Genomic DNA, 66,826 nt, shown 5'->3' on the forward strand with positions numbered 1-66,826 from the left:
GGAACATGTAGAGGCAGAGGAACAAGAAGATGGCTGCAACCAGAAAAACAAAAAAGAGGTCATAGCCCATCAGTATCTTGTAATCTACCTTGACTGCCATCCCTATCTATTCTTCTGCCTCCCTCCAGAGGCAAGGATCAAAAAATAAAATCTTGGGACTTGACCAAGATGAGAGAGAGAAAGGGGCCTCTACTTGGTCATAAGTCAGCTAAGGTGTATTCTATACAATAAGATAGGGCAGTAGCTGGCGACTTCATATGTTATCAGGAGCAAAGGGACAAGAAAATGAGTATTAAAGTCCCACAGAGAAACTTTGTTACCTTGACTATTTTACCATGGCATTACCTGCCAGTCTAGGTCTGTACCTGCGATGAAGCTGAGCATGGATACCTTCAGATCGAAGTTCCTGGTCACGTTTTCTTTTTCAGGAAGGCAAGAGTTGAGAAGTATGGTGAGGGTAACAAGTATGGTGAGAATAGAGATGATGTAGAAGATTCTGGAATACTGGAGATAATCTGCAAGAAGAAAAGGAAAGGAAAGGCTCCCCTAGCCCAGTGAGAGAAAAGCCTTAAGAAAGCCAAATAGAGGGCTGGGGTTGTGGCTCAGTGGTAGGGCACTTGCCTAGCATGTGGTGAGGCACTGGGTACGATTCTCAGCACCGCATATAAGTAAATAAATAAATAAATTAAAGGTCCATCAACAACTAAAAAAAAATTTTTAAAAATAAAGAAGAAGAAAGCCAGGGGCTGGGGCTGTAGCTCAGTGGTAGAGCACTTGCCTTGTATGTGTGAGGCACTGCGTTCAATCCTCAGCACCACAAAAAAATAAATAAAGATATTGTGTCCATGTACAACTAAAAAAATTTTTTTTTTAAAAGAAGAAAACCAGACAGAGTCTGAGAGAAGGGAGTAAAGACAAAGGAGACTGAAGAGGAGCTTGCAATGTATCATCTGGGGCACTAATAAGGATCTTCTTTCATAGTTCTTCATTGTTCCTTGAAATTTCTTTACTGTGAAGGTTAACAAAGCCTTCATTATTAAACTAAGTATAATAAACCAATATTTCTTGGCACATTTACTTAGATGTAAACTAGTTCATATGAAGTGTAACATCACAAAACTAATGAAAACTTCTAATTCTAATTCTAAAAGCAATGCATGTTCATCCAAGCATGGTGGCATATGCCTATAATCCCAGTGACTGAGGCAAGAGGATCCCAAGTTCAAGGCCAGTCTGAATCTCTTGGTGAGATGCTTTCTCAAAATAAAAACTATAAAGGAAGAAATAAATAAATAAAAGCTAAAAAGGGCTAGGGATGTAACTCAGAGGTAGAACATCCCTGAGTTCAATTCCAAGTGCTGCAAAAATAAATCAATAAATAAAATAGAAGTAATATGTGTTCAGTGTGAATATTGGAATGACAATAAAAGTTCAAAGAAGAAGGAAAAAATAAGCCACAATTATATTAATTTAAAGCAGTCCTTGTTAGCATTTTATTTCTTTTTGTTATTTTTCTTGTGCAGTTTTTTTGGGTTTTTCTAATATTTATTTTTTAGTTGTAGTTGGACACAATAACTTTATTTCACTTACTTATTTTTATGTGGTGCTGAGAATCGAACCCAGGGTCTTGCACGTGTGAGGCCAGCGCTCTACCACTAACCCACAACCCCAGCCCCATTGTGTGGGGTTTTTGTGGAAGATTGTAAGATAGGATTCCTTCCAGATACTGGTTGTAGGCATCATTTTGTAATGGCTGCAAAATAGCTTGTCATATTCACTGCAGTGCTTAATTATTTATCCATTGTTGGATTTGGAGTTTGAGTCTATTTGCTTTTTCTTTCCTGATGTATCTGGCATGCACAGGCCTTGTCAGCCTGTGACTACAAAATGAAATCATATTTACTTTAACTCCTATATTGTAATGGTTTTAAGCCCCAAATTATCAGATTGTAGGTCTTAAACACCCCCAAAAAAAGTCTCTTATTTTTTTTTTCTGAGGGTCCCCCCACATTCTTATCTGACATTTGTTCAGGAAGAGGTCTGCTAGAGTTCTTTTGCTCTGATGCCCTTATCCAAGTGTCACAGCATTTCTTTTACCCCCTTTTCTTGGCTCCAGGTCTCTGCACTAGCATTACAGATTAGATGTTGGTAAGTAGGGGGAGGGGATGCTAAACCTTACTTTTTACTACTACATTTCTAACATGGTTCTTTCCCTTTGAATTCCCCATCAATAATTTACTGAAGGGCTGGGGTTGTGGCTCAGTGATAGAACGCTTGCTTCGCACGTGTGAGGCACTGAGTTCAATCCTCAGCACTGCATAAAAATAAATAAACAAAAAACTAAATTTATATATGTATATAAAAATTAGTTTTTCGGAAGATTTAAGAAATAGATAATTTACAACTGTAAGTAGATGTAGCTTTTCTGAGATACCACAGATCCTATAGTATCTTCAATATCCTTTAAAGGGTACCTCCCTATTTAGCTTCCTTTCTTATCTCACTGTAGCTCATCCCCACCACTGAAAGTTCTCTAAGCGCTTTTTTGCCTAAGAATCCAAGTTCAGCTTCCTTGTAACCCAAAAAGAAGAAATTATGTATCAAGTCAATTCCAGTCTAAGATCACTCATAAATTTTCTTTTATTCTCTAGATTATGCTACTTATAACTAATAATAGTTATTTTATTGAGAGAAACCATCTCTATCCACAGAGGCAAGTTGTTCTGAAACCCCCAACAAGTTAACCAAATTAAAATAATTCAAGAGCAGCACATTTTCATTTAGAATCAGCACTATATGTAGCCAGTCGCAAACATCAGCCTAGATTGAGCACATAAAGCTCAGTGCAATAGGCTTCTTTTGTAATATTTAGCCTACAATTCCCCAGGGGTCCCAGCAAGCCTCTTCTATAGCCCTGGACTCTTGCTTATAGCCCCCTGACTGTAGCTAACCTGGACCAAGAAAGGGAACCTGATGCATGTGATTATTATGTATGGAAATTTAGACTTCCTCTTTTTGCTTGCTTTAAGAAAATGTAAAGATAGACTAGGATATCACTTTGGGGGCACTTACTAATAAACAGGAAAAACTGAGCATAAATAAAGATGATGAGTAAAAAAAGTAACTTTAAAGAGACTGAGTAATTGGCTGACTTGATTTTCTTTGAGATCCCAGCCTGGAATCCCTTCAGGCCCAGCAAATTTCCTGCCATTGAGAATCTATGAGATTCTTCTGAATTTTTAAATAAATTCACTCTTTAGCTTATGCTAGTTCAAATGATTCTGATATTTACTTTTTTGGTGTGGTGCTAGGAATCAAACCTGGGGCCTCACACATGCCAATCAAGCACTGTGCCACTGAGCCACATCCCCACTGGATTCTAATATTCAAAACATGAAGGAGCATCGTGTAAGAGTATCTTTTCTCCAACTCTTGCCTAAGATAAAAAGTCCAGTTCCTCTCCCACCATGGAGGAAAGACTATAACTTCATATCTATATTAAAATCTTCTCTGGTTTCACTCCTCACCTCCTAAAAAAGTACATAAACAATATCCTCATGGCTTCACAGGAATGACTACAGACTGACAGCATAGAAGAGTCTAACCTTCTCAAAATAATGAAGTCTACCAGTAACTGTCATATATAACATTACACAACCAATCAAAACATTTAGCTTCCTAGTCTAAAATATCTGCATTTGGTTAATTTATCGTTTTTAAAATTCACATAAAACACACACACACACACACACACACACACACGACACGAAATATCCCAAAGCTGAAGTCAAGTCTCTATCTCCTGTAAGACCTAAACTGATTTCAGCATTTATATAGTAGTTTTTATAGCAACTTATCCATCAAAGTTTCAAAACTCTTAGGACACAAATTACAAAATATCCTGCTCATATGTTTCAATAAAAAGCCTTAGTCCAGAAAGAGGAGAGCCCTAGATTAAAGGAGCACCCACGTGTCACCCATATGGGTCACCAGTATCCAAACATTTCTGAAGTTTACACAGGAACACCTTATAATTGGCTAAAGAGTTCTTTCCAGGGAGTATTAACTCATTATCTGGGACAAGAAATAACCTGGGTTAAGGAGAGCTGGTACGCTGAGGATACCAACAGAAAGCATGACTCTAGTCACAACTTGGCTGAGCTCCATGCTGAACTGGAGAGGTGGAGGCCAAAAGATCTTGGAGGAAGAAAGATGAAAGGCTACAATGTGGCACACAGCTCTGAACTGTGGACACTGTGGCATTTAATTTCATGGCACTCACAGGGTGGCTTGGGTGTGTTGTCCCAGCACAGCTCATGGTTGCATAAGGTCCAGAGTCCTGCGTAGAATTCCATTCCACTCCTGGTCACCAGAAACTGCACCCAGTTCAGTGGGGATGTGGAGATCAGCATCAGGAGGCTAAAGCCACAGAGACTGCCACAGAACATTCGAATGTAGATCCGAGTCTGATTGATATATAGCTGCCGCTTCTGGGAGGAACTCAGTTGTTTGTCTGTTGGGAGGGTGGGCTACAAGGATGAGGGAAATATTGCCTACCTGAAAAGATAACCCCTGGTCCCCAAGATCTCCTTCTCTTTTCTACCTTGAGTATTCCCATGTGGGTTTGATTTGTGGATATTTTCACTACCCTTTCTATAAAAAAACCAGAATTGCTTCTGCCTTGAGAATGCTCTCTCTAGCCCCTGAGTAAGTCTTCTTCCCTCTGATCTGTGATTAGGTGTCTCCTCACCTTTTGGTATTTCCGGTCCCCCTTCACTGTGGGGACATTAGGAATGTAGAAGGTCAAGGTTAACTGTTCCCTCCTGTCCATCTTGGCAGCTAGTTCATTTTCTAACTGCCACGGAATTTGTCTCAACACACCCTCACACGTGCTGGCAGAACTAACAGGGGATGGGACCCATGGTTCATATCCCATTCCTGTTCCATATTTTCCATCTGGTTGGACCAGGAAGAAATCGTAACACTTTATGATGGTCCCCCCCTTCCCTTCTCCAACTCATTTATTAAAGAAATCTGCAAATACATTGTCAGTTGCCATGTATCAGGCTTCATGTTAGGTTCTAGGACACAAAAAATAAAGAAGACACTCCCCTTGGAGCATATAAAGTGTAATTCAAATTTCTCCAGGACTCAGTTTCTTGGTGTTATAATTCAAGACTATAAATATAACAGTAGCCAGTAGCCTGGAGTTCAGGGTCTTGCCCCACCTCTAAGGGGAAGGCCCAGGTATGTGTCAATAGTAACATGAACCAGTCTATCAGTTCATTTTTTATGTGTGTGTGATATTTTTTGGGGGGGTGGGTGCAGGTTGGGTCCTGGAGATTGAACCCAGGGGCACTCTAGTACTAAGCTACATCACTAGCCCTTTTTAATTTTTATTTGGAGACATGGTCTCGCTAAGTTTCTAAGATTGGCCTTGAACTTATGATTCTCCTGCCTCAGCCTCCCGAGTTGCTGGGTTTATAGGCATGTGCCACTGCACCTAGTTTGTCTATCTGTTATGTGACATCTACCCGTTTCTCCCTTTCTTGCTCTGGTTCCCTCTTTTCAATGCCCTCTATTTTCTGTAAGGGTTCTCCACCACCGCCACTACCATTGCTGCCAGGGCCCTCTCTGACAATGCTGGTCTCCATAGCCCTGGATGCTGGCCAATTCGCTAAAAGCTACCACTCCTCAAGCTACTGCAGCTGTGCTGGTTCTACGTGGAAGTGAGGATGGTGGCCTTTCCCAACCACCCTGACCTGTTGAAACCTGTTCTTTATTTCAGCTGGTGGGAAGTACTGGCAGTACTTAGTACATGTTCATGCTTAACTCTCTGTCTCCCAGGATTTAGCTCAATGCCTAGAAGCATAGTATTTAAGGTTGAATGAGTGAGTAAAGAATATGTTTTATTTAGTTATGTATTTAATATTTATTTATTTATTTGATACTGGGGGAACCAGGGATGCTTTACCACTGAGCTACATCCCCAGCCCTTTTCATTTTTCATTTGGAGACAGGTTCTTGATAAGTTGCTTAAGGCCTCACTACATTGTCCAGTCTGGTCTTGAACTTGTGATCCTCTTGCCTCAGCTTTTCCATTTGCCAGGATTACAGGCGTGAGCCACTGTGCCTGGATATTTTTATACAAAGTACAGAGATTGATGCATAAGACAGAATGGTTAACAATATCAGAAGAAAATTAAGGAAGGTTCTCTGTAGAGAGATCTTAGCTGAATTTTAAAGGAATTTATAGGTATCCAGGTGGAGGGCATTTGAGGCAAAGAGAATAGCATGTCCTAATGCAGAAAATTATGAATGACATCAAGACACTAGAAACAGGGTGATTTTTCTAGGTATGGAATAAAAGGTAAGAGTTGAGGGTTGCTGATATAGGCAGGGAATAGTTCACAGGGAGTCTTTTATGCCATGCTATGATGCTATGGTATGGAGTCACAGTGGTTGGAGTACTCTAGCCTACTGGCATGACTACAAGTCTCTTCCATCTGCAGCAAACTGGTTTGGACAGCGTAACTGTTTGATACACATGTATGGTTAGCTAGATACAGGATTTGAACAGGTTTGCATTTCAATCTTGGTTCCTATACCTACTTAGTTCCCATATTTTTTGATTCCTTCAAGAAATTTCCTTACCCTCACTGAACCTCAGTTTACTCATATCTAAAACTGAGGTAACAGTGATTCCTGCCTCAGATAATTATTATTATAAGTATTAGTACTATTTGTGCATGTATTTCTCTGGTGCTGGGGATCAAATCAGGGGCCTTGTGCATGATGGGCAAGGGCTTTACCACTGAGCTAAACGCCAAACCCCATTATTATTATTATCATCATCATCATCATTATTTTTTTTTTGTGTGGTGCTGGGGATTGAACCCAGGGCTTTGTGCATGCAAGGCAAGCACTCTACCAACTGAGCCATACCCCCTCATTATTATTATTATTTTGAAATGAAGTCTTGCTATATAGATCAGGCTAGTCTCCAATTCATGGATTCAAGCAATCCTCCCACCTCATCTTCCCACATAGCTGGAGCCACAGGCAACAGCCACTGCATCAGCTTTTCATAGAATTATTATGAAGATTAAACAAACAAACAAAGCCAAGATGAGACTCCTGAAGGAGCAGGAAGGTAATCCACAGAGCTGGAGAAGATACTTAAATATGTGTATCTAGCAAAGTACTTAAAGCCAAAATATGTAAGGAATTTTTACAAATCTTTAGAACAGACAATCTGATTTAAAAATGAATAAAGCCAAGTGAGGTGGTGCACACCTGTAATCCCAGAGGCTTGGGAAGATAAGGCAGGATATTGTTGAGTTCAAAGCCAGCCTCAGCGATTTAGGCAACTCAGTGAGATCCAGTCTCTAAATAAAATATAAAAAAGTGCTGGGGATGTGGCTGGGGTTGTGCCTCAGTGGTAGATTTTTAGTGCTTGCTTAGGATGTGTGAGACACTGGGTTTGATCCTCAGTAACACATATAAAAAATAAAATAAAGGTCCTTTGACAAGTAAAAAAATATTTTAAAAGGTCTGGGGATGTGGTTCAGTGGTTGAGTGCCCCTGAGTTTAATCCCCGGTAGGAAAGAAAAAAAAAAAAAAAAAGAACAAAGTACTTAATTGACATTTCATTAAAAAAGAGACCAAAATGGCCAACAAATATAATAAAAGGTGTTCAACCTGATTAGGGTAATGGAAATTAAAAGTATAATGAACTGTCACTAAACATCCACCAGAATGGCTCAAAGACGTTGACAAGTATGTGAAACAATTGGAAATCTGATATACTTCTGTTGAACATGTAAATGTTATGCTCAAATTCGGGACCCCCAAAAGACCACCAGAGACCAAGATCGATGTAAACAGCAAAGAGGTGTTTATTGCGAGCTAGCTCGGTCCTCCTCGTGCACACATAGCAACTAGTGTCGCTGAGAAGCCCCGAGCCCAGGGTTTGCAGCAGTTTTATACATTCTTTGGAGAAGGCAGGGACCCCCACATATATCATAGCATCTCTTAGCAAATCATCACACACCGCGGGAAAATCAAATAAGACCTCTAAAACATGATTAGCACATTCACTGGCGGGAACAAGTTGGGTAGGGGTGATTGGTTAGTACAAGAGGGGGATTCATTTGAACTGATTGGTTTAAGCCAAGAGGGGTGTACGTGCTGAACTACATGGTTTCCCAACATGTTATCAACCACATAAACTACTGGGAGGGTCATCTGGCATCCCAGGTATTTCCCTGTCTCATGCTGATTGGTGGCTGCTAGGGGGTTGCTATGGATCCCCACCTAGCCTGACCCAGTCAAGGACACCTGGTGCAGCAGATCTCTCCTGTTATTTGTAGATAAACCACTTAGCAGGGTGGGAATGTGCCTAGGAGTGCTCTGTGGGTCTTTCCAAGGACAAAGGTGATGTCCCTTCCTTGGACAGGCTTTGCTCTGAGGTAGAGGCTGGTTTTTCAGTAAGTTGGTGTAACTAATTTAAAAAATTGCCTGAAAGTATCTACAGAAGCTGAAGAAGCACATTCCCTTTTCACTGTAGATAAATATACAACAGAGAAGCATTCTATATGTCCACCAAAAGACATGTGTTAGTATCTTCATGACAGTACTTTTCCTAGTAGCTCCAAGATGGAAACTACTCAAATACTCATTAATAGAAGAATGGAAAATTGTAGTATATTCATATAATGAAATACTATACAACAGTGTGTAAAATCAATAATCTCATGAGCAAGATGGTGAATATTATAAACCTAATGCTATATAAAAGAAGCCAGATACAAAAGAGTCCATATAAATGATTTTATTCATATGAAGTTCAAAACAAGCAAAACCCATCTGTGTCATTAGAGGGCGGAAATACTGTTGGGAGGAAAGTGCTTAGGGACTAGAAAAGGATGTGTAAGGGCTCCCCCACCCCAGTATGGGGGATTGAACTCAGGGCCTCATGTATATTAGGAAAATTCTTTGCCATTGAGTTACCTCCCCAGCAAGGGGCTCTTGAGGTGTTGGAATTGTTCTCTTTCTCTATTTGGGGACTGATTACTAGCCACACAACACACACACACACACACACACACACACACACACACACAAATATATTATACTTAAGTGAAAAGTTAAAAGAATAATTTGAATATATGAATCAAGAATTTTAGCCAGGTGCAGTAGTACATGGCTAATCCAAGCTACTTGGGAGGCTGAGGCAGGAGAATAGCAAGTCAAAGCCAACCTGGACATCTTAGCAAGACCCCTTCCTATCTCAAAATAAAATAAAAAGGGCTGGGGATGTAGCTCAATGGTACAGTGTCCCTGTTTCAATCCCCAGTACTGGGGAAAAAAAACACTTAAAAATGTTTGTCTTTTGTTTCAGTATTTTCATCCCTAGGAATCTATAAAATCATAACTAGTGATATTACAGATCATTTATATATCCTCCTCTTTACCTATCCTACCTCTCTTGGGTTCTGTCACATGTTAATAATGCCTTCCTTGCTCTCCTTTGTTTGCTCTCCTGTTATATCATCAATCATTCCTTTACTGTCAACATTTTGCTCTCATTTTAAATCTCTCTTGAAAGAACATTTAGACTTTGTTCTTTGCTCAATCCAAAAGTTGTTTTTTAAATGGGGACTTTTAACCTATTAACATATTGTGTGATAGTTTGGATATATTAGTCTTGTTTCTGTCATCTTGTTCTTTGTATTTTCAGTCATTTTCTTTATTTCAAGTCTTTTTCTTTATTTGGTACTTGGGATTGAACCCAGGAATGCTTTACCACTGAGCTGTATCTACAGCTCTTTTTATTTTTTTATCTTGAGACAGGGCCTTGCTAAGTTTCCGAGGCTGGCCTTGAATTTGGCATCTTCTTGCCTCAGCCTCCCGAATCCCTGGAATAACAGATGTGCACCACTGCACTTGGTTGGTCCTTTTCTTTTTTTGTAATGATGTCGAAATCATACATCCTGTCTTGATAGAGTTTATCTAACTTTGTTTTTGGATGCATCTTTTAAAAAATGAATTCTAAGCCTGGTGTGGTGGTACACACCTTTAATGCCAGCGGCTTGGCTCTGGAGACTGAGGCAGGAAGATCAGGAGTTCAAAGCCAGTCTCAGCAAAAGTGAGGTGCTAAGCAAGGTGCTAAACTCAGTGAGACTCTGTCTCTAAATGAAATATAAAAAACAGGGCTGGGGTTATGGCTCAGTGGTCAAGTGTCTCTGAGTTCAATCCCCAGTACCCACCCCCGCAAAAAAATGAATTCTAAGACTTCAACAGTAGCAATGAAAAGATAATATCTAATGTTGAAAGATGGCAACAAATGGGCATTTTTATTCATTATCATTGGGAATGTAAAATTCTACCCCACATTTCCAAGTGTTTATAGCCATGAGGTGGGGAAAGTAGCCCTGATTACAAGGCTTAATTCAGGATATGTCTGTAACTATGGTCAGTTCCATCTAAATCACAAAACTCAAAGAGGAATTTCCAAAAGAAAAGAAAAGTATTAATAGTGAGAAAGGATAAATATAGATTCTGGCAACCAATATCCTCTTTAATGGTCATTTTTGTATTATGTGTAACTGAGAAAACATGGATGCAACCTAAATGTTCATTAATAGGGAATTGGTAAATAAATTATGGAACATCTACATTATTCTCACTTTCTATGTAATTTTTTTTTTGGTATCAGGAATTGAACCTAGGGGAACTTAACCACTGAGTCACATCCCCAGCCCTTTTAATTAATTTATTTATTTTTATGTAGAGACAGAGTCTTGCTAAGTTGCTTATGGTTTCGCCAAGTTGCTGAGGCTGTTTTTGAACTTGTGATCCTCTTGCCTCAGCCTCCCAAGCTGCTGGGATTTCAAGCATGCACGATATGCCTGGCTCTATGTAATCTTGGCCAAGTTGTTTAATCACTTAGTTCTAATTTTCTTGTTTCTAAAATGTGAATGTGAAGAACACCTACAACAATCATAAAGTTGTGAGGCTTAAACAAGTTGATATATAAATTGACCTTAGATAGTGCCTGATAATAAGTACACAATAAATTCTAGCTAACATTTTATTATTCACATTATGAATAATATTCAGCTTTTAAAAACAGATTTTTAGCTCTATAATATTCACATGAAAATGTGCCTATAATATATTGTCAACTAAAAATTTCAAAATAAGGGTTATAGCATGCTCTGATTTTTTATTTTGAAAAATTATGAATGTATGAATATAAAAATGGCAATGGATATAATCACACACAATGTGTCCATATATACATACAAACGTACATAAACATGCAGAAATAGTGCTAAAATGACATTGTTTTCTTTTATTTTCACTTTTATGCGGCCTTTTGACACTGTAAAAAGCTTAGTGGTGTGAAATAAATTTAGGGGAGGGTATGAACATGAGGATGGACTATGGTGATGTTATGGAGCAAGAAGTCAATGCTATGGCACTTGTTTGTGCAAAAAGATAAAGCATTATTGTAAAGCTGACCAACAAGGACCAGGAGCTATAAGGTCAGATCTCTCTCCCTGGTTGGTTGATAGTGGGGGAATTTATAGGAAGGGAGAGGGGAGAAGTTGCTTATTGATTGGATGGCATGCTTCTTCACAGGTTGCATATTTCTTTTTGAGGGGACTTGTCCTCTGTGCAGGGGATTTTGAGTTTGTGACCTCATTGACCAGACATCCTACTGCTTTTGCTTGTGTCCATTCTTGAAACACAGGTTCCAGCCAGGTCCCATGGCACACATCTGTAATCCCAGTGACTTGGGAAGCTGAGGCTGAAGGATTGCAAGTTCAAGTTCAGACTCAGCAACTTAGTGAGTCTTTGTCTCAAAATAAAAATGATGTAGTTCAGTGATAGAAGGCTCCCAGGTTCAATTATCAGTACTCTCCTGCCCCCCCCCCCCAAAAAATTCACCTCTCTTTCTAGTGGGGCCAATCGGGAATCATGTTCTCTGTCTTGGAACATTCTGAACACTGGAACACTGAGGGAATGATTAGGAAGAACAAAAGGGTGAAGTAGATGTGAAGTCAGGGATGAGACAGGATGGGTCCTGAGACACCAAGAAGTAGCCTTGGTTCCCGGTAGACTTTCTGAAATGCTTGACCATGGCTATTGTTAGTTTTTTTAAATCTGTAGATGATTAAGAAGATAATAATTCCCCACTGTTGAGCTAGTTGGGGTTCATTTTCTTGCAACTAAAAGATGTCTGACAAGAATATCAAATATTTAACCTTTAACCGTCTAGAATACAAAAAATCTTTTTCGTTTATGGGACATCCTCATATTACATATCATCACTCATAGTAATGGGAAGACTAAGTTTCTTTGACATTGTTTGCATTTTTAGAGTTATAATTACTTCAACACTGCCTGGATGTTTACTTGTTGGCTAAATAATCCTTTATCATTATTCTGGCCTCCTGCCACTGTATGGCTGATATAGTTTCAAGGAAATTTAATAAAGTAAACTAACTTTCTTTCCCTCTGTCTACTAGTTATTGAACCCAGAGGCCCTATACCACTGAGTTACACCTCCAGCCATCTTTATTTTTTGAGACAGGGTCTTAATACGTTGCGTAGGCTGGCCTTGGCCTTCCTCAGTCTCCCAAGTAGCTGGGATTACAGTGCCCGCCCCTCACATGCCTGGTGGTAAACTTTCTTTAAAAAGATACATCAGCTGCTATGCAAAGGGGAAACAGCACTGACAAAAAAAACACAGTGGTTCCTAGATTATTTGCATCATTGCTTCTTTCTAGTTCTAGGGTTTACTGAAAGTTGGCCATGCATATTCAAATCTAGTTATCATTCCTCTCTAGAATAAGGCAGTGGATTAACAACAGTGGGCTCCACAGTCAAACTGCCCTCAATACCAAGAAGACTAGATGTTTTTTGGCATTTCCAGAGGCATAATTCCAGGGCGGGTAGGAAGAGTTCCTATTAGGGAGGCCACACAGTTATGGATAAATTCCAGCTCTACCACCTTCAGGATATATGTGAGCTTAGTAGAATAATTTCAATTAAAAAATTTATTGGCATGTCTACTGCATGCTAAGCACTGTGCTATGCGCAGCATGGATGAATTTACTAATTTGACAAACATTTATTGAGCACAAATATCTACCTGGAACTATCCTAAGGAATGGAATTATTCCTATGAATAAGATGCTAGTCTTGCTCTTGAGAAATAGCACTTCAACCTCTTCATTTGGCCTCTCTTAAATGAGAGATATAAATTAGATATTTTGAAAGATCACATCTAGCTCTAAACATTTGTGTTTCTCAAAATTATCCCCTATACCTCTGTACTTCTTTTGAAGGGGGAGGAGTTCTTTTATTTAGTACAAGCAGACATACAATCGGGAATTAAATAAATCCTCTATTCTCTTTTCTTACACAATATCTTTATTATTTATTTATTATGTGGTGCTGAGGACCAAACCCAGCACCTTGCACGTTCTAGGTGAGCTATCTACCCCTGAGACACAACCCCAGCCTCAAATCCCCTATTTTCAGCATACATTGTAAACAGTATATACTGAGTTTGGTAGTATAATGCTTTTTCCTAAATCTTTGTTAGGGCTCAATTTGTTCTCTATGGAATTTTATGGAAGCATTGTTGAGAGCCACAGCCAAAGGGGCCCCAGCAAACTTCCAGCTGCCAGCAAACTTCCAGCTGCCGGCTGATGATTGGCTCACAGCGGCCCCAGCAACATCTAGCTGATTGGCTCCTCTGCGGTGATGCTCATTGGACTGTTTCCCTGCCCTTTCAGACCACGGAGCTGCTCATTGGGGGCGGCCTCAAGAGCAGGAGGATTGTGGGAGGTGGAGAGAGGCTTGTGTGGGAGAGAGAGGCTTGTGGAAAGCCGGTGGTGGCAGTTGAGGCTCTGAGGGTTTTTCCTGAGAGGCTGTTTTGTTTGGCGTGTGTGGTTCTAAAAATAAAGTTAGTTTCTTTTGACAAGTGGCTCCTGATTGTGCCCAGCCAGACTGCGGCATTTGGTGGCTCGCACGGGGAGCGACTGAGGGTAAGTGAACTGCTCGCCCCTGAGGGCAGGGCAAGAGGATGGGTAGCCATTTTAAGATTCTTCTTTTGTTATTTTGTTTCACTTTTGTTTTAAGTTGCCTGTCCCTGGAGATGTGTAAGATGGAAGAAAAACCGCTCACATCTGAGGAACAGATAGGGAGAAAGGACGGATGGACATTTCAGGAGGCTATTATAATGATTTTGTGTTGTTCCAATTTTGTTTCACTCTGTTTCAGTTTTGTTAGGCGTTATCTTGTTGGGTTGTATTATAGTAGAAATACGGGATCAGAAATTAGTAAAAAACAAACTGAAAGAGTGTTAAGTAAATTGTTAGAGGAAGGAGGCATCTCAGTAAAATCAAGAACAATCAGGGCATACGTTGATACAATACAAAAATGTAGCCCATGGCTTTTTAAGGAGGAGTTGTTAAATATATCACAATGGAACCATCATGGTGAAGATTTAAAAAGAATAGAAAAGAAAAGCCCAGGGACTCTGCCAGTTGGCACATTGCCATTGTGGACGTTCATATCTTGTTTGCTTAGTCCAAAGCCTTCAGTTCAGACAATGGTAGAGGAAGAAGAAGACATAATGATTCAAGTAAAAGAGAAGGTCTCTCAAGTTAGTCAGACAGAGGAAAAGATTCAAGTAAAAGAGAAGGCCTCTCAAGCTAGTCAGACAGAGAAAGAAAGTGTAAAACAGAAAAAGCCATCAGGGGGAAAGTTACAACAGGAGACTGCTACTAACACCTTTCTATCACCAGAGGGTGTAAGTGTCCAACCAACAGCACCACCTCTACAGGAGACTGCTACTAACACCTTTCTATCACCAGAGGACGTAAGTGTCCAACTAACAAGGCCACCTCCATATGCTGGGAGGTCCCCAACCCCCGCAGTTGATAGTTGGGATCCTGAGACAAGATCTCAAATATTAACATGCCCTGTATTTGAGGCAGGAGGGCAGCGATTTTACCAAGTTTTAAATTTCAAAACAGTGAAGCAGCTAAAAGAGGCTGTAACAACCTATGGTCCTCAAGCACCCTTCACTGTAAGCATGGTCGAATCCATTAACAACTTGAACATGACGCCAGCAGATTGGGCTAATATGTGTAAAGCTGTGCTAAATGGAGGACAATACCTGTTATGGAAGGTTGCCAATGAGGAATTTTGCAAGGAGACGGCTAGGCGAAATGCAGCAGCTGGTTATCCTCAGAGAAATCTAGATATGTTGTTAGGAAAGGGACCTTATGAGGATCAGCAGCAACAAATTGCATATGATCCTGGTGTATATGCACAAATTGCTGTAGATGCAATTAAGGCATGGAAGACTTTACAAGGACATGGAGGTTTACAAGGTCAATTATCTAAGGTAATACAAGGAGCTAATGAACCTTATGCTGAATTTGTAGATAGGCTTATTCAAACAGCTACCAGAGTTTTTGGGAATACAGAACAAGCAATGCCATTACTAAAACACCTGGCTTATGAGCAAGCGAATCGTTGGTGCAGAGATATCATTAGACCATGGAAACATGAAGATTTAAACACATATATTAAATTATGTAGAGACATTAATGAACAAGAGCAAGTCGTGGCAGCTGCAGTAAAACAGGCTTTAGATGCCAGAGACATTAATGAACAAGGGCAAATTGTGGCAGCTGCAGTAAAACAGGCTTTAGATGCCAGGCCAAGAACATGCTACAATTGTGAACAAACAGGACATTTTAAAAGGAATTGCCCCATTGGAGGAGGGTTTAACAAAACTAGGTATCAAAGGAGTAGAATACCAGGTATTTGCCCACGATGCCGTAGAGGGAGACATTGGGCTAATGAATGCCGTTCTCAAACCACCATAGAGGGTACTCCATTATCAAAAAACGAACAAGGACCAGGTGTTTATCCACGATATCGTGGAGAAAGGCATCGGGCTCCATTGCCAAAAAATGGACAGGGGGGCCCAATGCTCCGGGGCCCAAAACCACAAATATACGGAGCACTGGAGGAACCCAGCAACCCCATCAGGGTAGTGCCCAGGACACATTGTCCATCAGATCCCTCATCAGACAAACCAGAGGGAGCGCAGGGTTGGACATCTGCGCCTCCGCCAGAGCAGTACTAACTCCAGAGATGGGAGTTCAAATCATTCCCACAGGGGTGAAAGGACCTCTTCCCAAAGGAACAGTAGGCTTATTATTGGGACGCAGCTCTTCTACTCTAAAAGGACTTATGATAAGTCCTGGGGTAATTGATCCCGATTATGAAGGTGAAATAAAAATTATAGCCAGTTCTCCAAAGGGTATATCAGTAATTTCACCAGGAGATAGAATAGCACAGTTACTAATAATACCCAGCCTACATGATAAATTTTCCAGTCGTACTGTAGAAAGAGGTTCCAAGGGATTAGGCTCCACAGGTGTAGATTGGGCTATGCTTTCTTTAAATTTAGATTCTCGCCCCATGCTAAAACTAAATATTCAAGGACATGAATTTAATGGGCTACTGGATACAGGTGCAGACCTTAGCATCATCTCTCGTCAAGAATGGCCAAAACATTGGCCATTACAACAAGCCACTCAAACGCTTCGAGGCCTAGGAGTGGCGACTAATCCCCATAGAAGTGCAATGGTATTAGATTGGAAGGATCCTGAAGGATGTGAAGGAACTATACAGCCATATGTATTGGATCATCTTCCCGTAAATTTATGGGGACGAGATGTCCTAGATCAATTAGGTTTGACATTAACAAATAACATCAACCAAAATGCACCCACTATTATGACTAGACAAGGTTTTAGGAAAGGAAAAAGATTAGAAAAACAAGAACAAGGTATAGCAGCACCAATACAAATAGATCAAGGAACAGACAGACATGGGTTGGATTTTCAGAAAGGGCCACTGAGACAATAAAAATTACTTGGAAATCAGAAAGACCAGTATGGGTTCCTCAGTGGCCCCTGACTAAAGAAAAGATACAAGCAGCCCATGACCTGGTCAAACAACAATTAGCAGAAGGACATATACAACCTTCTGTATCTCCCCATAATACTCCCATTTTTGTCATCAAAAAGAAATCTGGTAAATGGAGATTATTGCAAGATTTAAGAGCCATTAATAATGAGATGGTTATTATGGGACCTGCTCAATCAGGGATTCCTCAATTGTCTGCTTTGCCAAAAACCTGGTATGTTTTAGTTATAGATATTAAAGATTGTTTTTTTTCAATTCCAATTCATCCTGAGGATAGTCCACGTTTTGCATTTACTATCCCTGCACTGAATCATGAAGGTCCTGATCAGAGATATGAATGGAAAGTACTCCCTCAAGGGATGGCTAACAGCCCAACTATGTGTCAAATTTATGTTAACAAAGTAATCCAGCCACTTAGAAATCAAAATCCTGAACTACAAATATTTCACTATATGGATGATGTATTATTAGCACACAAAGATAAAAACACATTGCTAGAATGTTATGCCACACTTACAAACTTATTAAAAAATTATAATCTAGAGATAGCAATAGATAAAGTACAATTAAATTTTCCAATTAATTATTTAGGAGTTCTATTATCCTCAACCATGGTCCGTCCACCAAAAATTCAAATACGAGTAGATCAACTCAAATCACTTAATGACTTTCAAAAGTTATTAGGAGACATAAATTGGATAAGGCCTTATTTAGGTATACCAACAGGAGAGTTGGGACCTTTATTTGATATCCTAAAAGGTCCATCAGATCCAAATTCACCCCGAATGTTAACGCCTGAAGCAAGAAAGGCATTAAAAATCATTGAAACATATATGGAAAATATGCATTTGGATAGAATTGATATAAGTTTGCCTTTATTATTTATTGTACTACCAACAAAAAATATTCCTACAGGAGTATTTTGGCAAGAAGGTCCATTATTATGGATACATTTATCTTATTCTCCTAACACTATTCTTACTAGGTATCCTGAGGCTGTAGGACAATTAATACTCAAAGGAATAAAAGCAGCAAAGGGAGTGTTTGGAATTTCTCCCAATAAAATTATTACTCCATATACTATGAATCAAATTGATGAGTTAGCTAATGAGTTAAATACTTGGGCAATAATCATGTGCAAATCTAATGTTTCATTTGATAACCACTTACCATCTAATCCTTTATTGTCTTTTTGGTCATTGCATCCTGTAATTTTTCCAAAAATGACAAGAAAAACACCTATCATGAATGCTCCAAATATATTCACTGATGGGTCAAATAATGGTACAGCAGCAGTAGTTACCCCTGATCAAACTTTTACATTTTTAGTACCCAAACAATCAGCTCAAAAGGTAGAGCTTAATGCAGTTTTACAAGCTTTTGTGATGTTTAAAGATTCTGTATTTAATTTATTTTCTGATAGTCAGTATGTAGTTAATGCTATAGTATCTCTTGAAGATGCTGGTAGGATTTCCCCTTCTTCTACTGTTTTCTCTTTGCTTTCCACTATACAAAGTCTAATCTGGGACAGAAAAGATCCATTCTTTATAGGACATATCAGGGCACATACAGGATTGCCTGGAGCCCTTAGTTTGGGCAATGATTTAGCAGATAAAACTACACATGACATACATATTTTCTCTACACTAGAAGAAGCTATAAATTTTCATAAAAAGTTCCATGTCAATGCTAATACTTTACAAAAGCGTTTTAAAATAACTAAGGAACAAGCTAGACAAATAATAAAACAATGTCAAAATTGTGTGACCTTTTTACCACAAGTTAATCTTGGAGTCAATCCTAGAGGATTGATACCTAACCATATTTGGCAGATGGACGTCACACACTTGCCAGAATTTGGAAAATTAAAATATTTGCATGTTACAGTTGATACTTCTTCTGGATTTTTGATGGGCTCCCTTCATGCCGGAGAAAAAACTAAAGATGTTATAGCTCATTGCTTACAAAATTTTGCCACTGTGGGTGTTCCAAAACAGTTAAAAACAGATAATGCCCCTGGTTATACTTCTACCTCTTTTAAACAATTTTGCTCAACATTTGGCATTACTCATATAACAGGAATCCCATACAATCCACAGGGACAAGGCATAGTTGAAAGAGCTCATCAAACTATTAAAATGTACTTATTAAAGCAAAAAGAAGGAATTGGGAAGGGGTATATATTCCCCAAAGATAAACTTAAAATAACCCTTTTTACTCTAAACTTTTTAAATTTGGATTCATCAGGACTTAGTGCTGCGGAAAGGCATATGTGTCCAAAAAATGTACATAAGCCCAAGGTACTTTGGAAGGATATTCTAACAGGACAATGGAAAGGTCCTGACCCAGTAATTGTCTGGAGTCGGGGGTCTGTTTGTGTGTTTCCACAGGGAGAACAGCAGCCGATTTGGATTCCAGAGAGATTAACCAAGGTCCTGACCCAGTGATTGTCTGGAGTCGGGGGTCTGTTTATGTGTTTCCACAGGGAGAACAGCAGCCGATTTGGATTCCAGAAAGATTAACTAAAGCGATTTCTACAGACCAAAAAGAAGATGATTTGGCTCAAATCCATAACAACTGATATCCAAAACTCCAGTTTGGCTATTCTTACATCTGCAACAGAACCAGGATGCTTTTTTCAATATCTATTTTATTATTGCCCTTTGCCATATCATGAAGTTCTATTTTGTTTTTTGAGCTCATACAGACCTAGGTTAATGTTTTGCTGATCAGTTCTATTTTTTGACTATAGAGTTTTTAAACATTGCAATGGAGATTTCACCTGTAAAAAGTTATAAGGCCTTTACTATAATGTTATGTGTTGTATGTATTATATTATGTGTGCACACTTGTGTTTTGTGTTATATGTTTGAATGTATGTATGTCCATATATCATATATGATGAGCGCTCATGATAAAATGGATCCAAATATTTTTTTTTAATTCACGTGATTTAAATGGTTTAATTTAATTGGGTAAACAGCTGTTAAAGATTGTTTTAATATGTGAACACAAAAGAAGGTTAACAGATCTGTTTGTTTACTTTCACCTTTCCTTTTCATTATATTTAATAATTCTCTTAAAGACAATGTAAATTGTTAAGAAAATTGTTTTCTTTTAGTGCCTTCTGTAATGTTACATAATTTTTTCTTTAGCCATTATTGCCAGAATTCCTATCTTCATCCCAGTGCCGGTGAAGACAATGTAAATTGTTAAGAAAATTGTTTTCTTTTAGTGCCTTCTGTAATGTTACATAATTTTTTCTTTAGCCATTATTGCCAGAATTCCTATCTTCATCCCAGTGCTGGTGAAGTCAAAGATAAAACCAATCTACAGCTTCTACAATAGCCATCACTGAACTGCTTGCAGAACTTGCCTGGACACATTGTGAGCTCACCTGTATGCATTGTGAACTATCTGTTGGTGCAGCGACTTGTGGTAGTGTTGGGGTATTTTTGCTGATGATGTCACCGGTGGTACAATTTTTCAAAGGAGCCCTCAATTGGCTTAATGTCATGGCATTTTGCATCCTCCTCTACTAGTGATGGTCTAAAATTTGGGGGCCAACAGAGGTGAGGCAAAGAACCTCACCCCCCCACTGGTGCAAAGGCCTATCCACAAGTATAGCTGTATGCTGGACCGGTAGTCAGTGACGGGTATGATCCAATTGCAGTGGTACCAACCTAAGACAGGAGGCTGACGCCTAGAGGTCAGTTCATCCGATGACGGGTAAGGACCATATGTTGAATTGGACTGCCTAACAGACACGGTCCCTAAGCCACATGCTTGTTGTTTAAACAGAGAGGGGGAGATGTTGAGAGCCACAGCCAAAGGGGCCCCAGCAAACTTCCAGCTGCCAGCAAACTTCCAGCTGCCGGCTGATGATTGGCTCACAGCGGCCCCAGCAACATCTAGCTGATTGGCTCCTCTGCGGTGATGCTCATTGGGCTGTTTCCCTGCCCTTTCAGACCACGGAGCTGCTCATTGGGGGACTTTTTTGGCTCCGCCCACGTGACCCAGCCAATCGGCCTCAAGAGCAGGAGGATTGTGGGAGGTGGAGAGAGGCTTGTGTGGGAGAGAGAGGCTTGTGGAAAGCCGGTGGTGGCAGTTGAGGCTCTGAGGCTTTTTCCTGAGAGGCTGTTTTGTTTGGCGTGTGTGGTTCTAAAAATAAAGTTAGTTTCTTTTGACAAGTGGCTCCTGATTGTGCCCAGCCAGACTGCGGCAAGCATGATCTTTATTCAGGATAGCATGAGGTCAGGAGCAGAACCTTCAAACCATGAATTCTGATCAGCTGCCCCATATGACACTAACTCTGCCAGGTTCCTGAGAAAGAGACTCGCCAAGGATAATCCAGGACAAGGAAAACTATAGCTGGGTCTTGACCCAAATCTCTAATGAATCCTCTATACCAGTGAGCCATCTATCACTACCAGGGTCTCCTTTGGCCTGCTCTAGGGCCCCTTCTCCTGGACACTGTTTTAGTCAGCTTTCTTGCCTCTGTGACCAAAAGAACAGACAAGAACAAGTATAGAGGAGGAAGAGAGTTCATTTGGGGCTCATGTTTTCAGAGGTCTCAATCCATACATGGTTGACTCTGTTGCTCTGGACATGAAGTGAGATATAACATTATGATGGAAAGGTGCGGAGGAGGAAAGCAGCTCAGGACATAGTAGTTAGGAAGCAGAGAATGCTCTGCTTAAGCCATACACAAATCTGCCCAAACTATATAAATTTGACTTTTTTTTTTTGTCTAAAAACCCCAACATCAGACATCCTGGTATGTTGGTCTAACCCTATATGGGATTTCTGGCATTTTTGCATTAGTTTGTTTGAACTAGATATAAGGTTACAGGGAGCAAGAGCCTTATTCAAGCAGTTTCTATGGTATAGGATATTCCTCTTGGTATTATTGTGAGGATGAAAGGAAACGACATAGTTCAATAACAGGAAAAATAAAGCCCCAAAACTAAATATATATTTGGTACATATTTACATGGGACATACAAAAGATACAAAAGAATATAGAGGACATAGTCTCCCTTCCCATCCTATGTCTTAGCCACTCAATGTCTCTTGAAAACAACCAGTATATATGCTTCAAGACACATTCTATGGATATACAGATAAATAAACACACCACATATTCCCTCCTCTTTAGCATTTTCTTTCGTGGAAAGCCTGATAGGAATTTTGTAATTTCTTAGTGTTAAATAGTCTTGCTCAGCACCATGCCCAATTAGATGCCTACTCAATGCATCCTCATCAAGATGCTGAGGACATCACCCAAGTGTGGTCTGATGGCACTAGTAAGGTTTCCAAGCTTTGAGTTACTTGTTATTTTTATTTTTCTTAAAAGTGGAGGTTTTTCAAAGTTCTAATGTCCTGATATGTGGATGCTAACATACTAAGAGGTGGGGTAATAGAAATTCATTGGATTAGACAAATGGGAATGAAGGGAAGAAGGGAGGGGGAATGGGAATAGGAAAGGAAGTAGTATGAACCAGACAGAACTTTCCTGTGTTTATATATGAATACATAACCAGCAAAACTCTACATCACATGCAATCACAAGAATGGGATCCTAGTTAGAATAAGTTATACTCCATGTATGTATAAAATGGTCAAAATACCCTCTATTGTCATATAGATCTAAAAAGAACTAATAAAAAAAGAAGAAAAAGTGGAGGTTTTCTTTACTTTGACCTACAATGGATATTTTATATTATCTAATGGTCCTAGTCCCCTAATAGGCAACATGGGGGAGGAGACAGTATTACAGCTTGTCAAGCTAAAAGGACCACTTTTTACATACAGAATAGAATTTGTGTTTCTAAAAATAGGTCCACTCCTGTTGTCTATTGTTTGTAAAAAGTTTAAGATCCTCCAATGGCAGGAGTTTCATATAAACCATTATTATTATTTGTATTCTACTGGTCTGATATGGAGCTGTAGATATAAACATTCCTTAAGTTGTTTTTTGTTTTTGTTTGGCGGGGGGGGGGGGACAAGTGAACCCAGGAATACTCTACCACTAAGCTACATCCCCAGCCCTTTTAAAACATTTTGGATTGTCCAGACTAGCCTCAAAATTTTAGTCTTTCTTCTATTTTGCCTTGGCTATTTCACATATTTTCATGATTTCAGCTATCATCCCTGGGCAGATGACTCCCAAACCTCTCTTGTGAGCTCCCAGACTTGGATCTGCTAGACATCACATTCTGCCTTTCAAATTCATCAAAAGCAGCATGTCTTGCTGGGCATAATGGCAGCGGCACATGCCTATAATCCCAGAGACTCCAGAGGCTGAGAAAGGATCCCAAGTTCAAAACCAGCCTTGGCAATTTTTTAAAGGCCCTCAGCAATTTAGTGAGAAATAAAAAATAAAAAGGGCTGGGGATGGTTCAGTGATTGAGAGAGCCCCTGGTTTCAATTCCTGGTACACACACACACCAAAAAAAAAAAAAAAAAAACAAAAAAACAGCGCTCATCTTTTCCAAATCTACTCTTTTGTGTTCATTCAGTACTCTATCATTAGTCAAGAAACCAAGCTGATAGGCCCTCATGTCTTTTTCTTTCTCCTTTTCCTTGTTTCTATCCCCGCTCTACCCATTAGTTGCTCACTCTACCCATTAGTTGCTCACTTTTTTTTTTTTTAAAGAGAGAGAGAGAGAGAGAGAGAGAATTTTTTTTTTAATATTTATTTTTTAGTTTTTGGCAGACACAACATCTTTGTTTGTATGTGGTGCTGAGGATCAAACCCGGGCCGCCCGCATGCCAGGCGAGCGCGCTACCGCTTGAGCCACATCCCCAGCCCCGCTCACTTCTATCTTTCTGTGTCTGAACTGTACTGCATTCTGCCACCCCCCAAATACTCCTTTCCACCACCATTTCTTTAACACAAATCTATTGAAGGTCCCCATTGGTGCTCTGTTTCCTAAAGGTATAAAAAAGCCCTGTGCATATCTGGACATCTTTGAACTTAAAATTTTTTTATGCCGCGGTCTGGCTGGGCACAATCAGGAGCCACTTGTCAAAAGAAACTAACTTTATTTTTAGAACCACACACGCCAAACAAAACAGCCTCTCAGGAAAAACCCTCAGAGCCTCAACTGCCACCACCGGCTTTCCACAAGCCTCTCTCTCTCCCTACAAGCTTCTCTCCACCTCCCACAATCCTCCTGCTCTTGAGGCCGATTGGCTGGGTCACGTGGGCGGAGCCAAAAAAGTCCCCCAATGAGCAGCTCCGTGGTCTGAAAGGGCAGGGAAACAGCCCAATGAGCATCACCGCAGAGGAGCCAATCAGCTAGATGTTGCTGGGGCCGCTGTGAGCCAATCATCAGCCGGCAGCTGGAAGTTTGCTGGGGCCCCTTCGGCTGTGGCTCTCAACATTTTTAAATATTTATTTTTTAGGTGTAGATGGACACAACACAATGCCTTTATTTTTATGTGGTGCTGAGGATCCAACCCGGGTCTCACCAATGCTAGGGAAGCGCTCTACCGCTGAGCCGCAATCCCAGCCCCTGAACTTAAAATTAAGCAGGGAAACTTGGGAAAGTTACATTGACTGAATGGAAGATCAAAGAAGTGTTTAAAACAGACATACCAAAGTGAAATGAAAGTAATTTGGGGCCTTTTCTGTGATCAATGAGTTCTTTGTTGAAGTGCATCTCAGTTTGGTGTACATTCAAGTGTTTTCCAAGATATTGGAAATGTATTTCTAACACATTTCCTTTATATCTCCTTGGTCCAATGAAGTTTGGAGAATGTGAATGACAAGTGTAAATGAAGTTGTATGGATGGTTATTTAATTATTATGTAGTTCCATATCTGGATGGTTATTTAATTATTATGTAGTTCCATGCCTGAAGTTCAAAAGTTCAGAATAAATGGGCATGCAAAAAGACACATGTGTAAAAAAAGTATACCATAAAGAAAAATATGGCCCAGGAAATGTGTGGCAGGACTGGAGAGGTCAATTATTACAAGGAGTATGTGTCTAGATTTGGGAAAGCCTGCTGAGAATTATAGACTAAACCTGAATAAGATAACTGAGATGATTATATGACTAGGAGAAAATAGAGAATTGGGCTAAAAAAGGAAAATGCAACACAGAATACTAACTACACAAAAGAAATTGTACATGTTCACTAGTGGGAAATTGCATAAAGTTTTATAAATCTAGCACTAGGAAGGGAGGAGCTTAGAGAGAACAGTGTGCAGTAGAGGCAAAGATGCTCCCCTGTGAGATGAAATGGTTTTAAAGAGAGTCCCCAAGAAGCAAAGACAATTTTGGCACTCTCTACTTAAAATTAATTTAATAAAGTTTAAAGTCTTGTTGATATAGTTGGCCACTGTGACAGAAATGAAGCTATCAATCCCAAGTGAATTCTGAATCCCATAGCACACGGGGATGTTCAGGTTGTTTAGAAATTTCTTTGCCACTTGGCTCAGAGATAATCATTACCAAATTAGGCTTTCCCCACTCAATATATATTGTATACATGCTAGCAGATTTATCTTAGTTCTGGCCTTGTTGCTCCTTCACTAAAGAAATTTGTTTTAGGGCTGGGGTTGTGGCTCAGAGGTAGAGCACTTATCTAGCACATGTGAGACACTGGGTTCGATCCTCAGCACCATATAAAAATAAAATAAAGATGTTGTGTCCACCTATAACTAATAAATAAGTAAATTTAAAAATTTTTGTTTTCCCATGGACTCAAGAGTAAAATTTCAATGCAATATGTAGTCCAGCTTTTAAAGAAGTACTATAAACATATAAGAAAACAGATTTTGGAGCAAAAGACCTGGGTCCAAATACTGGTTCTGTCAACTATCTATGGTAATTTGAGGTCTATGGTCAAATTATTTTAATTCTGAGAGCTAGTTTTCTCATCTGTAAAATGTAGATTATACTCAGTTTCACCCCATTGTGAAAAAAAATAATATAACATATGTCTGGTACATAGTACTTCATTTTATAGTTTTCCACTTCCCTTATTGACTCAGCTTCAACCTACTTTCTAAGATTATTTTTGTCAGTATTTCTCTTCATGCATTATTCGTTCCAACCAAATAGGGTAGTTTCCCGGAATCCTTCCAGATTCTTCAGCGATCTTCTCTTAAGTTTATTCATCTTATTCATCCAAAACATATTCATCAAAGGTCTGCTGCTTGCCAGGCAGATCCTAGAGTAAACAAGTTTTCCTTCTAGACTATCATCCTTCTCCATGGACTGCTCTTTCCCTCTATGTATCAAAATTCTGACTTCAAAAATTAACACAAATCCTTCCTCATTCATTCAACAATGACTTGCTATAGACTATGTGCAGAGCCCTGGCTTAGGAAGTAAGGATACTCATTCATATGAGATCTACAGGGGATACAAACAAATAAAAAAGGCTAAAATAAGGGTGCTATGTAAAAGCCCCAGAGTAGGGAATGCTTTGAAAAACTTCTTGCATCACAGCACATATGGAAAGAGTTCTTCACTAGCTGCCCCATCCCCAGTTGAGGGGATCACTGTCCAGCCATTTATACTCCACTCACAGCATCCTTGTTGGGCTGGTCTAGATTGAGACCTAAAGAATAAGTAGATGATAAAAAAGAAGAGATAGTTAGGCCTCTCAGTCATTCATTTAACAAGTTACTTATTGAACTTATACTGTGTGCCAGATACTGTGCCAGGGGCTAGGAGTATAACAGGGAACCCAGAAACTGTTCATAAAGAGCATTTCCTCAAGTGTAACAGACAAATGGACACACACTTTCAATAGTATGGGATCAGTGCTCTGAAAGAGATAAGCTCAGGGAGTCATGGGATCCCAGAGGGGGATCTTACCCAGGTTTGAGAAGTCAGTGATTTTCAGGGTGGTAAAATTTAAGTTTAGATGTTTGATTAGGTGGTAGAGTGGGAGGTGGGAGAAGTATTTCAAGAAGGCAGTAGAGGGCTTGGAAGTATGGAAATTATGGGACATATTCCTTTCCTATTCCAAAAACCCTATATTTAATATACCGTCTTCTTTTAGACCTCTGTGCCTTGCTCATGCTCCCCTTCCCTGCCTGGCTAACTCATACTCTAAGAGCCAGTCCAAAGGTCACCTTCTTTGTAAAAGACCTCGCCAGACAAAATTAGTCATTTTGCTCTCTGCTTCTGCAGTGATGACTCTTAATTTGTGAGCCAAATAACATTGTCTGACACTAAATTCTTTTTCTGATATCTATAGTGACTTTATTAGAAGCTATAGTTATAAAAATGAAATCATGTTTTTATTAATTTAACAAGCTGCCTTTAATAAAAGAAAAAATACAGAATCAACCAAACATTATATATTATTAGTATCATTATTTTTATTATTAATCTACTGTAAAAATTGATGGCTGTGTACAGTGGCACATACCTGTAGTTGTAGCGACTCAAAAGTCTGAGGCAAGAGTATTACAAGTTGGAGGTCAGTCTCTGCATTTAGGGAGACCATGTCTCAAAATAAAAATTAAAAAGGGTTGGGGTATAGCTCGTGTTGAGTGTCCCTGGGTTAAATCCACATGCACAAAAAACAAATAGATGGAAATACTGAATATATAGTAATTTAAATAATTTATATTGCTAAGAACTGCTTACTCATTTAAATTTCCTTTCCTTTTTTTTTTTTTTTTTTTTTGTATTGGGGATTGAACCCAGGGGTACTTAACCACTGAGCCACATCCATCCACATCATTTTTGTATTTTACTTAGAGACAGGGTCTCACTGAGTTGCTTTGAACTAGAGATTCTCCTGCTTCAGCCTCCCAAACTGCTGGGATTACAAGTGTGTGCCACTGCACATGGCTAAATTTTCACTATTTTATGCTAGGCTCTGAACATTTATTTAGGTTATAACTGTTTAGAAACATAGTTATTCATTAACTTTCTAATTGTATGATATATTGGTGAGACAGAATGATTGAAATTTTGAAATATTGTCTCAAAAATATGTAAGTACTTTCACTAGTAATTTTATAATTTCTTCATCAAGTCCAGCTCTTTAATCTTGTGACTGATTCCTCTCCCATGGTATGGGATGAATATCACAGAAGAGGGTGCTCTGGCACACACTCAGTCCTGAAACCTCTTGCTTTTACCTTTGAACCTGCTGTGAACCCTCCTCAATTTTGGATCCTATAAATCTGATTATAAACTTGGCTCTTCTGACAATGACTCTGGGATTCTCTAGGTTGTTACTTTGGATATTGACTGATGGAGTACCCATTTATTGGTACTGATGAAAATTTAGATTTATGCAGTGAAGAAATCAGCATTAAGAATGCAAGTGTTGGGCTGGGGATGTGGCTCAAGCGGTAGCGCGCTCGCCTGGCATGCGTGCGGCCCGGGTTCGATCCTCAGCACCACATACAAACAAAGATGTTGTGTCCGCCGAGAATTAAAAAATAGATATTAAAAAAAATTCTCTCTCTCTCTCTCTCTCTCTCTCTCCCACTCTTTCTTTAAAAAAAAAAAAAAAAAAAGAATGCAAGTGTTAGCACAGTGCATGTCTGTAATCCTAGAGACTTGGGAGGCTGTGGCAGAAAGATCACAAGTTCAACATCAACCTGAGCAGCTTAGCAAGACTTGTCTAAAAATAAAAATAAAAAAGGGCTGGAAATGCAGCTCAATGATGATATATCCCTGGGTTTGATCCCCAATATCTCAAAGTCAGTTATTTAAAAAATTTAAAAGTACTTACTAGCCAAGTGATGGCAAACCATAGCATGGTTTTTATTTCCTTTTGCAGTGAGGATTCAACTTGCTCTATGTTAGAACTTTTAATATTGCCCCACAAATTCCTAAGGTACTGTTCATTTTCAGGGCCTGGATGGAATTGGTTTCAAGTTTTGGAACCCAAAGACTGTAGAGACAATCTTGTGTGTGACTTGGCAGCACTCAACTATGCTGTAATAATATAGTGATGAACAAGGAAGATTGGACGTCTGACTTAATCTGTAGAATTCTGACTGACCACTCCTCAAGCCTCTTTTCTGGATACCTATTTCCTGGACCTACAGCTTTCTTCCTTCCCCACTGCTGTAGTTCAGGCTCTCATTAGTCTCTACCTCCTATAAAAAGGGCCTCCTAATTGGTTTTTTATCTATCCAACTCTTCAGCCTATAATTTCTAAAACACAGATCTTTGGGATGACTTTCAACGGTCCACAGAATTAAGTTCTGGTTCTTGGACTTTCTCTGTCAGCCCCCACAGGAAGAAGCCTCTGTCATTACTTCTGGGCACTCTCCTTCCTGCTTTAGGTCCCAGCAGTACCTCCGCTGCTTGCAGTAAATACCCACCAGGGTATGTATAATTTTGTCTGGAGGGAGGGGATTTGAGGGCAGTCAACTAGGAGATTCATAATTAACGATGAAGGGAAGAGCACCACGTGGAGGCAGGCAATGGATGCCTCAAGTTTGCTTTAAAAGTACACATTTTTTTCAGGTCATAAGTAGATCACATTGTTGTGACCTTGTGATCCCTTCTCTAGCAGAACACTCCAGACCACCGAATTCCAGCTTCTTCTAGCCACACAGCATTTTACAGAACGGACTTGTGGCTTTAATCTTCCGTTACCTTGGCCTGGAACGCCCCTGAGGCCGGGGGAGCGAGCGCTCACTCCCGGTTCAGGTCGCGCCCTAGCGGGGCCTTTTCCCTTCAGCCCCCTACGTAGGTCCTGCGCTTCCGCAATGGAGCGCGCTTGGTAATTCTAGTATAGAGTCGCGGCCTCGGTGGTGATCGGCCATTCTCTGGTTCCCCAGGCCGTGAGTCGTCAGCCCCGGGGAGCCGTGGCCGACGTCGCGCACCATGGGTCGCAAGCAGTTGGAGCTCCACATCCAGGCCACGAGACTGTCCAGCCCGGGTCGCCGAGAATGAGACGTCTGGGTCACGTGACACGCCGATTGTCACGCGGGCGCCGCTCACCTGACCAGGCTCTCACGTGGCTCAGCCCGCTGTAGGGAGAGGTCACCGGCGAGCCATGGCAGGCCCCAGGCTTTGGTTTCCGCTGCTGCTGGCGGCAGCGTTCGCGACCTGGGCAACGGCCCTATGGCCCTGGCCCCAGTACATCCAAACCTCCCACCAGTACTACAACCTTTCCCCCTACAAATTCCAATTTCGGTACCACACCAGGTCCGCCGCGCAGCCGGGCTGCTCTGTCCTCGATGAGGCCTTCCTACGCTACCGTAAAGTGCTCTTCGGTTCGGGTCCTTGGCCCCGTCCTAACTTATCAGGTGAGTCACACCTGCCCGATCTTGTTACCCCGCCCTGAAAGAGCTGCCTTGGGACAGCCCCCTCAAATCTCTGCAGACACCCACCTTTTGTTTTTGCCCAACACTTTGATCACACACTCCATTTCCTCTTGCCCTTCTCCTACTGCTTGCTCTCTCAGGCACTCCCAGGTTTAGTCCATTCACTCCTTCACTCAGCTGACTTCTAGGGCCTGGCTCGTCTGTAATCCTTCCTTTGGCTATATTAGGTATTCATCCCAAAAATGTCTACTGTAGAACTGCAGTTCAATGAAGATATCAAATTGTGGAAAATTGTGCCAGTAGACATCTAAGATGATCATTCTGATCATATTCAAGTGAGGCTGGGGCTCCATGAATCTGACCAGTGCTAGGTAGAAGACACCAGAGAAGACCCTCAAAATTGGTGAGACAAGATTCAAAAACTTATGCGAAAGTACATTAAAATGTCTGGCACATAGTATGTCCAGTAAATGTTTAAATTGTGAGAGAAATCATAGAACACTTTCTCAAGGAAGTGAGTTTCCAGGAGCCATTTAAAATGAGGTGGTAGGTATAATTAGCTGGGATTGAGAGGAGGGTTTTTCAGGCCAGAAGAACTCTTGAGCAAAGGGTTATGACTGAGCACAAAGTTCTAACCTGGTGAATGTGATGGGGCTGGGGCCTGGAAAATGGGTAAGGATGGGATTGGGAAAGTATTCACATAGATAGATCTACCAGATACTTAGGACATCATTGTTCCTGAACAGAATAATCCCATCCCTTCTCTCAGTCCTTTTATTCTAAAATGGAAGATTATCATGAGTATCTGTATCCTTCTGAAGGAATTTTCAGTATTTGCATTGCTCATCCTTAGATATTAAATAAGTGACTAAGTGGCACTTAATCATCAAGTGGCATTTAATCAATCTCCTAAAATACCTCTTTTGGTCATTCCATAACTATGGCTGCAACTAGCAGATATTTTGTAATTTTTTAATTGGCTATATTAACATTAAAGGGCTACTTTGTGTAAAAGTTGTTAAGAAGGCATTGATATTTTTGTTTATTTCTAAGATCATCAAAAAGAAGATAATTTGGGGGGGCTGGGGTTGTGGCTCAGCGGTAGAGCGCTCGCCTGGCATGCGTGCGGCCCGGGTTCGATCCTCAGCACCACATACAAAGATGTTGTGTCCGCCGAAAACTAAAAAATAAATAAATAAATAAATAAAAAGAAGATGATTTGGGCTGGGGATGTTGCTCAGTGGTAGAGTGCTTACATAGCATACGCAAGGCCCCAGATTCAATCCCCAGCACTGGAAAAAAAAAAAAAATGACTTGCTGGTTTTATTTAGTATTGCCTTTCAAGTTTCAAATTAGAGCATTAGCATGTGATTCCAGGAAAAGGCATATGACTCCAACTCATAACCTAAACTCATGTTGCTCTTAGCTCATTACAGAATTATGGATGCATTGAGATCACCTCTGCGTGATGCAGGAGAGAAACAGATAAGTTCAGGTACCTAGGCTGGGGAGAAAAAAGAATGTGGTTAGTTTGCTTCACTCTAATTGGGCTAGTAATTAAGTACATTGTAAGTATCCCCTGGCAAAGATAGGGCCTCTTCCTGTATAATGCCGAGTTGCCAGTAAGTTTATTATTTTAAAAGCAAAGAGGAAGAAAAGTATGTAGTAGAATTATTTTTCTTATGAAAGGTCATGTGGAAAATGGAAGGAGACATAGGGAGGAGTCATGAATAGTCTGTCTTTGGAAAGGTGGTAAGTAGCAGGAGCAGAGTTTTTAGCTGAGGAGCAAAATAATTGTATTTAATTTTGTATCCCAGGGCCTGGATTTAGTTAATAGGAGTCCTCAATTAACCTCTTTACAAGCAGCCCTGTTTTTGCCTTTATTACCTAAATCATAACACTTTTCCAATAATCCTGGATAATTGGAAGTTGAGCCCAAGCAGCTCAACTTTCAAGGCATGTATGTGTGTGAACAGGGGAGGTAGTTTGAGCCTTGTATATATAAAAAAAAATCTGAGTCATTTCCTTAAGCTCTCTTTCTGGCTTGGATATTCTGGAGGATCCAGGGTCTGAAATATGGCTTATTTAGGAGGCACCCAGAGAAGATTATTTATCATTTGTTTATGTGCCCTCAGGCACATTGCCTAATTTCCAGGCTTTTGGGCTGCTACTACTTTTTTTCCATATTTTTTTTATTGGTGCATTATAGTTGTACACAGTGATAGGATTCATTGTTACATATTCATGGAGGCACACTTGTAACAATGTAATTTGGCTAATATCATTCCCCAGTTCCTCCTAAAATCTGCCTATATTCCAGGCATAAGAAAATAGTTATGAATGCTTTTGCAGTCTTTGAAAGACTTTATAATAGAGGGAAGAACTGGTGATTTTAAAAGTAAAACAGGGCTGAGGGTATAGCTAGGTGGCTGAGCACTTGCCTAGCATTTGTGAGACTCTAGTATTGTTCTCTATATCACAAAAAATAAAAATAAGTAAAAATTAAAACAGCCTGAACCCCTGTGATACCCTTTTGTCCATTTCCTTCCACCCCTCTTCCTCACTTCCAAATAGAAGAGTGAAGTAGGGCATGGGGGGAATTTTGTCAGTTGATGTCTTGTTGGGTTAGTTTTTAATAGCAGGTGTGGACACTTGAGCTGTACAGCCTCATGCTAGGACATGTTGTCAATTTCTTAGCCTGTTAAAGGCGTAAACATCAATCCCCTTCATCCTCAAGAAAAGGTCTACTCTGAAAAAAAAAAAAAAAAGAGGTCTAACAAATGAATTAAGAACTGTCTGGGAGGGGAGGGCTGGGTTTGTGGCTCAGCAGTAGAGCGCTCTCCTGGCACGTTTGAGACCCTGGGTTCGATCCTCAGCACCACATAAAAATAAATAAACAAAATAAAGGTATTGTGTCCAACTACAACTAAAAAATAAATAAATAAATATATAAAGACTTTTCTCCCTTTTTTGTTGGGCCACTGATAACAAAAGCAGCTAAAGAGAAAAGTAGAGGTGTGAGAGGTGTATGTGTGAAGAGTTTTCTGTACCTCAGGGTTTATGGGTCTTTAGTCCATAGAAATAGATTTATAGAAATAGAGAATTAGATTTGCTTTATTCTCTTCCCAGGTGCAGTGCTTCTGTCGTAAGCTGAGGCAGTGCTTAAATTTCAACAGTCAATTGAGTTCCTGTGGAAGTGTGTGCTCAGATGCAGGAAGTGGGGCTGCTTGTCAGCTCAACTGTCAGAGAGCAACCTCCTTTTTTTGTAAAGTTTTTGGGGTTGTGGGTGAGAAGGATACTTATAGGTGAAAAGTATAACTACTGTACTATTAAGTCTGGTGGTAACTGGTAATAGAGTGCCACAGTAGTGGCTTTCTTCTTTTGACTGGAGCTTCAGTCCTAGATTGGGGTGGATTGAAGAGTTCAAGCCCATGTTCTTCGTTTCTTTTTTGTTTTGTTTTGTTTTGAATACTTTTTAGTTGAAGATGGACACAATATCTTTATTTATTTTTATATGGTACTGAGGATTGAACGCAGTGCCTCTTGTGTGCGAGGCAAGCGCTTTACCACTGAACCACAACCCCAGCCCCACCATATTCTTTTATATGTTGGAATGTCACTTGTTGGTCATAGAGGGTGACCAAACACATGACAGTGGAGTCTTCAGTCTCCTGTAAGACATTCATGAAAAACTCTTCCGAGAAGCTGCTCCTTTGATGCTGTTAGACCCCAAGGTACCCTGCCCTGGGCTACTCCAGCCAAATGATACACAATGGAGGTTTGCTCTGGAAAAACTTACTTATTGGAAAAAAAGGAAGTAGAAAATGGAAGGGAACTATCATTTATTGAATGTCTGGCACTCAATGTTTATTATGCCCTTTAATTGTCATAACATCTCCTTGAATTCAGTGTTATATATCCCCATCTGTCAGAACAGGGCATCTCACAAAGTGACATGCCCAAGGTTATACAGCTAGTAGTGTTGGGGCAGAAATTCCAATCAGAACTGTTTGTCCACAAAGATTTTGTTCTTGTCACTGTGCAGTCTTGAAGTAAAGTCATAAATATCTTTGTCAAGCCAGTTAGCAATTTGGAAAACTACTGGCCTCTGGTAGGGTTAAGCTCTGATCACATCTTAGTGCTAATTGCTCCAAATAATAACCTCTGACATCTAATTGCTTATTAATGCTCAGGTGGTGAGTGTGTTTATTCCTGCCACATTGTTATCAGATTCCAGGACCATTTCTGACTTCCTTCATTTTATCCCTTCTTAATATAAATAGCATTTATTAACCAACCATAATTTGTCAATAACAGTAGGTCCATATAGGGGAATATATATGTGTGTGTGTGTGTGTGTGTGTGTGTGTGTATATATATATATATATATATATAAAANTAATTTGTGTGGGACTACAAAAAAATTTTTTTAAAGAATGTTAGATAATTTAAGAGATTCTTGGGGTTTACATCATCATTTGTAGTTTAAGAAAATGAAAATCTACTCTTTAGGTTTTTGGCATTGTTCAAATTTAAGTGTCTGAAAAGTTGGAGCCAAAAAATATTAATAGAATTACCCTCATCCTTGAAGAATTTATAGTCCCTGAAAGTGGAGATACAGATATACAATAAAGTGTGTGTGTGTGTGTGTGTTTTGTTCTGTGATAACTGAAGTGTAGGGTTCTTTGAGGGCGTGGAAGAGGACACTTGACCCAAGCGTGGAAGCATGGGAGGAAGGTGTGTGGTTTTTTTTTTTTTTTTTCCCCTAAAAAATGCACCTTTATTATACCACAATTTCTAGGGTCAGGAACTTGAGAGTTACTTAGGTGGATATTTCTGATTCATGCTCTATTATGAGGTTGCAGTTATCTGAAGGATTGACTGGTACTTGTGCATCCACCTAGAAGGTGTGTTTTGAATGGCTTTCACAAAGTAAGAGTTCATGTAGACAGACATAGTGCTTCCTGTAGACAGAAGACCGTATGAAAGGCCTTCAGATGAGAATCTTTCCAACATATTTAAGAAACTGAAGGTCAAAGTATAGCTCTAGGGTAAATCAGTGAGTTTTGAAGCTAGATACATAATAGATGAAAGGCCATTAAATAAGAAAAGTAGTGAGATTAAACTCTGGTTGCATTGGGGATTTGTGGGAATAGGACTAGAGGAAAGCCCACTACAGTGATCTGGGTAAGAAATAATAGTGGCTGGAGCAGGATGATAGGTATAGGGACAGAGAATACTAGAAAGACTGAAGAGAGATTTTACTGGTTTTATGCTTGGAAGTTGTGAGGTACGTTGGAGGGAAAGATGCTGAAGGATGACTCTCATATTTCTTTAGCAGTTTTGTTTTGTTTTGTTTTAATTGGTACTGGAGATTGAACTCAGGGGCACTCAACCACTAAGCCACATCCCTAGTCCTATTTTGCATTTTATTTAGAGGCAGAGTCTCACTGAGTTGCTTAGCGCCTCTCCATTGCTGAGTCTGTCTTTGAACTTGCGATCCTCCTGTCTTAGCTTCCCAAGTTTCTGGGATTACAGGTGCGCATGTCACCAACACCGAGCATTCTTTATCAGTTTGAGTGTTCTCATTTGCATGTTGCTGCCTCACAAAGATGGAGAAAGGGATGGAGTAAAAAGAGAAAGATTGATTAAGAGGTTGAGAGATGAACTGAGTATGATAAAAAGTTTCTTTTTGGATTTGTCAAGGGAGGCATATCTTTGCAAACAGCTAGCTACATGGAACCAAAACTTGGGAAATGAGTTTGAACACTTCCAAAAGATAGAAGATATAAAGATGAAGATATAATGGAAGGGTGGTTGAGGAGGAGAAAAGGATATTGTTGGAAAACTACTAAGCCAGAATGTGGGTTAGTTCTTCCTCCAGGGTATTAAAGTCATCTAGGTGGAGAGGAAGGCTTGGCATCAGAAACCAAAGTGTCCGAGTAAATAACAAAGTGACCAGGAAATTGCCATGTTGCGATAAAGAAAGGCTCTAGATTCAATAACTGGATGGCATGAGCCACAGAAGGGAGCTGTGTTTTCACTTGATGGTGGGGGATGGATGACCTAGAAATAGCACCAAGTCTCAATCTCGGTATGAAAAGACCTTGCCTCTCAGAACAAATTGTAGAGATAGTGGTGTGTGGTGTCTCTAGGGAGAGCCAGGCTTCAGTTAGAGAGGAAGCAAAAGTGCTGAGAATGGTTGGTAGTTAAATAATCATACAACAAAACTTCAAGAGTTATTCAAGGGTGAGTGATGTGGTCAGTAAAAAGGAAACATTTATGGGAATGGGAGTGTGGGACCAGAAATGGGCTTATATATTGAGCAGAGTGACAAAAGATATTAGAGGTAGGACACAGATTTCCCTGACTGTAAGCTTACAACTGCCAAAAATCTAAGTTCCACAGACCAGTGTGTAAGAGTGTTTTTCAGTTTGGAAAAAAATTAAATTCTTATATCAAACACAAAGTAAATTCCAAGTAGATTAAAGATCTGAAGATTTAGAATATACCATAAAAGCATTAGAAGGAATCCTAGAATTTATTCTTATAATCCCAGGAGTAGAAGAGGCCTTTCTAAGCAAGCAAATAAAGAAAACTATAAAGGAAAAGACAAACATATTTAACTACATAAGAATTAAAGCAAAGAAACCACAAGATTAAAAAGATAAAGGTCAAAATGGGGCAAATAGTTGCAAACTTAAAAGATGAGGCTAAAATCTAGAAGAGCTCCACAAATCAATAAAAGAAAATTAACCAAGAAAAGTACAAAGAATATAGTTAGTAATTGCAAAACAATGCATAAATTCAGTCATTATTAAAGAAATGCTAATTAAATCTGTGTTCTTGTTTTGTTTTGTTTTGTTTTTAACCAGGCTGGCAAAGATGAAAAAGAATTGAGATGATCTAATGTTAGAAGGATGTGGAGAAATGGGCTCAGATATGTGGGTTTGGGTAAAAAATCAATGCAATAATTTGAAGAGTAATTTGGCTGTGTCATGACCGAACTTTTCACATCTTCGGCCTAGTATTTGCATCCCTAAGAATTTGTCCTATGGAAATCTTTCACAACTGTATATATACACACAAATATTTGTTTATTAGAACATTGCTTCTAATATTAAAAATTTAGAAAACTTACCAAATGTCCACAAATGGGAGAGAAGTTAGTTAAGGAGTTTTCATCAATGGAATTTTATTTAGTATTTATAAATAATGGTGTGAATCTCTAAATATTGACATTGGAAGATCTACAAATCATTTTGGTAAATGGAAAAAAAGTTATAAGCTAATATGAAGTTAGATTCCATTTTTGTTCTAAAAATTAATATCAGTGTATTTACAAAAAATTGGAAGGCTGTTCAAAATGATAGACTGCAGTTACCTCTTGGAATCTAGAATTATAGGGAGATTTTTCTCTTTCTAATAAGAGTAGGGTAAGGAGGGACAGATCAGAGTTTTTAAGTAGTGGGGAAAGGGGGCTGAAGATGTAGCTCAGTGGTAGAGTAGTTGCCTAGTACGAATGAGGCCCTGAGTTCAATCCCCAGTACCATGTGGGGAAGGGGGGTTTAGAGAAAGTTGGGGGCAAAATGCCTTTTTTTTTTTTTTTGTACTGAGGATTGAACCAGGGGCACTTAACCACATCCCCAGCCCTCTTTTGTATTTTATTTAGATATAGGGTCTCACTGAGATGCTTAAGGCCTTGCTAAGTTGCTGAGACTAGCTTTGAATGGAAAAAAAAAGTCTTAATTACAACTTTACTTAAAAAAAAAAAAAAGAAAAGCAGCAAGATGGGAATGAGAGGAAGGGAAACATTCAGCATTCACCTGTGGACTGGAGAGAGTACACTATGAGTAGTCTCTGGAACGTGAAGAATCTTAGGACTCATGGGCAACTGCACCACAGTCTAAACTGAATTCAGCAGCACTGAGGAGAAGCCCCAGACTCAGCACAGTCACCTTCTCATTTCCCACTTTACTGGATAAGAAGTTTCATAGGGATGCCTTTGCCTCCTCCCTTAGCCACACTGATGTGCTTCCCATGCTTGGAATATATTTTCTCCTCTTGGTGCTTAGCAAACACAACTTAGGGTTCAGATCTTACTCAGAGGTTAAGCCTTCTTCCCTTCCGGAAGAAGCAACAGTATGTACCACAGCCCTTATCACACTGTTTAGTAATCGTTGTTTGTATTTGTCTCTCCCATTAGAAACTATGAGCTCCTCAAGGGCAGGGACCAGGGCTTGTTTTTCTTTTTAACTGCCCCAGCACCTAGCACAGTTCCTGATGCACAGTAAGTGCTCAACATATCTTGGTTGGAATGAAGAAATGAGCAGGCATGAATGATTTCCAGGCCTCTCATTTGGCTGAGTGTGGGGAGGTGAAGCCTGCTTGTGGTGTGTATGAAGCTGTGTATGTGTGGAGGTGGGGAGACAGCAAAGTGGGTGTGGGAATAAACTTTGGCATAGCCTAGGAGAGTACCAGGGAAGGGAAGACATTAGAGTGATAAGGTGTCAATGGCTGAGTTGACTTTCCTAGTTTTCAATCCAGAAGCCAAGCCAAATGCCAATTTGTAACTAAATCCAATGTGTTTCCTCCAATCTGCTAGGCCTCTGTGAATTAAATGCATTAATATAATGGAAATGTTTTGATTCAAGAAGGAGCAGGGCTGGTGGAGGGAGAGGCTATTGTACATTGAGATAAAGATATATAGTTTACAGATACCCTAATGCAGCAAAGAGTTCTCCCTTCCATAGAAGTGGAGATACCTAAATCTTTGGACTTATGGACTCGGAGGTTTTTAGAATATTGTTTTGAAAAGTCTGTGTGTCTTTTTAGCATCCTCTACCCTAATAATAAGACTTTAGAAAAGTTCTAGGTTTGGGTATATAAAAGTGATCTCTATGTTAACCATGTTTCCCATTTATGCTGATTATTATGTAGCATAATCATTATGCATGTGTCGCATAAAATGCACTTTTTTTTAAATTCTAGTATCATTCATTTTTTCAGCAAACATTTATTGAATGACTACCGTGTGTCAGGCACTGGGAGTACAGAGACACTGAGATTGGTCCCTGCTGTTGAGGAACTCACAGTCTAGGTGAGGAGATAGACAAATAAACAGCATATATTAAGATACGCATTATGAAAAATGTATGTGTACATTGCTTCGTGATCACATAGAAAGGTCTCTAAGGAAAGGGTGGGGAATGACAGAAAAGTTGTATAGAAGGAAAGCCAGAGTTATTTCTTAATGAGGAGAGATATGGAGGGAATGCAAAGTTTTTTCAATAGGAGGAAGCAATATATGGCAAGAAAAGTATGGAGAGAACATGGCATCCTCAAGGATCTGAAAAAACTCATTGAGTTCTAAGTGAGAGTTTCTGCACAGGAGCAGGGAAAGACAAGTCTCTTCTGATGACTATTAGTGGCTTTTGGACTTCACCTCTGAGAGGCCATTTGTTGTTTTTTGGGTTTTTATTTTTTTTTGGTATTGGGAATTGAACCCAGAGGCACTTTACTGCTGGGCCATATCCTCAACCGTTTTTTATATTTTATTTAAGGACGGAGGTCTCACCAAGTTGCTTAGGGCCTTGCTAAGTTGCTGAATCTGGCTTTGAACTCATGTTCCTCCTGCCTCAGCCTCCTGAGTCACTGGGATTACAAGCATGTGTCACTGCGCCCCAGGCTTCATGCTTGCTAGACAAGTGTTCTACCATTGAGCTATATATCCTCAGTCCTTTTCATTTTTTTTTTTTTTAATTTTTAGTTGTAGATGGACACAGTGCCTTTATTTTGTTTTATTTATTTGTTTATTTAAATGTGGTATTGGGGATCGAACCCAGTGCCTCACACATGCTAGGCAAGTGCTCTACCACTGAGACACAATCCCAGCCCTCATTTTATTGAGACAGGGTCCTGGAACTTGTGATCCAGGAATGTGCTACTGTGCCTGCTCATTGAAGGGTTTTAAGCAGAGGCTGTTATAATCTGATCTTTATGTTGAAACACTCTAGTGGATAGTAGAGTGAAATGGGGTATAGATGGAGGCAGAGATAGATCACCTGGGAGACGTTTTATAGTCATCCAGGTGAGAAATTTCAAGATGCTAAGTTAAATCTTTGGCCCAATAGGGGCAGGGGAAGTGGGATGTGTTGAGAAAATAAGGATTTGGTCTGGGGCTATAGCTCAGTGGTAGAGTACTTGGCTTGCCTAGCATGTGTGAGGCCCTGAGTTCAATCCCTAGCACCACCAGGAAAAAAGAAAAAAGATAATAAGTATTTTGTAAACATGACTTGAGTCTTTTTTACTGTTGAAATCTTACTGCTCAGCAATGTTTGACACATTGGAAGACAGTTTATAAATATTATTTTGAGTGAATGAATTTGTGATCTACTCAGGTGGAAAGTGTGGTAGAAGGAGGAGGTTTCTTGTTTGGGTAAATAGATTGTTTTGTTATCAAAGCAAGAGAGAGGATCAGCCAGTGAGAAAAGAAAGAAGAGTTTTTTTTTTGTATTTGTTTTTAAGATTCAGGGTGCATTTGAGATAAGCTGAGCAGAAGCATACCAAGTCTAGGGCTCCAGAAGAATTAGCTTGAAAAGATAAATTTGGGACTTCAGAGTACTGTGGGAGTGGATGGCATTTCCCAGGAAAGTGTAAGTAAGGAGAAAAAGAAATCTGGAAGCCTAGAGACCCTGGAGAACACCAGCACAGAGGGGTTGGTGAAGGAAAAAGAGAATGAGGAAGCATATTCAAAGAGGAAGAAGGAAAGTCAAGGGAGAACAGTGTCCCTCTAGTGAAGTGAGTTTGTCAGTATCTTATGCTGCCAAGAGATCCCAGAAGTGGTGAATGGTGTCTAAAATATTAGCTCTCTGACAGCAGAGAATTTTGTCTGTTTTAATCACTGCCATATCCCCAGCACTTAGAAATAAGCTTGACACATAGTAAACATTCAATAAATAGCTGTTGAATGAATGACTGGATGAGTTGGAAAGATTCCACAGAATCTTAGTGAAGCCATTTTCATGGGAGTGGTGGCAAGGGAAGTCAGATTATAACAGATTGAGGGGTACATAGGATGTAAAGAAGTGTGGCTATAAAGAGAAAACAAAGAATGACCACGTCCATGAGCACTTACCTTGTGCCTGACACTGAACTAAGCACTTTACATATATTAACTCATTTAATCTCCCCAGCGGCGCAGTAAGGTAGGTACTATCATGAGTCCCATTTTACAGATGAGGAAACTACAGCTCAGAGAGTAAATAACCTGCCCAGGGTCCCACAACCAGAATTGTTAGGACCAAGATTTGATTTCAGATTTGTCTGTCCTTGAAGTTCAGCTTCCAACAGCCCAGGCCTACATTTCTTCTAGAGTTTCTTTGTGACTGGAAGTTGAGAGAAGGGGTGAATGTTTGAGATGAACTACAGTTGAGACCAGGAACACTGCAAAGATTTTAATGCTGATGGGAAAGAATTGGTAGAAAGAAATAATTCAAAGACTTTGGAAAAAAGAGAAATAATTTATACAAGAGGAACCTGAGGAGAGGTCCAGAGCACAGGTAAAAGGAGACCTCTTTCATCAAGATGGGGAGGAGAAGGTTAAGACAGGTGTGTGTTGCAGATATTTGGGGGAAGGGAGAAGGTAAGCTGGATGGGAGTTATTTTTTAATTATCTGCTAGGACTAAGGAAATTGGGGATCAACTTGAGGAAAGTGGTACAAGCTTGAAATAGCTATTGTGGAAAATAGAAAAAAAAAGTGATAGAAGATTTTCAGGGCAGCCTTGAGGGCCCAGCCAAGATGGGAGACCATGATTTTACAGTGACCCAATCCTGCTATTCTGTTTTTTTCCTTCCCTCTGATAGGGCTAGTAGTAGCCAGGATTTGGGGGCACAGAAGGCAGAGGTTAGATTGATCCAGGGTTGAGGGTTTTACACACTAGATATAAGTGAAACTAAGACAGGTTGTTAAGAGTATTGGCTAGATTGCATCTGAGGTGATGGATGTCCACATCTAGGCCAACAGGAAGTTATGTGAGGCTGAGAGAGGACTAAAGACAGAAAGGACTTGAAGAGTTGTACACTATAGTCTGGAGAAAGTTCTATAGGGACTTTAATAATAAGAGAGTCCTTGTTCTCAGAATTCCATGTCCAAAGATGACCTGTCTATGATGAGGAAGGCAGAATTATGCCAAAAATGGAGAACAGGCATAGAATGAACGGCATGTTATCTCCACACTGAGAAGACTAACAAAGGATGACAGAGATACTTTTGTTTATTTTTTATTGTAAATGCTTGTGTAGTGTTTGAATTTTTCAACTAGTGAGTACTACCTTTTTTTTTTATCAGATACAACATTTTTTATACCTTTATTTATTTATTTATTTTTATGTGGTGCCGAGGACTGAACCCAGTGCCTTTCACTTGCTAGGCAAGCGCTCTACCACAAGCCACAACCATAGCCCCTACCTTTTTAATTTAAAAAAAAAAAAATGCAAACTTTTCAATGGAAACTCTACCTTCCCCTTCCCTCTTAAAGAGAAAGAGTTTAGATAAAAGCTGGGAGATGCGTGAGCTGCAAAAGTAGGAGGCTGTAATCATGAAATGGAACCTGGAGTCACGAGGTTTTAGTAGACGGAATCTTGTTCCACCCTGCCATTGTTTACAGGACAGGAAATGGAAGTCCTGAAACTTGAATCTTACTCGGCTTGGTAGTAGCAGAACCAGAACCAGACCAGCCTTTCCTGATTTCCCAGCCCACTACTCTGTTCCTCAGCATCCGAGGCTTTAGAATTCCCTGCTGTCCCAGTGGGGTCCACGGTGCACGTGTGCATGTGATTGCCCGCTCAGCGGGCTGTTTGCCATACCTCACTTCCCACACTTCAGTTCTCAGTGCACGGGTGTGGGTGTGAGTGTGTGGAGAGGCAGCTGGCTGGCCCCTGCCTATTTCCTGCTCTCTTCAGAGCTCGTACAGTGGCAACAACGAGGCGGAAAACCACAGTGATGATACTCTATTTACATCCTTTTAGATGACCCAGTGTCCCTCCTGTTTTGCTGCCTCCCTCAAATCTTCTCTCTCATAGTTTATCTAAGCAGCAGCTGAGCCTCTGAATATACTTCTTTAACAGCCACATGAGTCACTGAGAGCATTTAGGACAGGATTCTTTACCATAGTGGTATCATTCTGGAAAAAAAGTGCTTTCATATCCTTCAGATCATCCAAAAAATCTGTGATCTAGGACTATAGACATAAGGAATAGAGTGCAGGTGTGTTTTAGAAAAATTAAAAGATAATATAAAAAAAAAAGTATTTTCCTATGTTCCAAGTAATAGTTCGGATAATCCTGCTGTTTGTGCATCCTCTCCTGTTTTGTCCTCAGGACAGTGACCATGGTAGTTGCATGTGGATGAGTTGGGATTTCTCCTTATTTGGCAGACAAAGGCCCAGAGGATTAACAGAAAAGCTCAGGACTTTTGCCCTCTTTGGATGGCTGCCAGAGATATATCCACACAGTGATATTGAGGCTCCCAGATGGGCTCAGTTAAAGGGGTGCCAAGGAGGCAAGGGGCATATATAGTTTAAGGAGAAGGATTCGTTTATAGTTTTCTTTGCCCCTGCCTCCAGATTAAGTCCTCAGTTTTCAGAATTTGTTGCAATGGATTTGGAGAGGTTCCCTGTCTGATTTGGGGTACTTACAATGAACCTACTGATTCTGCCTTGAGAGCAGTCTCTGAGGCCTGAGAACCTGGTTGTCCTTGCATGAAGAGGGGATGTATTTTTAGGATTAGGATGTAGATAAAAGTTGGCCATACCCAGAGTTGCCTCAAATTCCCATCTCCCTGCAGGGTTTAGGCAGGCATTGTTGGATTCCTTATTGGCTTGATTCTTGGCAGATGTGAGAGCTGAATTGCATCCATATGGGAATGCTCAAGAGCTTTGAGCTGGCTTCCTTGAGATGCTCGGAGGCTCCCAGTTTTCTTCTGCTTGGAGATGGGTAAAATTGGGATTCTGGTTTGGTTCTGAAGTCTCTCTCTCTGCTTTCTTCCAGACCATCTATTCCTTACTTTGTAGTTCCAGAGAAAGTCATGGATATTGTGCTACCAGTGGTGTACATATGATTTCAGGAAAGAATAGGGAGGGGACCCATTAATTTTGGCACAATAAAATCAGAATCACAGAAAAAAAAATCACAGAAAACTGATAGGAGGGTAGAAAGAGATGCACATTTTGACTATGGCATTTTTTTCTGCATAGACTGGGGTCTGTAGAGCTATGATATGTTAATTCATATTTGGTGGCTTTCGTGTTGAGCAGAAGTCTGCCTTGGATAGAGAATCTGTTTGGGAAGGGTGGGGAAGAAAACAGGTTGGGCTGGTGATCATGGGCCTTCTTTGAGGCATCAGCTGCATTCTCTGTGTGCCCTGTGTGTGGGAGGTCTGTCTGTGCCAATGTGAAGGAAGACCAGATGTTGAGCTGCAGCTTGATGAGAAGCAGTTTTTGAGGCCTTGGAATTGTGTGTTTGGCACAGTCTAGGCAAAGTTAGAACTACCACCTAAATCATTCCTGTGTGAGTTGGGGTGGGTTACTGGGGAGGAAAAAAGCACAACCAGAACAAAAGTTGAACATGACCAGAAAGGGACAACTCCATGGGTGAATATCACATCTTCCCTTTCCTGTCACCTCAGTATGTGAGTTGAGGGATTAGAGCTAGGAACCCTTCTGCAGGGTCTTGGTTTTTACCTGTTGTTGCTAGTGGCAAGTCAGCCATACTGTTTACTTTGGTTTTTTTTTTTTTTGCAGAAAAACAGGAGAAAATAAAGAAGAACAAGTTGGTTGTCTCTGTGAGCACAGCGGGATGTACTGATTTTCCTACTTTGGAGTCACTGGAGAACTGTAAGTACCACACTGCCCCATGTCCTAAAGAGCAGGCACTTGTCTGGAGATATGATTCCAGATGTCCTGACCTAAGCTTCTCATGACCTGAAGTGCCAAAAGCCATAGAAGATGAGTTTTTCTCATATGAACCTCTAACCAGTACTTAAAGGTCGGCTGCAGAGTGTTGCACTAGCTCTTCACTGAGTCCCATAGGACACTTACCTTTGGACTGGGTACATTACTTTTTGAGGACTGTGCCAGAGTTTTGGGTTGTGTATGCTGAAACAAAGCTACGTCATTAGTCCTATGACTGCCTCCTATCTTTCCTGAGCAGCAGATTGGGAACCTTTCCAAAGTGAATATTTGAGTCTTTGCTTCTTTCTCACATTCTTAGACGAAGTAGTTGAAGTCTAGAGAAAAAGGGAAACAAAGGCTTTGGGAATGCTGGATGCTGGACTTGCCCCTTCAAACAGCCCTATCCCCTTTGCTGGTAGGAGATATCATACCTTCAGCTGGAGGCTATCAGGACCTCATGTTTTGGTTAGGGGAAAATGACCCACAAGCTGGGTGTTGCTTGCAGAGAACTCTGCTCCAGCCTGACTGTCTTCATGCATCATCTGCCAGGGCCTGCAGAGCCACTATGGTGACCACCCTTCAGCAGCCTGCCGGGGGCTTTGCACCTCTCTGAAAGATTAAAAAAAAAAAAAAGTGATCTTATTGTTTTTGTTTCTGTTTTAACCAAGGATTTATATAGACCATCTTGTCTATAGTCTGAGTAAACCACCAAATGAATTATTTTTGTCATTTCAGACACCCTGACCATAAATGATAAGCGGATTTTACTCGTCTCTCATAGTGTCTGGGGAGCTCTCCGAGGTAACAAGGTGGGGCTGATTAAGGAAAGAGAAAGAGATGGGGGTGAGAGAATGATGTGGGAATATTGAAGTTGATGGGATGGGAGAACAGGACTGGGGCCCAGTGAATACTCCCAATATGGCTTTCTTTATAGAGACAGTTGGAGTTTCCCCATTCCTTGTTGCTACGTCCAGAAGCTGATAGGCTTCATCCTGTGTGGCACAGTACAGGGGGAGAGTGCAGGGGACAGGCAGCTAGCTATGAGAGTAAGCAGTACTATCACCAAAACTACCTGTCCAGCTCTCACTCCAGGCATATGACTGGAAAGGGTCTTTAAAAAGGAAAACTAAGCCAGGTGCAGTGGCATGGGCTTGTAATCCCAGCACTCAAGTGGCTGAGGTGGGAGGATCACTTGAGCCTAGGAATTCTGGGCCAGCCTGCACATAGCCAGACCCCATCTCTTAAAAAAAAAAAAAAAAAAGGTGTGTGTGTGTGTGTGGTGGGGGGACTAATAACAAAAGAAATATATACAGGTAAAAGGTAGTATTAAAATATGTAGAGCAATATTATTTCTGGAGAAAATGAAGGCTTACCAGCCTATAGGTGATAGGCCCCTACCCTTTCTCTAGATTTACTGAGAAGGTGTTTGGTCCCTAGACAAATACTTAGCCAGGTGCCTCTACTACTTTTGGTAAAGCCTCTGCCAGTGAATATGAGGTAATTCTCACTGAATTCTTTGTTTTAGTTGGGCTTTATTACACTGCCTTTCCTCCCTTCTTAGGAGATGCAGCATACTACCTTCTCTGCCCTCTCCTACATTTTTAAAGGTGTTCCTTAGTTAGTTTGGGGAAGGGGCATGTCAGACTCTAAAGTGTGCTGGGTATCAGAGTGGGGAGGGGCCCATATCATAGGTTCCAATGAGCTTCACATTAGGTCCTGATTGACCACTAAGGTCTTATGGATTCTTTCATTTCAAAATTTTGGGACTCTGGAGATCCTTCATGGAGTTTCTGGTGGGTTTCTATAAGTGAGGCCTTAGCTGTTGAGAACATGAATCACTGTGCTTGCACCTTGATGGTCTCTAAGAGACTATGTCAAGGCAGTCCTTTGGGGGGGGCAGTTGCCACCCAGCACACTTCAGCTGGTCTCAGTCACTACAGAGGAAGAGTAGTGAGTCCTTGTCTTCCAGATCCAGCCTCAGGCTCCTTAGAAGCTCAATCTAATGATTACTTTCTCATAATTCAGTCTGAAAGAAGTGAAGACCAGTAGACCAGGGTCCCTCTTTTTTTATTCTCTTAGCTCCTAATGGGCTTTATCCATGGAAAGCTTTAACCCCTTGCAGTCTGGCTTGGCCATGAATTAGCCATCTTACATCTTTTTATTATTATTTTTTTAATCTTTATTTAATTTATTTTTATGTGGTGTTGGGGATTGAACCCAGGGTCTCGCCTGTGCTAGGCGAGCACTCTACAGCTGAGCCACAACCCCAGCCCCCATCTTACATCTTATTGTAACTTTAAGGCTCAGAAAATATGGAGGTGGTATATGAGTTTTGAAAGTTAGTGTGTTGCATGGAAAGGCACTGAAACTTCCTTCCAAAATAAAATACAGAAGCAAAATGTAAACTGACTTCCTGACTTCTTGGTATCTCCTTTTTATAAGTGTTGAGAATCATGAAGCCTGCACTACATCCATTTTCACCCTATGCCTACACATCATATTCTGCCTTAGTTACATACAACTTTCCAAGACTCCCCAAATTTTCACCCTCTCTCCACTTCTCCACAGGCCTGGAGACTTTTAGCCAGGTGGTTTGGAGATCGTCTGATGGCGCGGTAAGTATGGGCCCTTTAAAAGTGCTCCCTGGGCTGGGATTATGGCTCAGTGGTAGAGCACTCGTCTAGTATATGCAAGGCCCTGGGTTCGATCCTCAGGATCACATAAAAATAAGTAAATAAAAGAAAGCTAGTGTGTCCAACTACTTCTAAAAAAATTTTTTAAGAAATAAAAAGCGGGGGGTAGGGGGCTTCTTTTTGCACTCTGGGATTTTCTCAAAAGTCCTGGAAAATAATGAGAGTCCTGGGAAGATTTTTTTTTTATTTAGATGGGGTCCTAGTAGATTTGGATAAATATTGGAGATGTGAATGGAGAACTTTTTTGATAGATTGGTCTATTTAGAGTGACTATAATGTATTATTCTGAATCATTTAGTAGTGACCTTGATACCACATTGCTTTGAAAAAAATAAACAAGTTAACAGTCAGGAAAATCTAATCTGTATGGGACACTTGTATTTGGTATATGGGACAGTTATATTTGGCTAAGTGAGATGTTTGACCTCTGAGAAGGTGGCTGCTTATGGTCTTTGATATAGAGATTGGTGGAGGGCATTGTTTAGGGACATAGTTATTCTTACAATATCCTTATAGTTATTCATAGGTTGGCTTTTCAGAGATCTTGGGATAATCCCTTTGAATTTTGACATGTTCAATGTTTGGTCTGCACAGTTCTTTGTCAACAAGACGAAGATTGAGGACTTTCCTCGCTTCCCTCACCGGGGTTTGCTGTTGGATACATCTCGACATTACCTGCCACTGTTTAGCATACTGGACACACTGGTACACAAGCCTTAAGGCTTTATTCATGCATAGAATTCTGGAGCCATGGGGCAAGGGATTGATCAGGTTCCATATTCCTAAATAGTAGGGGAGAAATATATGTAACTCTTGAAGCCCCTGGGGAAAATGTAGACGTGACCTGCTCGAAGACTCAAAAAATATCATGAGTGGTTTAAATCTATGCCACAGGTTACTGTGAACCAATGTTCAGGCTGTTTCCAAGAGTACGGTGAGGGTTTTAGGGAATTGGCTCCTCAGCATTCTTTATGTAGGATGAAGTCATAGGAAAGATGTGTTTGAAGCCTCAGCTGAGGAAGTTCCTAAGTCTGTTGAGTTTAATGTGGATTCTTAGATAACAATTGCTCACCCAGTTCATGGGTCTGCCTTTTCCTTTCCTCCTCTGGTGGAACCAAAGGAGTTGACACATGGTTCAGAAGCCTTAGATTTATGAGTTTGGGGGCAACCAAGTTCCCAGGCAGGTATCATGATTTGATAAACATAAGTCACATAACCCAATGCATATGGTAGGAAGAAGTAAGTGTAGGTCCTAAGACTATATGGGGACTTTTGGAAGATAACGGGCTACCATAGTAGTTACAGTGTTCATCTCTATGTGGCCAGAATTCATCTTTCAGCTGTCTTTGGCTGTGTCTTGGGAAAGAAGAAATGTTCTGAGTCACCCCTCCATGCCAGGCCCTTTCTGATGGGGTGGTTTGATAGGCTGTATAAATCTTTCACTGCAAGCTGGGGCAGGTTGAGGCTTGTTGGGGTGTATGGAGTAGCCTGCCAACCTGCCCAGTTTGAGGCTGAAATCGGAGAGGCTGTGATAGATTCATGGTGTGTGCTCTGACCTACAGGATGTCATGGCATACAATAAATTCAACGTGTTCCACTGGCATATTGTAGATGACTCTTCCTTCCCATATGAGAGCACCACTTTTCCAGAGCTCACCAGAAAGGTATGTCTTGTTTCACTCAGCCTAAGCTTATAATAGGTCCCTGGCTGAGCCTGGCTGGAGCCCCTGCTGGCAAGGACAATAGCTCTTATCCTAACCAGACACACTGACAGAGGGAAAGGACAGTAGCTTTGGAATCAGGACACTTGGATTCCGGTCCAAATTTTGCCATTAATTTGCTCTATGACCTTCAGAAGAAAATTTGCTGTCCTCATTTGCTTTTTATTTATATTTATTCTGTTAAATGGAAATAATCTCTACCTTGTTTATCTCACTGGCATTATGGTGCTCAGATAAAACAGTAGATGTGATAATGGTGGGGGATTATGATAAAGATTCTTGAAGATAGTTATGGTATCTGGGGAGTGGTGGAAGCATTTTTGAGTATCTTCTATTCTGATAGCCTTCAGGAAATAAGATCTGAAGTGTATCTTATGCCTTCCAGGGGTCCTACAACCCTGTCACCCACATCTATACAACACAGGATGTGAAGGAGGTAATTGAATATGCTCGGCTTCGGGGTATCCGTGTGCTGGTAGAATTTGACACTCCTGGCCACACTTTGTCCTGGGGACCAGGTAAGAATAATGTTTGGGATTGGAGGGAATCTTCTGATGGTTCTTAGAGTGGGGCTTCAGGGCATTGGCTCTAGGATGTGGCATGTTCCAGTTGTGGTCCTTGGAAGAATGTTTTCTATAAACTTTTCTTACCTGGGAATTTAGATAGGGAAGAACTTACTTTTGGATGGACAAAGGAGTCCACTTTTTATTATTAAAATATGGGCAGATTCATCTCAGATCCCCATGCAAAATTGTTGTGCCCCAGAGCAAATACTGAGGAATCTAATCTCATTAGAATCTGATAGAAAGAAGCTTGAGGTGGCCTCCAGAGGTCATTCAAATAGCTACTACTCCTGCTCACTCTCTTTTTCTGTGTAGCTCCAGACCCTAGAGAGAGTCCTCCAAACTAAAACCTAGTTAAAGGAAGATTTTGAAAGAGGCTGCCACCTGGTCTCAACCCCAAGAGGGGAAGCCTCTGGGCCAAGAGAAATGCCCCTTAGCAAATGTAGAATTATGCATAATAATTGATCCCACAAAGAGGAGGAGATAGGAAAGATTGTACCAATTTGGCTCCATTAGGCTCGGTCCCCTTTATTGCTTAAGGCCATTTGAAAAGAAATGTCCATTTGGAGCAAGGGTGAATTCTATTGGAAGCAGTGTGTCGAGGCAAGAGGGTATCCATTAACAGTTGTCTGGTTGTAACCCAGCCTGTCTCTGATTGTGAACATGTTCATATTCCTTTGATTGTGACTGAATAGGTGGTTACAGTTCCTGTGAATGCCTGTGTGTGACATTTATGAACAAAAGTGTCTCACTCTGTGAGATTTAATGTCCTTACATGTAGAACTAGAGTGTACATGGGTCTTTTTCTTTTCTGTTTCTGTTTTTTTGTTTTTTGTTTTTTGTTTTTTTTTTTTGGTACTGGGGATTGAACTCAGGGGCATTTGGAACACTGAGCCACATCCCCAGCCCTATTTTATATTTTATTTTAGAGATAGGGTCTCACTGAGTTGCTCAGCACCTCACAGTTGCTGAGGCAGGCTTTGAACTCGCGATTGTCTTGTCTCAGCCTGGGATTACAGGCATGCCCCACCACACCTGGCTTTTTCTTTTCTTTTGAGACAGGGTCTCACTAAGTTGCCCAAGCTGTCCTCAAACTTGTGATCCTCCTCCCTCAGTATCCCAAGTATCCGAGATTACAAGTGTGTTCCACTGTGCCTGGCTGGTTCTGACACTCATGTGGGGTTCTCTGTTGGCTTAGGTATCCCAGGGTTATTGACTCCTTGCTACTCTGAGTCTCGGCCCTCTGGCACCTTTGGACCAGTGAACCCCAGTCTCAACAATACCTATGAGTTCATGAGCACATTCTTCCTGGAGATCAGCTCTGTCTTCCCAGATTTTTATCTTCACCTTGGAGGAGATGAGGTTGATTTCACCTGCTGGTATGAGCCCTTTGATCTTCCCACCCTCCCTGATGAATTGTTTACTCAGAGTAGAGGTCAGCCCTGCATAGCTGCCTGGGTCAGCTGCTGCTGCTTAGGGCCTACTAGGACACAGCAGTCTGTCTCAGCCCATAGAGGCCCTACCTGACTTTGGCAAGGCTGTCAGTGCAAACCTCTCTTCCTCTGTATTTTCAGATTCTTGAGATACTTGTGAAAAAATATTCCAGCTCAGAATTATCTTGGAAGAATCCAAGATAGAGATAAATAATCCCCGTTTACATAGGCTTAAAATAGTCTGATTGAAAAATCAAGAAAGAGAATTCAAGATTAATAGACAGTGTACAATTAATATTAAATCATAAAGTCCAAACCTCAGATCTAATGAGCTTAAAAGAGGCTGTGAGGGCTTCATCCAGAATTAGGCACTAAAGTTGGATTCAGGGAAATAGTTTGGCTTTTGGGACATGAGGAGTGGAAAATATTTTTGGAAGAGAACAATGTGAGCAAACAGATGTCAGGGGGCAAGGATTTGCAGTAGGTAACAGACAGCAACTCTTGGCTTCTGCTGGAACAGCAGCAGATGGGAAGTCAGAATCCAGTGTGCTGGAGCTCCCAGCCGAGCCTTGGACCCTAAGGATGAATGTGAATTCTCTTTGGGGGTTTGGATTTCAGACTCTTTCAGACTCAAACTCATCCTTTACATAGCTTGCTTGGTCACACTTTGCTCATTTACAACTTTTGAGATCCTCAGTGATTTGGCTCTTTTAAGTGAAAAAAGATAGTTGTAAGAGGCCAGGTCATTAACCACCAGGCTATAGGCTTTTGGGGTGGTAAAAGAATTAATTTTTTATTTTCTCTTGGGATTCAGGAGATCCAATCCAGATATCCAAGCCTTCATGAAGAAGAAGGGCTTTGGTGATGACTTCAAGCAGCTGGAGTCTTTCTACATCCAGACGTGAGGAAGGAAGGAGGGTGGAGTGTGTTTGGGGCTTACTACTTATGGGGCCCCCACTTTCCATATCAGGGCTGGGCCCTGCTTGACAACTCTATGGGCACCTGAAGGGTCACCATGCTCTGTCTTTTCAGGTTTGGAGTGGTTGGGTACCAGCCTTGGGAAAGAAAGATACCTTCCAGTCAGGGATGGGCCCCCTGGCCAGGCTCAAGTCCTAGAGTACGGACACACAGCCTAGAGCCTGTCTGAGCTGAGCAGACACTTTCTTGACACTTCTCTCATTCCCAGGCTGCTGGACATCGTCTCTGCTTATGGCAAGGGCTATGTGGTGTGGCAGGAGGTGTTTGATAATAAAGTAAAGGTGAGCCAGGGGCAGAGAAGGAAAGGAGCCTCCAGTGACATCTACCTCTGGTCTCCCTACTCCTCCCTTGCCTCTGCAGGGACTGATCCTCCAGTTTGGACTAGGTTTTAAACGGTCCAAGCACTTTGACCGTCTCTCCTTCTCCCTTTAGAAAGACTGCACAGGTGTGAGCCCCAGGTTTAGATGTCAGGATCACTATAGACTAGAATCACTGGTTACTTGAGATTCCTGAGACTTGACTTGATGGGTTGGATTTTCCTTCCTGAATCAGAGACTAGGGTCTGAGAGAGGCAGACTGCCTTCATCCTTGGACCCTAAGGATGAATGTGCCTTCTCCTTCATTATTGTTCAGTAAAATCCCAACCCTTGTCTTACCCCAAGAAATATCTGGAGACTCTTGGACATGCTGGCTCCTGAGCCCCACTGCTTGCCTCCCTTGGCTCCCAGACAATATTACTATCTCCATGTGGGGGAGGAGAACAGCAGAGAGCTGTCTTAGGGTTCTTGGACTCCTTAGCTCTGCAGTGGGGTATGAGCTCAGTGGTTAGGAGTCACAGAGCTATCCTTTGCTGCCGGGAAACAGAGGGTACACACATACACCCTTTAGCCTAGGTTGCTTGCCTAAGAAAGAGGCCCAGAAATCTTCTCAGTTCTATACCATTAATGCCTTTTGACCTTTTGCAACAGGTTCGGCCAGACACCATTATACAGGTATGGCAAGAAGAGTTACCAGTAGGCTACATGAAGGAGTTGGATCTGATCACTAAGGCTGGCTTCCGGGCCCTACTTTCTGCCCCCTGGTACCTAAACCGTATAACTTATGGCCCTGACTGGAAGGACTTCTATAAAGTGGAGCCCCTGGATTTTAAAGGTGAAAGCAGGGCACTCTCCTTGCTGACCAAAGATGGCTGGGCTGGGACTCAGGAGGGAGGCAGGAAGGTCTGGGCTAGACATTTCTAGAAATGAAATAACCTGTCTGCAGAGAGGGCCACATTGGGACAGTGGTGGAAAAGGAAGCCTAGAGTTACACCTCTCACTGGCCCACTGTGGTTTCCCCTCAGGTACCCCTGAGCAGAAGGCTCTGGTGATTGGTGGAGAGGCCTGTATGTGGGGAGAGTATGTGGACAGTACAAACCTGGTCCCCAGGCTCTGGTAAGGGCTTTCTGGAAGATATGGAGGGTTGGGCTTGAGGGCAGGGGTCCTCCTTTTCACAGTCAATTCCATCCAGCCACTTCCACACTAGTACCTTCCTTTTAGGCCTGAGAAGAGTAGGTGCATTGCATTACATTCTGTTTTGCATGTAATACTTCCCATGTGGCTCCATATGTCCCTCCAGCAACCCAGTAGGTATGTGGAGTAGTGATTATTATCACCACTTTCCAGATAGAGATAAGGACGCCTGGAGAACATAGGTGATTTGCTCAGGTTCCAATACTAAGGGTCCATGATACCTATAAGATTTCTTTCTGCTATAGTAGCCTCACCAAGCATGGCAGGTGTACTGAGTTTACATTTGAAAGACATCTGCTGCTGCTATCAGTACCAACTAATGATGCCTTTAAGGCTTACTCTTGTTCCCATTTCTTTGGGAGAGGAGGAAGGCTAGATCACTATCCACATTTTAACAAAAATGGAGCTGAGCCCCAGAACTGCCTGGGAACCAATCAGCCAGGCTCTCACTTGGAACAAGGTGTTTATCACATTCTTTGGTCTTGCGCTATTCTGGGGCCTGAACAAAAGGCAGTAGCCTGTGGGTGTCCAGCACCCTTCCAGGGAACACAGGGCCAATCTGCCACATACATTTTTTCCTTCAGGCCCAGAGCAGGGGCTGTTTCTGAAAGGCTATGGAGCAAGAGTTCAATGACTGATGTGAAGTTTGCCTTTCAACGTTTGTCACACTTTCGCTGTGAATTGCTGAGGTAAGCAGGCTGTGGGTCCTTCCCAAAGTGGGTGAGGCCAACTCAGAGCTTGGGATCCCTTACTGAGAAGAACAGAATGGTAACAGTAACACTTACTTTTTGACAAGCACTGTGCTTTACACTGCGCCTTTTCTCACTGGATTTTTACTACAACCCACAACGTAGATAAATTTTACCTCCATTTCAGAAATAGATGACTAAGGGGCTGCGGGTATGGTTCAGTGGCAAAGTGTTTACCTAGCATGCACAAAGCCCTGGGTTCCATCCCCAGCACTGCAAAAATAAAACAAATAAATAAATAAAGATAACTATAGCACAGAGAAGTTAAGTACCTTGCCCCATAGTCACTCAAAAGCAAGATTTGAATGAGGTTGGCTTTTATGAACTCTCATGATATCCATGCCTTTGGGCCTTATGAGAGTCATTTTCTTGGTTTAGTCATTGACAAGGTTTTTAGAACATAGGGAACATAGCTTAGTTCAGAGTCAACTTTTGGGCTACGAGTCAAACATCCTGGGGTCTAAGGCTCAACAGTCTGTGATGTCCTAGATGATTGTTAGTAGGTTCCTTGCCGACTGTAAGCATGTTGCCCCTAAAAGAGATTGTCAGGGCTTCAAACTAGTGAGTCTAAGACCTAAGAACAGGTGTTCATGCCCAGTACCTGGGCTGGACAGCACCTCAGTCTCCACCATCACTGCTTTAAGCGTATTAGAATAGAACCAAGAATGGATGACTAACCAAGAGCACTGGACACCCCTCAAGCATCTACGTCTTCCAAAGGGACTAAGATATCTGGGGATGAGGCACAAACACAGGCAAGCTAGAAAAAGGTGTTTCCCAGATCACCAGATCTTGCTAACACTTTGTCTCACCCCAAGAGAGAATCTCTAGAAGTGAGATCTGCAAGTAATTTTGGTACACGGTGACCATTTGAGATTTCTGAAATGGGGAAAGAGGCTTTTGACTGTGGTGGAGGTGTTATTGGGGTCTAAGACTACGGGGCTCACCTTGTCATTTCTTCATGTCCTCTTGCAGGCGAGGTGTCCAGGCCCAGCCCCTCAACATAGGCTACTGTGAACAGGAGTTTGAGTAGACCTGAGCCAGCAGCCCCAGGCACCAAGGAGGGTGCTGGCCCTAGGAGAGCAGTAGTGGGGCCAGGCTTCCACTGCATCCTGGCTGGGGGAAGGAGCCCCTTGCCCATGTGCCCCTGTGCCTGGAGAGAAGGGGGCCAGTGCTGGCACTGGTGTTCAATAAAGAGTGGTGTGGCATTTTTCTATATGCAATGTGGATTATCTGTGTAAAAAGAAAAGGGGAAAAAAAAAAAAGTGAATGGCCCTCGGGTAAGGGAGCATCCAGGACTAGCCTCTTAAGAGCAATAGAGCTCAGCAGGGCCCAGCCAGGTTGGGATCAGGACCTGCCCCTTGAAGGGTCTTAAAGTTGAGGGCTGGGAATGAGATCTGTCGTCTTTCTACTGCTCTGCTTGGCCTATGAGTTACATCATTCCTTTCCCACCCCCATTCTCAGCCTGGTCACTTCACTTCTGTGTCACACCTCCAAGTTTTTTTATATATGGGGCCTGAAGGAGTGGTGGGCAGAAGCAAGGGCTGCAGCCATACCCTTCTCCCCAGGCAGACTCACACTTCCCTCTCCTGAAGCTGCTACTCTGCCTTGGGTTTCTTGCTACTTCAATTTCATTTAACCACTATTTAATATTATTGAGCCCATACTGTGGTCCAAACACTTTGAAAAGTTACTGAATTTGAAGGATTTGTTCCTCAAAGGCCGTTGTTAACTCCAAAATGATGTAGATTCCAACTCCTTCTTTCCACCCTGTTTTTATTTCGCCCATAGCATCTTCCCAGGAAATGGATAGTACAGTTGTCCCTAAGGGGCAAGAATATGGGCACATGGCTCTGGAAGAAGGATTTTGCACATGTGACCTGTTTTTTCTCTAGATTTCTCACTGTGGATCAGACTGCCCACTGGTGGTTTCATATACAGTGACAATATAATCTGAAAGCTGGGGCAGTGGTGGGCAGAAATCCTTGAGATTTCTTTGGACCTATTCAGTTCTTTTGCCTCCCAGGCTGGGAAGACAATGGAGAAGTTCCAGGCATTTCTCTCCAAAAGCTTCCAGTGTGGTAGATACAGAAGCTCAGGGAAGGCAGGAGTGAGAAGGGATCTGAGCACCAACCTTTAGTTCCTCAATCATGTTCTTTGGGGGGATCTGGTTGGAGGTAAGCCAGCTCTGACTCTTGTGCTTTTTCTGTAGGGACAGGGTGATCAATTTCTATTAACATAATTCTCTTGGAATTTTCACAGTTCAGCCTAACCAAGTCTAGGATTCTAGTCTAGAGAGCCATAGGCTAAGGCTCCACACCTAAGGAGCCTCTTTACCACTAATATTCAGAAAACTGTGGGGTGGCCCCAGGGAAGGACCCTGTAGAAACGCTGCTACTCTTCAAATCCCCCTGCTTCTCTCCTGATTATAATAACTATAGTGCTCCTATTTTTTGGAATAATGTTCAATAAAATGAGCAGATACTGTGTTGTCAGTTTTAAGTCAATGAAAAAAATCATAAAAATACTCAAGTTACAGCACAAAGGTTCTGGGCTTTCTTAGTCTGATTGTAAACATTTTCTTTATTGTTATGTTTACCATTAAAAAAAATATTGGTCAAGACTATCAGTGGGGGGAGGAGCATGCTGTACCCCCACCTCCACCATTGTCTCTCTGGTCCATTAACCTGAAGAGATCATCATTATATCTTGAACTCTCCGCAGGTCAGAATCAGTGATCCACAGAGAGCATCCAGTCTCTTCAACACACAAATCACTGTTTCTCCATCTCACCTCTCCTCACTTGGGTTGTGCACTTAATGTCCCATCTGCACAGGCCTAGAATACTTGGGCTTGCTAGTGTTCTCTGTGCACCACCTGGGGGCAGGAAAGTGCCCAGCTGGTTCCCTGGCTGCAGTCATCCTGGGAACAGTCCTCACCCAGCCCCTGCTCTCCAGACTCTATTAAGGAGGCAAAGTGGGCCCCGAGGAACAAAGTAAGGGAGCAGATGGAGACCATTTGTACCCCTCCCTCCTTGGTAGGAGTTGAGGCTTTGTGCCACATATTCTCCCTTCCAGGACTCTGATCCAGAGTGGTGTTACTGATGTCTTCAGGGGTAAGTCAGTGGATTCCTTTAGGGATAGGCTCTCAGGATTTAGGGAGCACGGGTATCACCTAGCATTAGTTATGATCTGTCATTGCCCCCAGACTTCTAGGACTGCAGGGATAGGAGGAGAGCTGAAATGATGCTGGGAAAGGGTGAAATGAAGGATTTAGACTGAATTTATGTTTTATTAATGTAGAGGCATATGCTTATGGCAACGCTCCTAGCATTTTTAATGTCCAGAGTTTTGTTAATAGCTTTGATAAGCTTAATCAATACAGGGCATTAAGAAAATAAGCAAGATGGGCTGGGGTTTTGGCTCAGCGGTAGAGCACTTGCCTAGCACATGCGAGGCACTGGGTTCCATCCCCAGCACCACATAAATATAAATAAATGAAGTAAAGATATTTGGAAAAAAAGAAAATAAGCAAGAGTTGGGTGCTTTGTTTATAAAAATAAATCTGTATTTTTCCTTTATCAATAAATAAACTCTGAAAGGTTGAAAATTAGTATCCTTTCCTATACTATTATATAGTATAACATAAGTACAACATGTAAATAAATACATATTAACAAATTTTAATGAAATGTGTACTTGTTGAATTTCTTCATTACTATTCACTCTGTATATACACATGCTATATATTTGTATATGTGTATACTTATATGTACATACATATAAGACATACATAAACATACCTCTTCATAATTGTCTTAGTTGTTTCTAGAAATCCTTTTTTGAAGCAGTCCAGGGTGTGTTTCTAATTTTTCAATCTGATTTTTTTAAAATAAAAAATGTAAATGAACTTGCCTTTTCTTTACAGTAATCACTGAGCTCTAATCACATCCATGTTATATCTTCCTTAAGCCCATAAATAGTCTTATTTTTAAATTATTTTAAAAGGTTCAAACAGAAAAGTGTAGAGGATCAAATAATATACAGTATAACCACTGAACTCTAGCATATCTCAGTAATCTTATTTGTTTCTGAATTGTATTTGTAAAAAGTTGAAGCCTACATATGTCCCCCTTCTCAGTCCTATTTCCTTCCCCCAAAATAACTCCTTTCCAGAATTAAATCTCATTTTCTCTGGAGTATCTGATACTTAGGTGTGATTTTTCTTCACTGTTAGTAAATTCTTTATGAATCACTTTATAGCAAATGAGAAAGGGAGGTTATGAAAGTCACTCAAAAAAGGATGTGTGAGGTCTGGGGTTACAGTTCAGTGATGGGAGCGCTTGCCTGGCATGTGTGAGGAACTGGGTTCGATTCTCAGCACCACATATAAATAAATAAATAAAAATAAAAGTCCACTGACAACTAAAAGTAAATATTTTTAAAAAAGGGTGTTTGAGAGGAGTCAGAGCTGCTGCCAGCCAGGTGTGGGTGGGAAGGGGTTCTCTGTTCTACTGCTTGCTCCTCTGGAGTATATAAGACAGAGCATGTGGCCAGGTGTCTGGATAATAATCTATTATGAAACAGGATCTTTGAATGTAGAAATTCAGAGAAACCTTGATGTTTATGTAGTCTCATGTAAGTCAGAATTCTAAATGGCAATGTATGTGGAGATCCAGCTAGGGGAACGAAAGTGCTTTGTCACTTTTAGGAGTCTGCATGTATGTCAGGCACTGTTACAAGCACTTCAAATAGTGGTTTGGGGGCTGGGTGTGCAGCTCAATGGTAGAGCACAAGTCATCCCCAGTACTGAAAAATACAACAGTGGATGTTAACTTATCTCATTCCAACTGATGAGGTGGGTATCAATATTATCCTCATCTGACAGATAAGGGAATAGATGTAGGAAGGTTGAGTGACTAGTTTATGGTTACACAACTACCCTGAGACAGGATTTGTACTCTCAGAATACAGCTCCAGGCTCAACTAGCTAATTACCTTCTAGAGCTGGCATCCATGGGCTGCTGCCCCACTTCACACCAGATGTTTTCATACGCCAACACCATATACAGATGTACCCGTAAAGCCAGGGTACTATGCTGTATCAAGGCTCAAGTCCATTTTCTCCCCCATCTTTTAAATGAATAAAATTAAAACCTTAACTGTTTTTCTCACTTAAGTTGCCTGAAATAATCAAAAGTTCATCTCCAGGGGCTGAGGTTGTATCTCAGTTGAGGAATGTTTGCCTTGCATGTGTGAGGCACTGGGTTTGATCCTCAGCACCACATAAAAATAAATAAAATAAAGGTATTGTGTCCTTCTACAACTAAAAATATATTTTTTTCAAGTTTGTCTACTGGGGGCTGGGGTTGTGGCTCCGTAGTAGAGTGCTTGCCTTGCAAGTATGAGGCTTTGGGTTCAAGCCTCAGTCAGCACCACATAAAAATAAATAAACAAAGGTATTGTGTCCATTTACAACTAGAAAAAAAATTTTAAAAAAGGTTTGTCTCCATTTCCCCACTTCCCATTCAGGCCTCAGGACCCTGCAGTTGACTTTAATTCTCATCAGGGCCTCTCTCACCTAGGCTAGCAATAACCTATATTTTACTAAAGCAAGGGGGATCTCTTTAATAACACATTATATGTCCTTTCCTTGGACTTTTCAGATTTTGATCTCTCCTTTGAAATTCTTCCTTGCCAGACTTCTGTAAAACCGTTCTTCACTAAGTGTTCTCAGCTTTCATCATTCTTTCCCAAACTCTATTGCTGTCTCCTTCAGCAAACCCTCATCCCACAACTATTCAAGCCTTTAAGGATTTGTCTTTTATCTTCTATGCAATCTCATTTATACTTGGACAAATCTTCAGCCCTCTCTGTCATCTGTGTCTACCTATCTACCTACATATATCCCCCATCCATCCATCAGTCATCTGAACTGCTGGTAGCCAATATCGACTTCATTTCACCTTAATGTCCAACACATACTTTAAGTTCATGTCCTAGGCAGAATTTCTCTTTCATAGCTTCCTACCCAACCCTCCATCACTATTCCAGTAGCTATTACAGCTGAAATCAAAGAATTGTCTTTAATTTCTTTCTATCACAACTGTCACCAAGATGTGCTCACTCTATATCCATAACTCTTAAATTCATTTACTCTTTCCATTTCCAGACATTGCCACTGTCTTTGTTTAGGCTTATCAACTTCCTGGATCCTGACAGACATATCTGCTTCAAACCTTCCAGACTTATTTTACGTTTTTAATTTTTCAAAATGTCTGCATTGTCCAAATCACTCCTTCAAGATGATATGTCTCCTTACTATGATCTATGGAGGATACATGCCCACCCTATGGGGGTGAAAGTTCATTATATCAGGGGACACCCATAAATTCATCTGTAGTCTTCTTTCTCCATTCACAGCAGCTACATCAGTAATGGTATCCTTCCCAGAATGGGACTAAAAAGGTCATTGTCCTTAAAACTGACACGCCACCAAAGCCTGCCTTTGTTGCTCAAACCATGTCTGTTAGACCACTGAATAAGTAACACTTACTAGGGGAAATAAAAAAAGATGTCTCTAGAGCTCTCCATAATAACTTCCTAATACTCTACATGTATTAGTTGCAAGGAAATAAGCAGGCTTAGGCAAAAAAAATAACATTGCCTCATATTATATATTTCCACATATATATTCAAATGTTTGAGTTATAGCAGTCTAGATAAACAACAGCATGCCTCCTGTAACAGAAGTAGAAAACTAAGCCAGGTGTGGTGGCACATGCCTGTAATCCCAGCAGTTTGGGAGCTGAGGCAGGAGGATTGTGAGTTCAAAGCCAGCCTCAGAAAAAGTGAGGCCCTTAGCAACTCAGTGAGACCCTGGTTCTAAATAAAATATTAAAAAGCACCACTGGGCTCAATCCCTGGTTAAAAAAAAAGTAAACAATTATATGATCCCAGGAATAAACCTAATAAAAGATGTATAAGAACTTTATGGAGAAAGTTATTAAACTTTTGGAAAGATAAGAAGACCCAGATGTAGTATGTTCTTGATGACTCAATATTATCAGGATTTTAAATTAATCTGTAGATTCAATGTGATTCCAATTAAAATCCAATTTTATTGTTTAATTTTGGAACTTGAAGCTGACTTTAAAGTAAGTGGAATAACAAAGGGCCAAGAATATCAAAGTCAATTCTCAAGTAGGGAAACATTTGCAATGTGAAATAGAGTTGACAAACAGCCAATACATTTTTCTTACTGGTCTCATTTATCTTCAGATGTATATGAAACTGCAGATAATCAAAGACAAAATCTTGAAACAAAGTCAAAGGAAATATGATATTACCTATAGAGGATCAAGGACAAGAATTACATTGTACTTCTCTTCAGAAAACATGTGAGCAAGAAAAGAGAAGAGAGAAATATTTAGGAAGGAAAGAAGAGCCCAACCTAGGATGAAGAAATTAAATAAGATCTAAATAAATGGAGAGACATTCCATGTTTGTGGATAGGAAGAGTTAACCTTGATAAGCTATCAGTTATTTTCTAATATGGTCATAGATTCAGTGCAATCCCAGAAAGCTATTTTATGGGTATTGACAAGGGGATTCTAAAAGTTTTTATAGAAAGGCAAAAGACCCAAACTATCCAACATGGTATCAAAGAAGAACAAAATTGGAGGACTGACAACATTCAACTTTGAGTTTTACTATAAAGTTACAGTAATCAAGATAGTTTAGTGTTAGGTGAAAGTACAGAGGGATAGATGAATGGAACAGAACAGAGAGTCCAGAAATATACTGAGCTTTAACAAAGAAATTGAGTAGATTCTATTTAATATATGGTGCTGTTGCAAGTGGACATACACAGATAAAATATAAACATAATTAAAATCAAAGAAATATATTAAGGATAAAAAACTGCACTCTCATTTCACAAGACACAGAAAAACGATTTGATAAACTAAAAAAATTATTCATGATAAAACTCAGCATTGTAGAAGCAGAAAGGAACCAGTATAAGGTATCTACAAAAACAAAACAACAAAAAACCAAAAACCTCTACAGTTCATTTCATATTTAACAGTAAAAGGCTGAATGTTTTACTTAATACTAGAACAAAGTGAGGTTTCCACTTTTACCTCTTGTATTCAAGATTATACTGGAGTGAAATCATATGTTCTTGAGTTTTATAACTTAAAGTTTGGAACTGATGTGCTGTAGATATTCATGGAATCATTAATAGCATAGTATGTATATACAAAAATTCCTAAGGTAGACCTTATAGAATATACACGACTATTATGACTATTTCACTATGTAGGGAAAAGAACTCTGAATAGAGATGTGGATTCCACTGAGGTCTTATTTTTCTATGGTTTCAGAAAAGAAAAAAGTAGAGAAAAAAAAATTGGGAGGGAGAAGGGGAACAGCAAGGATGGTTGAAAGAGAGCTCATCATTATATAAAAATACATGTATGAAGATGTGAATTTGGTGTCAACATACCTTATATACAAACAGAGATATGATAAATTGTGGTAAAGAGGTGTGTTAAGAATTGCAATGCAGGACTGGGGATGTGGCTCAAGTGGTAGCGCACTTGCCTAGCATGCGTGAGGCACTGGGTTCGATTCTCAGCATCCCATAAAAACAAAAGATATTGTGTCCACCTAAAGCTAAAAGATACATATTTAAAAAAAGAATTGCAATGCAAAAAAAAATCCATAAAAGAGTTCATGTATAATGGTATAATTTGGCATGAACATACTTTATGTACTGAGTTATGAAAAACTGTGCTGTGAATGGATAATTATGAATGTAATGCATTCCACTATTGCTATGTATGAAAGAAATTTTTAAAAATTGCAGTACTAGGGATCAGCCCAGGGCCCTGAACATGCAAGGTAAGGGCTCTACTACTCATAATCAGTAATAATGAAAACACCTTCCCTCCCATTCGTGATGGTTTCAACAGAAACCTAGTAGGAAACTAACTTAACCCCTACCTGGCAATATTAAGGATAAGGTGTCTATTTTCCCACTATTGTAGGGTTACAAGAGGCTTACTGAACAAAAGATTTAAGTAAGATCCAGAGCCTCATACTACTATACCCCAAATGTTCAGGAATCAAATCACTCGTTAAACAAAAACCAAGGAAAAATCTCAAATTGATGAGAAAAGACAATCAATAGTCACCAACACTAGGATGACACAGATGTTGGAATTATCTGCCAAGGTTTTAAAAGCAGCCGTCATAAACTGCATCAATCAGCAATTACAAATACTTGAATCAAATGAAAAAATATGGTTTCAGAAAATAAATTAAAAAATATAAATTAAGACAAAATGGAATTATTATCGTGGTGCTAGGCATGAAACCCAGGGTGTCCCGTATGCTAGGCAAGTGCTCTACCATTGAGTCTACAAACCTCAGCCCCAAATGGAAATTTTAGAACTGAAAAAAATACAACAAAATGGAAAACTCAATGGATGAGCTCAGCATTAGATGCCAAAGAAAACAATCTGTGATTTTGAAGATAGAACAATAGAATTTATTCAATCCAAATAACAGAGAGAAAATAGACTTAAAAAAATGAACAAAGGATGGGCGTGGTGGCACAAGCCTATAATCCCAGCAGCTCAGGAGGCTGAGGCAGGAGGATCAGGAGTTCAAAGCCAGCCTCAGCAACTTAATGAGGTTCCCAAGCAAATCTGGGAGACCCCGACTCTAAATAAAAATGTAAGAAAGGGCTGGGAATGTGGCTCAGTGGTTAAGTGCCCCTGGATTCAATACCTGGTACCCCCTCCCCCAAGAAATTAATAGTCTCAGGGACCTGCAATATTAACACAAAAGATCTAACATTACTGTTTGCATAGTCTTAGAGAGAAAGGGGAAAAAGCATAGGCCCATACAAGTACTTGAAAAAGGGCTGGGGATGTGGCTCAAGCGGTAGCGCGCTCGTCTGGCATGCGTGCGGCCCCGGTTCGATCCTCAGCACCACATACCAACAAAGATGTCGTGTCCGCCGATAACTAAAAATAAATATTAACTCTCAGAAAAAAAAAAAACAAGTACTTGAAAAAATAATGGCTGAAACTGTCAATATTTAGCAAAAGACATAACTCTACAGATTAAAGAAGCATAGTGAAACCAAACAGGATAGAACCAAAAATATGCACAGTAGGACACATAGTAATCAAACTTCTTAAAGCTAAAGACAAAGATAGAATTGAGAAAGAGATGTCATCTGACTATAAGAGGAAAGCAATTTGAATGACAGCAGACTTCTTATCATACTAGGAAAGTCAGAAGGAAGTGGCACATTTTAAGGGGCTGGTGTTGTGGCTCAGCAGTAGAGCACTTGCCTAGCATGCATGAGGCCCTGGGTTCAATCCTCAGCATCACATTAAAAATAAATGAATAAAATAAAGCTATAAAAAAAGAACTGTTAAAATTCAATGTTCAGCAAAAGTATCCTTCAGGAATGAAGGGAAATCAAGACATTCTCAGACAAAGGAAAACTTAGAGAATCTATCACCAACAGAACAACTCTATAAGGATAACTAAAAGAAATTCTTAAAATGCAAAGAATATGAAAGAATGAAGGAATTTTGGACTACTGGAAAGGAGGAAAGAACAACGAAAAGAGGAAAAACATGAGGAAATATAACAGACTAATTCTTCCCTAAGGTTTTACAAATGGTGTTTCAATAACATTGCCTGATGTGGTTCTAAAAGTGTGTAGAGGAAATATTTAAAACATAAATGGGGGAGATGAAAGGGACTTACATGTATGTAAGGTTTCTACACTTTACTCAAACTGATAAAATATTAATGGAAGTAGACTACAATAAGCCGTGTATATACAATATACTTCGAATAATGAACAAGTTACTCCAGGAAGGCAGGAGAGAGGAATCAGAAAAGAGAACAAAAAGAAAACAAAAAATTAAATGTCAGACACAGCCCTAAAATATTGATAATTAAGTGTAAGTGGCCTAAATATATCAACTAAAACAAAGATTGTTATAGTGGGTTGAATAAAAGACCCAGCTATATGATATTTATAAGTTACTTTAATTATAACTGTGAGACTGAGCATATAGCTCAATGGTAGAGTATCATGCATGAGACCATAGGTTTAATCCTCAGCACTGAAAAAAATTATTTATACACACACACACACACACACACACACACACACAGTTACATAGTTTGGTACAAAGCAAAAGATCAGAAAAAGATATACTTTTCAAACATTAATTAAAAGAAAACATAAGCGCCTATGTTTTAGTATCTGATAAAGTAGCTCTTGGAGCAATAAGTTTACCAACAGAAAATGATGGCACATAATGGTAAAAGGGTCCATCAACTAATAAGACACAATTTTACATTTATACACCCCCAAAATGGAGTCACAAAATATATGATGCAAAACTTAATAAAACCAAATGGGGAAATAGACAAATCTACAATTATAGTTGGAGATGTAAACAACTTTCTCTCAATAATTGATAAAACAAATAGACATAAACCAGCAACACATAGAACTGTACACCATTAATTAACAGACTGTAGATGGTACATAGAGACACTTTACCATGTGCCTGTAGTCACAACCCTTGGAAAGTTTGAGGTAGGAGGGTTGCATGAGATCAGCCTGGGAAACCTAAACCCCATCTCAAAAAATAAACAGCTGGGCACAGTGGTGCACACCTGTAATCCCAGTGACTCAGGAGGTTGAGGCAGGAGGATCACAAATTCAAAGCCAGCCTCAGCAACTTAGTGAGGTCAAAAGCAAATAAGCGAGACCGTGTCTCTAAATCTCTAAATAAGATATAAAAAAGGCCTGGGAATGTGGCTCATTGATTAAGGACCCTGGGTTCAATCCCCAGTACCAAAAAAAAAAAAAAAAAAAAAAA

The 66,826-nt window shown here is 40.5% G+C and overlaps 2 protein-coding genes across 2 annotated transcripts in view; one reads left to right on the top strand and one right to left on the bottom strand.

Moving 5' to 3' along the window:
• Window positions 1–4,831, bottom strand: part of Tmem202 (transmembrane protein 202) — a 5,672-nt gene extending 841 nt beyond the window's left edge. Inside the window, exons 1-4 of the mRNA XM_015480218.1 lie at window positions 4,751–4,831; window positions 4,283–4,529; window positions 366–515; window positions 1–33 (exon numbers count right to left, since the gene is read on the bottom strand). The exon at window positions 1–33 is cut by the window's left edge and continues 99 nt beyond it. Coding sequence (XP_015335704.1) covers window positions 1–33; window positions 366–515; window positions 4,283–4,529; window positions 4,751–4,831 — 511 coding nt within the window. The remainder of the gene's footprint in view (window positions 34–365; window positions 516–4,282; window positions 4,530–4,750) is intronic.
• Window positions 4,832–29,974: 25,143 nt separating this feature from the next.
• Window positions 29,975–56,118, top strand: Hexa (hexosaminidase subunit alpha). Its single transcript, XM_015480458.2, has 14 exons — window positions 29,975–30,282; window positions 45,103–45,195; window positions 45,988–46,053; window positions 47,821–47,867; window positions 48,540–48,650; window positions 49,508–49,609; window positions 50,052–50,184; window positions 51,428–51,608; window positions 52,477–52,563; window positions 52,849–52,921; window positions 53,609–53,792; window positions 53,983–54,073; window positions 54,736–54,840; window positions 55,876–56,118. The coding sequence occupies exons 1-14, from the start codon at window positions 30,030–30,032 to the stop codon at window positions 55,931–55,933; spliced, it is 1,584 nt and encodes a 527-aa protein (XP_015335944.1). The 5' UTR covers window positions 29,975–30,029; the 3' UTR covers window positions 55,934–56,118.
• The last annotated feature ends 10,708 nt before the right edge of the window (window positions 56,119–66,826 follow it).

The sequence above is a fragment of the Marmota marmota genome, unplaced genomic scaffold (genome assembly GCF_001458135.2).
Source record: "Marmota marmota marmota unplaced genomic scaffold, marMar, whole genome shotgun sequence".
In the NCBI taxonomy this organism is placed as follows: domain Eukaryota; kingdom Metazoa; phylum Chordata; class Mammalia; order Rodentia; family Sciuridae; genus Marmota; species Marmota marmota.

Coding starts and splice junctions, on each gene's coding strand:
- Hexa (XM_015480458.2), top strand. CDS start 30,030: ATGGCAGGCCCCAGGCTTTGGTTTCCGCTGCTGCTGGCGGCAGCGTTC. Junction 45,196..45,987: donor TTTGGAGTCACTGGAGAACT/GTAAGTACCACA, acceptor TTGTCATTTCAG/ACACCCTGACCATAAATGAT. Junction 52,922..53,608: donor TGTTTGATAATAAAGTAAAG/GTGAGCCAGGGG, acceptor CTTTTGCAACAG/GTTCGGCCAGACACCATTAT.